The sequence below is a fragment of the Punica granatum genome, chromosome 1 (assembly GCF_007655135.1).
Source record: "Punica granatum isolate Tunisia-2019 chromosome 1, ASM765513v2, whole genome shotgun sequence".
NCBI lineage: Eukaryota > Viridiplantae > Streptophyta > Magnoliopsida > Myrtales > Lythraceae > Punica > Punica granatum.
This window is the reverse complement of record NC_045127.1, coordinates 42,867,444-42,939,532: the sequence shown is the minus strand read 5'-3', so window position 1 is coordinate 42,939,532 and position 72,089 is coordinate 42,867,444. Positions and strand designations below refer to the sequence as shown.

Here is a 72,089-nt window from a genome sequence, read left to right as displayed (position 1 = left end):
TCCCAAAATTAACTTCTTAAATCTTACTCTACAATTAGACATTAAATTATCATTTTGCCTCACTAAAAAAATATATATGTGCATTATATATATCAATTCATTATTTTTCATCCAGCTGGAAAAAAATCCGAGCTACGTCCCTGCGTGTGTATGTAGTGATGAGCACATTTTAGATTAGCCAATTCTGAGTATAACACACCCGTATACGTAATAATGAATCAAATGAATCCATTGTGCGGTATGCTTGTTATCGAATTTTTGGATCAATACACTACCCCGAAGGAGGCTTTTATTTCTAACGGTGTGTTTGGTAGCGGAGAATGGAGATGACGGTGAATCAACCATGAATATGTATAGATGAGGAAAGGAATTCAAGAATAATAAAATTAATAGTTAATCACCTAGAAAAGTACGATATTTGCACTTTTTTTTTCTAAATATAGCAATATTTTTAAAAAATAACACAAAAATATACAACATTTGCATTTCTTCCTAAATATAGCACGACCTTTGTACTTATATAGCACGGCTTTAAAAAATAGCACAGAAATGCATTGCCTTCACCTGTAGTTGCGCATCTAGCACGACGTCAATTATTTCATCGAATTGTAATGATAACGACTAATGTGGAGCTAACGATGCTACGTGGCACAACATGATTGGACGAGTAGACCTCACAAGATTTTGATTTAATTCAAAAATTCAAAAAATTAAAAGAAAAGAATGGGGATTCAACTTAATAAGAGGAAAGGAAGAGGGGCCGACGGTGGTGGCTATGTACTATATATATATATATATATATATATATTATTTTGTGTAATTTCTAGTAGATATATTTTCGATCCAATCTAAAATTTAAGAAGTTATGTCATTATACTAGAGATATGCCAATGGCTACCATCTCCCAATTGGGATTGCCGTACGTAGTAGGACTCTGATTATGTGAGTGGTGGCCGTAATTGAGGCACCCACTGCCGGAATCAAAAGAGCCCCGAAAATTGGAGGCTTTTTCAGCGGTAGGGCCCCCAATTGCGTTCCTGCAATCTATTGTCCACTCCGTTCTTTCTTTTCGTTTCAGAAAAAATTCTTTCTTTTTAATTTTTAAATTTTTAGAATTATTTTTAATTAATTAAAAATATGTGAGTCCCTCTTGTCTAATCATATTGTGCCACGAGACGTCGCTAGCTGTTACCGTCACATTTGACGAATAATTGATGTTGTACTAGAATCGCAGCTAATCCTTAAGATTGTGCATTTCTGTACTATTTCTTAAATATCGTGCTATATTTAGGAAAAAAATGTGAAAGTTATGCAATTTTTTGCGATTATCAAAAAGTCGTGCTATATTTAAAAAAAAATGTAGAGGTCATGCATTTCTATGTTATTAACTAAAGGTAATGTTATATTTAGAAAAAAAAAGAAAAGAAGAAGGTGCAAATGTCGTGCTTTTCTAGCAAATTAACCCAAAAATTAATCAATGCCATTGTTTGGTAGTATAGAGTCGGTCACATGGAATTAAGATGGAATTACAAGGCCCAATTGGAAATGACTTAAATGTCCTCCATTTTAAAAAATTAAAAATTAAAATCTAATTATTAGCTTTTTGGTCAATATATAACTTTTTTCGGCAGAGTGTATATATAACTTTTTTTTTTGATAATTAAAAGTATATATAACATTTCAAGTTCACCAAATATACATATATAGATCCCGACATGCTAGAACAATAAATAAATATATAGATCTTCTATCTTTATTCTGTCTTTTGAATAGAAAGTAATCTTTACCATCTATTTGAACGATTGCCAGATATACATGTTAAATCCAAACTTTAAAGACATATAAACTAATATTTAATGTCTTATTGAGAGGTAACCTAATTTTTCATTTATTTAAACAATTATTATATGCTCTTATTTTAATCATTGTTTTTCATAATTGTAGCTGTATGGACTTTTATGTAAATTTTTATTTTGGCCAAAAAACCTTAGAAAATTTGAGTCCCTCAATACGTAAACAAATAGGCTGCTAATTTTTGTTTCTAATTATAATTCTTTGCAAATTTATTACAAACACGACTGTGGTTTTTGCAGTTACATATAAAACAAAAAAAAACAGAACATCATACATAACAAAAAAATAAAAGTGAATACTTCTTACATATATAAGCATACATCTATATGCAACAATCACTCTTTATCAATTATGGAACTCCCACAATAATGTTTTGCATGCAGGAAAACCACCGAACCTCCACGAAGCTATCAAAAGAATCAAAAGGTCTTTCATGGAGCACAACAAGAGTGGACGCAATGCGGGAAAACAAGAAGGAAGCTCGTACACATCATCATTGCAACTCGTAATATCACAGCAACCTACAAGACCGGAATGGAGAATCATCAGTATGGATGCATTATGGAACAACACCCGATCATGCCTCTCAGGAGTCATCTAGCAACCGGATAGTCCTCAAATACTATCATGGTTCCATATCTCCCACAAAGACAAATTACTCCAGGCAGAGGCCCGAGCAGGCCCTCCTCGCCCTAACCATAACTGCGGAAAGAGGATCAACTAAGATTTGGTTACGATGTGACGCCTTACTATTGGTAGAAGCAATTTTATATCCACATAGTACTCCATGGGAGATTAGGAGCATAATTAAGGATATAATCTCTACTCTCAATCTTTTTTCGGAATTGTTATGCTCATAGATTCCTAGGTCAAACAATACCCTCGCTCATGACTTGGGCCAATTTGGCTCAATGTCAAATTTTCATTCACTATATGTATTTATGATGGGTATCCGGACCTAAATCCAATTGCAAATGTAGATGCTACTACTTAGTATTAATGAAATATCTTATTCAGCAAAAAAAAGAAAAAGAAAAGAAAAGGCATACATCGTCAAAACATAACAGCCTTGTCAACACATAACAACTTAGATATATATATATATATATATACACATATTTTCTGTCTATCATACTGCTTAAACAAAACCCACAAAAAAAAAAATCTACTTAAACAAAACACATGGGAGTTTAGCATGTACATACATTCCCATATACTAACATAGTAATCGAACATTTCTTTCGGATGGCCCTCCCTCTTGGAAAAACCAGTTACAAAGGGCTCTATACACGTCTAAAAGACCATCATATATTGCGCTCAAGGAATAGTAATGCTCACGATAATGGTTGAGCTCAATGAAATTGAAATAATGTATTTCTAAGTTGTAATGCCTTTTCAATTCCTTCACGGCTCTCTCAGCTACATAATCCTCTGCAGCTCTGATATCTTTATACATGCATGAGCTGCCCATTTGAATTAAGAAGTTTTGATGACGATAAGTAGTGAGAACTGCCCGGCATTGATTTTCCCGTTGATCGACTTCATATGTATATACTGGTTTATGTAGATTCAACGTTATCATTATCTTCTTCAGGAGCTTCTCAAAATCGATGGGAACATGTATGACGTTGTCCATCTGCTACAAAGAAATAAATAAAGAACAAAAGCTGCAAGTTAGTATATATCGTATGATTCACTTTAATTTATAAAATATCACGTTCCACTACGTGCAAGTCGTTTTTTTTTTTCCTTGTTGATTATAAAGATTGCAGAGGAAATCTATTATTGCAGCAAAGAAGTCTATCGGTATCGATTATCTGTTATTTTCATTTTCAGGTTTGTACCCTCCTATCCACTTTGAAGAAATATTTCGGAGTTCGTACTTTAGCTATAGTGTTAATATGTAATACTACTGCTAGGTAATTCTCCTACCAATAGAAAAAGGATTATAATTATTTTGTGCGTCTTAAAAAAATGAATCATTAAAAGAAATGATTTTGCGGAAGGATGAATTATATAGTGAGAGAGAAATCATGTTACTCAGCACTCAAGTGGACAGCTGTCACCATATGGAGACACTTAGCTGTAGATTAGATGTAATTAATTATATATAAATTCCTCAATCTTTGTTATGTATAAATTTATTTCTTTAATAATGGCTTCTATTTGCTTCACCGTATATATATATATATATATATATATAAAAGGACCTCAGGGGACATGTATTCTGTTCGCTTAATAACGCCAATATAAGGCGGTCTGACTTCATCGGCCCGGGATCGGTCGAGGAAGGCGTCTCTCGCAGTCAAAAGAGGGCAGTAAATAGAGTGGCAGACTAAAAGAAATTCGATGAATAGTTGTGGGTAAAAGTGGTATTTCACATTATTTAAGTCCAACGGGCCATAGAGAATCAGGCCGGAATGGCTAATACGTATTGGATGATCTGGAAATTTCTTTACCGAATGGGCCGGAATGTTGCCCGATCCGGAAAGCTCTTTACGGACCTTATATTGCAACCAAACCAAGGAGTGGGCCTTCCGTACTGAATCAGTCCGGAACCAGAAAGCCCATTCGGGGCTACCAAACGGGTCATAATAGTTGGATTTTTTTTCTTATTCTTGTATATTTCGAAGGCTAGATTAGCACAGCATGGGGTCACAAGCCATTCTGATTTTTTTCTTTTTCTTTTGAGGCAATTTAGGTCTCTTAAATTAAAAATTCAATTGAATATTCACTTTCCAAGATGATATGAGGAGGCACTTTGTGATTGGCCTATCTTACTTATGAGAATTATTTACTCGTATTATCTAAACATCAGTACCCCATATGGATACATTTTTTGTTTAAAAAATCAACACACTATAGGTAAAGCAAGACATTATAAATTTATCATTAAAAAAGGCACGTATTCTTTTTTTTATTTTTAGTTTTTTCCTTTTGATAGAAAAAATCAAGATAATAGACCGTTCTAATTTTATAATAAATGAGAGATTTTGGACGTGGAAAGAGATAGGCAAAAGGAAATAAAAAGATATGTGGAGTTTCACTGGTGAAAATCAAATCTAAAATCTCTTGATCCCAAATTCTCATATCGAGAGCGATATCGCTGCATCAAACTTCATTCCCTTAATCAACCAAATTTCAATCTGAAACAAATAATGATTAATTAATTAATCATCATTAATTAGTACTCCTATGAGGACATCTGTCCCTATACCTCACCGCAGTGGACGGCACAATTATCAGCCATTGTCGGGGACAATTGAACCAATCATGGATCGCATGCCTCAATGTACAGCACAACCGTCGAGGTCTCCTCTCCGTTGATATTATGAAATAATTTATGGATCGGCCGTACGAGTTCTGATTGGGTGGGCTTTGACCAATCCCTTCATCTAAATCTCATGATGAAGCCTTTAGAATCTTCAATTGGGCAATTTCAACCAATAGCATTGGAACCTTAACAACACACTGGCACGTGGAACACACTCGAAAAGGGAAACCTTAATTAATGTCGTCTAAACGGTCGAATGTTGCCCCGCAAAGAACTGATTGTTTAGTCCAAAAGATAATGACGTCCCTTTCCCTTCTTACATATGGTGCCCAAACAATCCAATAATGCCCGAAAATCTAATACCGCCCCACTCAGTCATCACTCATCACTCATCAGCATCGACTCGGCTTATCCGGCGATGATCGTCAATGCCCGGTAATGCCCACTACTAGCTAGTTGACTCTGGTTGCCATGTCTTATGATTTATTATTGTATCCGTTTACGGTCAAAAAACCCTTCAAAGATACAAACGTCATTATTAGTATCTTGATGAGTAAAGGCACAGAGTACATCAAGTGCAAACACATAGGTCCTAGCTTAAGCTCAGGGAGGGAGCCACTTGAGGGGGTGTAAGTGAGACGAGACGATTCACGAATGGTTCCGGTTTGGGTTCGACTCGATGAAAGCTTGAATTCGCTAGTCAAACGAGCCAACCGAGTTCAATAATATTCGGTTCAAAAAGCTCGTGAGCCTGAATGAGTTTTTTTTATTATATATATGTATATATTATTAATTGTTATAGCCTAGGCTGCCGCTCAGCTCGATGAAGAGGATGTGATTTGAATTTGATAACTATCAAGTAATATCAAATTGTAATCGGTATCGTTGGATTATATATTGTAAGATATTATACTTGGCCTAGGTCGAGCTGCCAGAGCCTCCGATTTATTTGACGAGCTGAGCTCGAATTCGGATATTCAGACTTGACCAGACTCAAGGTCAAGCCCAAACTCAAAAGCAAATTGACGAGCCGAGCTGTAACCATATAGGTTCGAGCTCGGCTTGACTCGTTTACACCCTTATCTGAGGGTGGGGGGCACTTGGCGCACTGACATTTGCAAGTTTTAATATAAATGCCCCTCATGCGTACAAACTATTAAAATTTTGCTCCCTTAAAAACTATAAATGCACCCTAAGATTTTTTTACTATTTGACTTTTTTGTTTTTTGTTTTTTAGAGGTTCTAATAAAAGTTTAAAATTCCTTAACTTGTCTTGTTTAATTGAGAATGATAGAATTTATATTTTAATATTCAATTTTGGAAATGTAGGGGGGGCAGCCGGTGTGTGACGTTATTACATGCCACCATTATCGCATAAAGTAAAAGCAATGGCAACCTTCTACCTGGGAAGAAAATTTTGATAATTAATCGCAATTTTCATCCTGTTCTTTGGGGCACTTTTGGTATGAGCCCCCAACCTTCGATAAGTTACAAGTTACACCGGACCTATTTGAGAAATAAGCTAGGTGTTGTCTTAGACATACTTTGGCTACCTTTCCAGTTGAAATGAGTCGCATGACCTCACTTGCACCTGTGCTGGCCAAAGTTGAGCCATCACCACCCAGGAAAAGAGACCCTAAGGATAGGGAGAGTGATTTGGGTGGAGATGGCTCAATTCCGGCTGTAAGGAAGCACCGTGCTTATATCCCAAGTAGATTGGGATTCCATGCAACTTTTTGAAGGTTTGGGACAATTTAAAGCACTATAAGGTATAGGGTGAAAATTGCAATTGGCTCTAAGAAATTAAAGACCAAAATAATTTTGTGGTGAACAAAGACCAAATTAATCTAATAAATAAGAACCTTGTAATTGCGTGTCAGTTTTTTTTTTAATCATAGGTATTCTTACCCAATTAATTGGGATTAATCTCTTTTAAATTTCGGTTTGATTCTTATTACGTGATGTTTTTAATGTGTCTAAAACTCATGTATTGTAAATAAAATCCCATCGCTGCTAATTTAATTTACTATTAAATTATTTTTTCGCGATTTCTTTTTTTCCTCCAATGGGGATCTGAAGGTCCAACGCACCCAGAGGATCAATGTAGAAATTCCCACTATTTTGAGATTGTGCTCTTCATACGAAAAGGATAACATTTTTGGCACGTGTCAGCATTTTTTTCTGCACTAGGAATTAATTTTAATAATTAATGTACAGTTCCAAGGCTAAATTGACAAGCGAAACTGCCATAATTGTCTAATTAGAGAATTAAAATATCATGTTAGTACCGACCTTATTATAAAACTTGTTTTAACTAATTTTTTTGTTACTTTTGACATCGATATTATATCATATCTATAGATGTTGTAGTACTATCTTTAACATTATTTATTATCTGAAAAATAATAAATAAATATTTACAAAATATTGTTAAGTTATTATAAGAATATCCAAAATATATATCAAATTATTATATTACTAGGTTTTTAGATCACACGTGTGTTGCACGGATTCTATAAACAAAAATTGACGATAGAAAATTCCATTTATTTATATTATAAGAAATTTAATTCAATAACATTTGTTAACGTGGATTTTATAGTTACAAATTTATATAACATGCAAAATTTGTTTTACACTATATAAATTTAATATAGTATGACAATACTTAATTTATTTAATATTCGTCCTTATTTTCACTTTTACATAGTATTAATAAATTTTATTTACTATGATGATTGTGTGATTTATATTATAAATTTTATTTAAATCCTATGATGATTGTATGATTTATATTATAAAGAGAAAATATAGTTAACTCTAAAAGTGAGCCTTTCTTTCCAGATCTGTTCACTAATTATATAATTATATTAAATGTGCATAATTATATAAAGTGAAAAATTATATTATATTTTAGTAATAAAAAATTTCAACTAAAATAACAAATATAGAAGTTTTTATATATCTAAACAAATATACAATCCCTTATCTACTGATAATTATTTAAAAAAATTACTAAAATTGATTTTCATATATATAAGTATGTTTATATATATTTCTAGAACATATATATTTATTTATTTGATAAATAATATGAATTAATTGTATATATATACAATTAATCACTATTTAATGCTGTTGTATTCGAGTTTATATTTATATATATAGATGAGTACCATACAATTTTTAATATTTATACAAAATTCGGGCCATTCAAGATATTGTATTTTAAATAAGTAAAGCAGGTTCAAATAGTATAGGTTATAAATGGATTATCGCTTCACATTTCCTCGTATAATTAAAAATTAGAAACTTACTTGAGCATAGCATGGCTTGATTCATGCATACTGCTTTTCAGCCATAATAATTTTTTCTCAATACTCTAATGGATTGATTAATTTGGAAGAGGAAGAATAAAAAAATAACATGATAGAACGTGGAATAGGAGATTGAGAGAAAAAGACAAAATAAAGAGAGGTTGACACGTGAAAAAATAGAGAGAGCTGAGAATAATATTAAGTAATCAATATTATTCTCCTTTAATTCATCTCATTTATTTAAATTATATCATACTTAGACTAAGAATATGGTTATTTTCGAATTTTCAACTACATCCCATAATAAGATGGTAGTTATAAAATCGAATTTTGCTTAAATAATAGTACAAGATATGGAAAGTATAAAATAAGATTTAAACCAAGAATAAGGGGTATTTTAGATTTTTTGATCACATCCTATAATGAGGTAATAGTTACAAAATCATGTTTTCGTTAAATAATAGTATTAAGATATAAGAAGTATAAGACAAAAGAGTTTCCCCTAAGGGAAAAGACCATATGTTAACTAGGAACGAAGGCAAAAGAACCATATATATGTAAGATCGGTGCGTCATAAGCAAAACAAAACCATGAGAACCAAACAAATCAAGAAGTCCGATCGGCTCAACGAGAGTAAAGATAAACACGAATGATCTTTTTTTCGAGGATAATTTCGCCAATATACACACACTCTCATATGTTTATGTTCTAAACAGATTGAAATTTGATTACTGTTAACTTGATAATTTATGCAATTATACACATATAATAATGCTTTTCTCGAGTTTTTTTTCCATGAATTATTAAAGGTTGGTGTATACAAATTGATAGACATTTTATTTTTGTCGTGTGCATCAACATTGTAAATTTGCCGTACATATATGCAAAACAATTGGTCATGGTCATGTATATGGAATCGGATTGGCTTCCGCATATACAGCCAAAGCCACCTCACATATAGATAACCAAACAATTTGAAACGTTTTTCTCTACTATATATATTTTCGAAAATTACTAATATTTCTGTGCCATATTTTGACAGAAAATTCTGGACCACTGAAAATATATATAATAGCTGCGATTAAATGATTAATTAATGTGGCGGAAAATGAATTACCAACTCGATCAGCAACTTTTCTTGAATTATTGGATGAGGCTCATGGCCGAACAGGAAAACAAGAAAGTTGAAATAAAGCAATTGAAACGAAATATGACTGACGAAAGTCGAATCCAGAAATACTAATTGGTTTTCTATGTTACGGGGAAAGTGTCATTAATCTCATTCTCGTTGCAAACACTTCAGCAATAGCATTTCAATATTGTAACCTTATATATAATTCAAATGGTTAATAACAAAAAAAAAAAGAGTACAAATTTCTCATATTTTAATAATTTTAACACAAATTTTTTCCTTAACTTAAAAAAGCACAAACTTATTTTAGTACGACGTCAAATTTTCAGTTAATTTGAACGGAATCGAGGCCACAGAGGGCGCCAGCGATCCCAATCGGGGGGTGGTGGCCCGAATCGAGGCCCCCACCCCTAGGAATTGAGAGAACCCTCAACTTGAGGATTTTCCCGATTCTGGCGGGTGGAGCCACGACTCTGGCCATCACTCCCTGATTGGGGTCGACGACGCCCTTTTCTGATTGGGGTCAACGCTCTGTGGCGTCGATTTCCTCCAAATTAATGGAAAATTTGACGCCGTGCTAGAATTATTATCATATTGAAAGTTTGTACATTTTTAGGTTAAGAAAAAAAATTTGTGTTAAAATTATTAAAATGTGAAAATTTTATGTTTTTTTTGTTATTAATCCTAATTAAAAAAAACACTTGGACCGTCTAGTAAACAGAACTCTTGGAAGAACACCTCATGCAAATAATGAAAAATAATTATTCAGATATACTTTCACAGACATACATATATTTATCGCATGAGGTGTTATATTAATTGAGTAAAAGTATTTTTGGAACTACGAGAATATGGATGGACTTTTTTTTTTGGTCAAGGACAGTATATATTTAGGCGAACGAATTATAATACAAGCTGACTACCCTAAGAAATATAAGGTGTCTAGACTTGATCAATGGAAGTCACAAAAAGAATGGAGGGTCTCGTAGGCTCGATGTTGTTATCTAAAAGAAAAAAATCGATGGGTTCGACTTGGCCTTACTGGTTAACTGACCTTTGATAACGTGTACGTATCACCAATGTTGATTTCACGTTAAAACCAGCAAATTTATGCTTTATAACTATTGGAGATACTCGACTCTTATGAACCCCATCAAATTGATAGCTCAGTTGGTTTGATCTTTGATTAAAACAAATTAAAATCTACATTCTATTTGAATTGTTCTTTTAATCTTCTTGTGGAACTTATCCAGAAACATAATTACGAATGCATCTAATTCTCACCGACCTTACTTTGTTGCATCATGTGTACAGTTTCTCGATTACAAGGGAGAACACCTAGTCATTGTCAAGAATCAAGTACGAAACATTTGAATTCCAATGTCTTGAAAACCTAATGAGAGTTCCCCACTAGGGTTTTTCCACAGGCCGGCTGCTACACTCATGCGATAAGTATCGAAGGTAACCAACCGGATTTTCCACATAATTCTTCAACTGATGAAATGATCACGAGGATTATGAGGGGAATTCGGTTGGTTTCCTTCAATAATAAATAAGATTGTTCTGAGAGAATGATGAGAAATCTCGATCATCTCCGGTTAAGCAAGAACTGGCGCCTAGGCCTTGTTTACTTGCAGCCGGGGTGACAACAGTATGTGCGGTTCGTGTTACTTTTGTCGCCTATTTTTTTTTCTTTTCTGTCGAGAAGTTATTAGATAGATATCTATAGAGCATAGACAATTTTGTGAAATGTAACCAAAAAAAGATAAATTTTATGAAAGATACCGAGCGAGATGAGTATGGCATCTAAACGTGAATCTCACATCAGATAGGAAACTCGGATCGACTGTAACATTCTTGTCTTGTTTGGTTTCCCAGTTGTCCAATTTGACCCGCCAGCTATATGTATAATTTCTTCCAATCTTTGCTACACACATTTAGCTCAACAGTCTGAATGCAACGTAGCTTGGGGTTTTGTATTCTCAACCCCGGCTTTGACATTATTCTCCATGCATTATACTGGACTTTAGTACGTGCTTTAGTTTCTAAAGCAAAATAACAGCCACTGTCATACCCTTATCTATTGAGAAATTAGATTGCAAATTCAATGGGCTTATGATGCGGTAGAAGACGTGGCAAATCGGTACCTGGAGAAAAACAAGTTCTGACGACCCTGTTTTCAAGGAAACGGTCTTAGGAGCACAACTCACGCCTTTGGCAGTGAAATGACGAGATTTAAGGCGAATTCCATCGTTTATGGCATCAAAATAGTATTTTAATGTTATTTGAGCGTTTTTGCAATTTTAGGAATAGTTTATGTCTTTCGTGCAATTTAGGTGTTTTAATTCCGATTTAACCTTTGTAAAACCTTAGGATTAAAGACAGTTGTTGTTGGTGTTGTTTTTTTTTTAATCATGTAAAAAAGATTAGAGCTATCGTGCTCTTTGCCCATTCTTGGGTTCGATCCGAGTTGGATACCAATTACCTAGGTATTTGAAGAATCAATAGGGAATTGAAGGTCGTAGTTCCGATATTTGCGAAATCAACGGGTCTGTGACAGTTACTCGCGTGTACGCTGCGTCAATTGGTCAGAGTTGCGTTCGTTCTTGGATCAATGATGCCGCCCCGAAGAGCAGTTAATCAACATCGTGTTGCAGAGGAGGACGAGTTGGATCGGAGAATCGAGCAGATCATGGATACCCGATTAGGGGTGGCGTTGGAGCATAGGTTGGATGTGGTGGTGAATGGCCTAGCCGAGAGGATGAGAGTGCCGATGGAGGCCCGACAGGAGGTCGATCCGAGGCGCGGCCGAGTCGCTAATCCGACTGCGGATTTGGAGGATGGCAAGTATGATTCCTTCTCTAATGATGACGAGACTAAGTCTGCTGGGGGAAATCGTAAGAGAGGTTGGTTGCAGACTGCAGAACCATATCAACGGCCATGGGAGACGGGCCTTAGGACCGATATTCCCGAATTCCAACGGGGTTTGCAGCCGGAAGAGTTTCTAGATTGGCTAGCGACGGTAGAAGAGGTTTTGGAGTTCAAAGGGGTACATGATGATAAGTGGTTACAACTCGCGGCGACTCAATTGAGTGGTAGGGCGACGGCTTGGTGGCAGTAGGTGAAGCTTACCCATAGCAGAATGGGTAAACCTAAGATCACGTCGTTAGAGAAGATGAAGAAAAATATGAGGGCTGCCTTTCTGCCTTATAACTTTCAGTGAATCATGTACCAACGCCTACAGAACCTGAGGTAGGGCAGTAGGTCGGCGGATGATTACACCAATGAGTTCTACCAGTTGGTTGCTCGTAACGAGCTTCAGGAAACCGAGGATCAGTTGGTGGCGAGATATATTGGCAGGTTGAGAGTGCAGCTACAGGACACGATCAATTTGTTCGACCCTGTTAGCATGTCTTCCGTCCATCAAAGGGCCCTGATTGTCGAAAGACAACAGAAGCAAGCGGGCAGCGAGGTGACCAGTGGAGGTGTTGCCGTTGCAGGAACCGGTGGGGTCGTTCGAGCTGGCGGTGGTAGTGTTGTTCCTGGATGTCCGACGAGGCCTGCCAACATTGGGCCGAGCAGTAGTGGAGCGAAGTGCTTCAAGTGTGGAGAGCCCGGACATCGGCAATCTGAGTGCAGAAAAGGGGAAAAAATGCGATGTTTATTGAAGAGGATTCGTCTGATGACGTAGTTTTTATAGAGGGCGGCGGTGGAGAGCCCGAGTTTGACGAGGATGAGGAGATTGTGACAGGGGATGGGGTGCCCAACCTAGTGGTGAGGAGGTCTTGTATAATTCCGAGAGCTGCGGACGAAGACTGATTGCGTAATAACATCTTCTAGTCCACTTACACCATCGAGAAAAAGGTCTGTCGTTTTATGATAGACTCAGACAGTTGCGAGAATATTGTGTCTGCTGAAGCCGTGCAGAAGTTGGGCCTGCGAACTGAGCCACATCCTAAACCGTGTAAGCTGGCATGACTGAAGAAAGGAGGTGAAGTGAGTGTATCGAAGTGCGCGCTTGTTACCTTCTCTATTGGCTCTTGGTATAGGGACTATGTGTGGGGTGATGTTGTTATTATGAATGCATGTCACTTGTTGTTGGGAACGCCCTGGCAGATTGATAGGACGTGAAATGACGAGATTTAAAGCGAATTCCATCGTTTAAGGTCTCAAAAGGGCATTTTAATGTTATTTGGGCGTTTTTGCAATTTTAGGAATAGTTTATGTTTTTCGTGCAATTTAGTCGTTTTAATTCCTATTTAAATTTTGTAAAACCTAAGGTTAAAGAAAGTTATTTTTTTTATCATCTAATAAAGATTAAAGCTACCGTGCACTTCGTCCATTTTTGGATTCGATTTGAGTTAGATGCCAATTACCTAGGTATTCGAAGAATCAATAAGGAATTGAAGGTCGTAGTTTCGGTATTCTGCGGAATCAACGGGTCTGTGACAGTTACTCACGTGTACGCTGTGTCAGCTTATATTTTCGGTAAATTAGTGTAATTCTCGTACTAAGTGGAAGTGATTGAAATTTTAGTTTAAAACTAATATATATATATATATATGTATATATCGCATATAGGTCAACTGTCATATGACCAAAATAACTTGGAAATATAGTTTTGGAAGCGAAGTGACATATTGCGATGCGCAGTTATTTGTGTGTCATTTTCATCCAAATGACATTCTTTCAATGACGGAAAAGAAATAAAAAAAAAACAATAATATAAATTAAAGTTCATTCATGGGACATGTGTAAGAGACATGTCTTTTCTCACTGACAGTGCTCATTGAAAACAAATAAATAGAGGGTTTTGTGCCAAAAGTCATTTTTAACAAATTCAACACAATTCCAGAATATTGAGTTATAGTATGATGTTCTACGAGTTTGTTAATTGTAGAACACAATAAGACTTCGTTGTATCCTTGAAAAGACTCACAAGAAACCCAACAGTAACTTCATGTGGGGTGAATAACTCTTTTTGGAAAGCGTTAACCGTGCCTTGAAACAATTATTAAATATTGAAGATCATGTTTGTCATCTTCTTCGACCCGAATTCGGGATCAACATTGTCTTCTTTGACCGTCTCCGAAGTTCGTCTTCTCCGGATCCAAAATGGGTTCCGTCATTGTCTCCGAACGATCCGCCCTAAAGTATAAATCCCCAACATTATGTAAACTCGAAAGAAGGCAAGGTTACTCCTCGAAGGAAATGTGGCTGTTTTCGGTGAATTAGACGATTCAGAAGTGTTGGGAAGGGTGTACTCGACCAAACAACAACGTAGCGATTAATCTTCCTCCCTTACTAGTGTAATCAAGATAGGAATCAATCAAATCAACCAACAAATGATAAAAAAAACACCAAGATTTTTACGTGGAAAACCCCAATGTGAGGAAAAACCACGGGACAAATTCTGAATCAACGATCCACTATCAATGAAGGTTACACAATTTTTTCATCAAGGGTAAACCCCTAGATCACTAAACTCAAGAGACACACTCTCTTGGATCACCCAAACACCAAATTCGTTACTCACATTGGGTAGTTTACAAAATCAATTGAAACAGCACCTATAGAGCTCAAATATGAATTCTGACTGTTCAGAACTTAGCCCCTCGTGTCATGAAGTCGTTGTCAAAATTTCGACTCAATCGGAGTTCGTTTGACATTCCGATCGAGGTTTGATCTCCAACTGCGCGCTACCCCTGTTGATCCGAATTCTGCTCTGTTTTCTTGCAGAACAACCGCTTCTCCTGTTCTGCAGATCAACCTCTGTTTTTTCTGCCTCTGTATTGAAAAATAAACCCTAACAAAAGTGGGTCCTTGAGCCTATTAAAGCCCAACATGATTTGAGTCTAACTTCCTCTAAATTGGAGGGATACCTAACAAACTCTCCTTCCCCACTATTTGGAGGCTTCGAAAATACCGGCTATATTCCGGCAAACATGTAGCTTCTCCTTAGTGAGAGGTTTTGTTATCATATCAGCTCCATTCTCATCAGTGTGCACTTTGTCTAGCTTCACCAACTTAGACTTTAACACATCTCTAATCCAATTAAACTTAATATCGGTATGCTTCGATCTTGAATGAAAAGTGGGATTCTTGCAAAGATGAATGATGCTTTGACTATCACAGTGTAGAACATACATTTCTTGCTTCAAGCTCAACTCCTACAAAAACTTTTGCAACCACAACATCTCTTTACAGCCTTCAGTCACCGCAATGTATTTGGCTTCCTTGGTAGACAAAGCGATGAACTTTTGAAGCCTTGATTTCCATGAGATAGCTCCCTCTACAAAAGTCATCAAGTATCCCGAAGTGGATTTCCGAGAATCGATATCTCCTGCCATATCTGGCCCACTAACTGTGGCTTACCCATGTCAAAGTATAAACACACCTTGGATGTTCCTCTAAGATACTTGAGGATCCACTTAACCGCATTCCAATGTTCTTTCCCCGGATTGGAGAGTAAACGACTAATCACACCGACAGAGTGAGCGATATTTGGTCTTGTACAAACCATAGCATACATCAAACTCTCTACAGCTGATCAGTAACTAATTTTCTTCATCTCTTCTTTTTCCTCCTCACTTGTAGGACATTGCTTCGAGCTAAGTTTGAAATGAGAAGTAAGTGGTGATGAAACTGGTTTAGCATTACCCATGTTGAATCGATCCAAAATCTTTTCGATGTACTTCTCTTGAGAAAGCCAAATTTTCCTACTCGATTTGTCACGATAAATATGCATCCTAAGGATCTGCTTCGCTGGTCTCAAATCCTTCATAGCAAAGGACTTGCCGAGCTCTTTCTTCAAGTCTGCACTCTTGCTCATATCATGACCAACAAGTAACATATCATCCACATAAAATAGTAAAATGATAAAATCACTATTAGAGAATTGTTTCACGAACACACAATGATCTGAAGTGGTCCGTGTGTAGCCATGACTCAACATGAAAGACTCAAACTTTTTGTACCACTGCCGAGGTGCTTGCTTAAGCTCATACAAGCTCTTTCTCGGCCTGCACACCAAATGCTCCTTACCTTTAACTCAAAATCCTTCAGGCTGCTCCATATATATTTCTTCCTCCAAGTCACCATGCAAGAAAGCTGTTTTAACATTGAGCTGCTCGATCTCCAAATTCAAACTAGCTGCCAATGCGAGAACAACTCGGATAGATGACATCTTGACCACGGGCGATAAGATTTCTTTAAAGTCAACTCCTTTCTTCTGGTTGAAGCTTTTCACCACTAGTCGAGCTTTGTATCGAGGCCGTGAGTTCTCTGTCTTCAAACGGTAGACCCATTTGTTCTTCAATACTCTCTTACCTTGTGGTAGCTTCACTAGATCATACGTGTGATTCTCAGACAATGAGTTCATCTCCTCATTCATTGCCTTCAACCAGTACTCCTTGTGCTCATGTGCCACAACTTCATCATAGCACTCAGGTTCTTCCCCATCAGTCAGTAACACATACTCATGAGGCGGATATCTTGTAAAAGGTTGTCTTACTCTGTTAGATCTTCTAGGTAGATTATCTGCAGGCTCTAACTGTAATTGTGAGTTTGTATCATCCTTAATCACATCATCATCTACTTGAGGAATCTCACCCCCAGTCATGGTTTCTTCATCCTCACCAAGTACCTCTTCTACTCGATGTTCTACATCAACCGGTACTGGAATAGAGATCTCATGAGGACTGCTTTCTTCGGCCTTCTCTAACTTCTGCAAATCCTCGATTATCTGGTCCTCAAAGAACACAACATCCCTACTCCTGATGATCTTTCTGCTATCAGGGTCCTAAAGTCTGTATCCGAACTTTTCATGCGCATAACCTAAGAAGATGTATTGTTTTGCTTTAGCATCGAGCTTCGATCTTTCATCTCGAGGATGTGAACAGATGCCCTGCATCCGAAGACTCTGAGATGCTTGTACGATACTTCCTTGCCAGTCCATACCTGCTGGGGTACATCTCCATCAAGTGCAACTGACGGTGTAAGATTAATAAGATCAATTGCTGTCCTCATTGCCTCGCCCCAAAAAAACTTAGACAGTTTCGCCTGAGAAAGCATACAGCGAACTCTCTCAACAATTGTGTGGTTCATCCTCTCTGCAAGCATGTTCTGCTATAGTGTCTTCGGTACCGTCTTCTCAAGTTTGATCCTGTGAGTCCTACAATGGTTCTCGAAAGGACCCCTGTACTCACCGCCATTATCAGCTCTGACACATTTTAGCTTCATGTCCGTTTCTCTTTCCACTGCTACATGGAAGTTCTTGAAAATCTCAGTCACCTAATCTTTAGTTCTCATAGGATAAGCCCAAACCTCCCTGGACTGATCATCTATAAATCTCACAAAATAGAGAGCACCACCAAGAGATCTATCCAACATGAAACAAACATCAGTATGCACAAGATCAAGTATATGATCGCATCTAGAGGGACGACTTCTAACAAAAGAAACTCTCATCTGTTTACCAGCTAAACAGTTATCACAAGTGCTTAAATGCATACCTTTAACGGGCAAAGATTGCTTTCTAGCAAGAATTTGAATACATTTCTCGCTGATATGCCCAAGTCTCATGTGCCATAGCTCGATAGGATAATCGTCAGCAACATTAACCTGACCGGAGTTGTGCATGACACGCAGCCTATAGAGAGTATCGGTCTTCTGACATCGTGCCACAATCTTGAAGAGCTTCCATCTCCTACTGCTAAATTCGTTATTGTAGCTTTCATCATCAAACCGACCCGTCGAGATTGGTTTAAGGCGAATTTCTAAAACATGCCTCACCTTCTTCAAAAGCAACTTGCAGCCAAGTTCTATCTCTAGACAAATATCACTAATACCGACAATCTTGCATGACTGTCCATTCCCCATTCTCACATAACCATAGTCCCCGGTAGTGTAAGATGAGAAGAAATCTCGATGAGGAGTGACATGAACGATGCACCTGTATCTGCAACCCAGGTAGAGTCTTGACACGTGAGATTCACATAAGCTTCATCACAAACAATGTACGTCTCTCCATCAGATGCCACTGCTGTAGTGCCATATTCCTTCTTGCTCTCGCCGTTGCCATTCTGATTCCTCTTCAGAGCTCTACCCTCCCTTCTGTAGTGTCACTCTTTTCCACAGTGATAGCAAGTGACCCATTTTCCTCATCTTCGACTTTGATATACCCTTCCCACGATTTGTCACATGAGTTACCATGCTTGGAAGATGAATTTCTGCTTTGACTTCTCCCCCGTTGTTCAGTAACCAAAGCTTCAGACCGAATGAAAATCCCAGAGCCTTTCTTTCTAGTCTCCTCATTAAATAAACTATTTGTCACCATGGCCAACGATAGCCTTCCATTGGGTGCATAATTGCTCAATGCAACCACAAGTGTATCACAATTATCTGATAGAGTCCCTAAAAGTAGACAAGCCTGCAACTCATTGGGTAGTATTATCTCCAAGTTCGTCAACTGGTTAACAATATCTTGGAAATTACTCATGTGCACAGCCATATCACTTCCATCCTGATAACGAAGATGAACAAGTTTCTCCACGAGAAAGACCTTATTTTGCGGAGTCTTCCTTGTGTAGAGATTTGTCAAATTTTCCCATAAAGCTTTCGCATTTGTCTCCTGAGCAACATGATGATAAATACTATTGTCTATCCACTGTCGAATCAAATCAATAGTCTTCCGATTTGCACATTCCCAAGCCTTGTCATCTTTATCTTTTGGTTTCGCGGAATCCCCTTCAATTGGATCGTACAAGTCACTGCAAAGTAGAAGATTCTCCATTCGAGACTTTCATATAGAGTAGTTGGTTGCATTCAACTTGAACATAGATCCCGTAGACTCCTCCATCTCGAAAACATCGAAAAACCTCAAACTTCTCTGAACCCGAGGCTTTAATACCACTTGTTGGGAAGGGTGTGCTCGACCAAACAACAACACAGTGATTAATATTCCTCCCTTACTAGTGTAATTGAGATAAGAACCAATCAAATCAACCAACAAGGAACAAAGAAAAGAACACTGAGAATTTTACGTGGAAAATCCCATTGTGGGGAAAAACCAGGGGACCAACTCCGAATCAACAATCCACTATCAATGAAGGTTACACAATGTTTTTCATCAAGGGTAAACCCTTGGATCACCAAACTCAAGAAACACACTCTCTTGGATCACCCAAACACCAAATTCGTCACCCACACCGAGTAGTTTACAAAGTCAGCTGAAACAGCACCTATAGAGCTCAAATAGGAATTCTGACCGTTCAGAACTTAGCCCCATGTGTTGTGAAGCCGCTGTCAAAATTTCGACTCAATCGGAGTTCGGTTGACGTCCCTATCAAGGTTTGATCTCCAGCTACATGCTACCCCTGTTGATCCGAATTCTACTCTATTTTCCTGTAGAACAACCGCTTCTACTGTTATGCAGATCAACCTTTGTTTTTTCAGCCTCTGTGCTGAAAAATAAATCCTAACAAAAGTGGGTCCTTAGACTTATTAAAATCCGATAAAAGCCCAACACGATTTGAGCTAAACTTCTTCCAAATTGGAGGGATACCTAACATGAAGGGTGTCACATATGATTGATGGTAAAAGTCAAGCATTTATAATTTCCCTCTGTATTTTTATATGAGATTGGTTAGATTTTTTAGGAGAGCGTGTTTGCCACGGTGTTTTTGATCATATAGATTATCATATATAATGGTCGGATTTTTGTGCTGATTGGTTTGGCAACATAAGAATTTCACTTAAATGCGATGGTATGTCATATTTTTATGTCAAACCAGGATAAATCTATACCCATGAACATACATAATGGACAACTCAATTAGGATTTCGGTTCTCTCTCAATGAACCACGCAAGGTCCCGTTCAATTAAAATCACGACAATATGGCGATGACACGCCTCATGTATAAAAGCAGAGGTTTTGAAGAGTTACAAACTTTATATAATTTGAAAAGAAAAATCAATTACAATGAAAGATACGGTGCATACAACCCGATTCAAAAACCAGTTCCAAAAATACATAGACTGAGAAGACAATATGTCTTGCATGTTTTTATACTTAATTTAGATTGTAATAACTAGTAACATCCAAGTATTCAACTGAAACCAAAAGAAACTAAAGATTCCTATTAACTTCACTTTTTTTTTTTAATTACAAGAGAGGTTCGTGAATTTAGTATAATGAAATAGAAATCATAACAGCCAATAAATGTATAATGATAGATCCACTAAATGTCGAATCTGAAATCTCTTAGTTATCAGACGAGATGCGTTACTGCGCTATATCCTTATTTTATTAAGCATTTTAGTACTAGGTTAGATTAAACAATTGGCAATAGAAATTCATAGATATATAAGAGATATGGACAGAGCACACTTGAAAATTTCACATGGTATCGGGATAAGGTCTACCTCTTTCGATTTACGCACGTGTACGCTAATGCCTATTGCTTTTTGCCTTATGGAGCAGTCGTATTAGACATCCTTAAACATTACACATGACAAAAAGGACATCCATGTTATATTTTAAACCTTCATGAGCGGAGACGTTATATTTTAAATCTTAAAATATCATTCAGGAGTACTTATATTTTCATCAGCGAGAATTCAATTTAGAATTTATTGGTTGTTAGATGATGGTATGTATTATTACATTATGGCCTATTTTTTGTTAGAAAGTAGTTTTAAACCTGATTAATTATAATTTTTGAATTTGAATCAGCTTAATTGTCACATAATTGTTTTATATGAGAGTATCAACATTTCCATTTTATAGGTAAAAGCACAAGTCTTAATTTTCTGGCTAGATGTTCAATATCTCTTAAACTTAGACTAACTTAGACCTGTCCATCCAGGTGTATATATCATCTAGCTATGTCGAGGCTAGTACGTAGTATATTCATGGGGATTACTTCTCATTATAACTTCCAAATCATGTCGAGGTTGATCCAAATCATGTTTAGGCTTCGCCCAACTAATCTTCTAGAGGTTCCGTGAACCCCCGGCAGCGTACGGAGTAATTAATCACACAAAAACGCTCACGTGGCCCAGGGGCTGATCTAGGACCCAAGAGTCCGTGGGTGCATATAAACTTTAACTATAGCTTTAATGATGCATTATATATGTAATGTCTAATTTCATATTGTCATACAAAATAACAAAAGCCAAAGTAATTATTAAATACTATCAAGTGTTATTGAAATATAGAACTATTCAAAGCGCCGTAATTTATTTATTTTTAAGATTTTAGAAGATATATGTACGTACGCCTCTTATTAATATTTTCAAATACACTTTTTGAGTAATTATACAATTCTTCATTCTTAAATTTCTCATTGAATCCGTAATCATTTTTCCATATTCATTAAAAAAAATATTCTCCAATGATAGGCAAATGGAGAAAAAGTTTATGATCATTCGATTGAAACTAGTTTAGAAGAGATGAGAAGCTTTGGTGTTTAAGAGAGAAGAAAACAAAATCTCAATTTGATGGAGGACAAGAAAGAGTTTTGAACCATAGAAACAGTTTTAAAGAATCTATTAATTAGAGCCTTAAAGAGGGGAAAAAAAAAAACAGATCCAAGTCTCAATAGAGAGTTTTTTTTTTCGGTGGAAAATCTTTATTTCCGGTGGAAGTCTTAACAGAGAATTGAACCAAATTTTTTCTATTTGACTCCAATTTTTACTTTTTTAAATTGATAATAAGAAAAAAAAATGGGGTCCAAACTATAATTTACATCTAATTATTGGAATACTTGAAAAATTCTAGGCAAATTTAAGGACATATTTAAAAAGTTTAACACAACTATAAAATTTTGTAAAAATAAACTGGGGTCAATTGACCCCATTAAGTACACTGTACATCCACCCAAGGGAGGTCAAGGGTTTTCGAACCCTGTATCGGGTGGATACACGAGATCCCCTTTAACTATTATATTAAACTTGTCAGTTATATATATAGAGAGATTTCAAATGGTCAATACATATTCTTGTATATAGTCGAAAAAACTTAATTACTAGCAATTCCTGCATAGTAAACTTTTATTTGCTCTTTGCGGACGGGTTTGGAGTGTTAAATGGAAATTCTAGCATGCAGCCATGGCTCTTTTAGTCAATTCGGGTATGAAAACTTTTCATACTTGGAAAACAATATTGAGTACAAAAAAAATTTCACATAAATTCCATATAGCAGGAAAAATCTTTGCACTTAAGAAACCACATTTTGTACAAGTCCAAAAAGTCAGTACGAAACATTGTTCTTCTTGTTCAAAAAGTTCTCGCAAAAAAAAAATTATGATGTTTCATACGGAGTTTTTGAATACGAATTGAACAAAAGTGCAAATTTTTTCACACAATTGCTCTTTCTTTTAGTATAGAAGCAATTCTCTTATATAAAACATAGTATGAAACGTTTCATACATGCCAAAATTGAAGTGAGAAATGTTTGACACAATGTTATGTATGAAACATTATTTTTTTTAAGTGAGATGCACGAAATTTATGCAAAAAATCTTTGCATAACATTATTCTCTAAGTGTAGAAAGATTTTGCACTTAGACAGGTTAAAAAATCCGCGTTTAGTGCTAGTGCAAACTCTAGTAATAAATAAATAGAAAAGACGTGGGAGTGGTTATCCCAGCGAAGTATTAACTGACGGGGAATCAGAATCTGCCGCTATAGTTCTTAGTATAAATAACGGACGCGCTTCTCTTTCTGTGTCTCTCTCTGCGTCGCCATTACTCATAAGCAAAATCTTTCCTTTTTCCACTATCCTTCCTTCTTACTGATCCTTCGTCGTCTTCCTCTTCCTCTTCTTCCTTCCCGTGAAAGATCGCATCTCCGTGACGATCTACCGGAGCTCATCTTCAGTTTCTTCCCCTGATCTTTCTCTTGATTGAGTAAGTCGCTCTCTCTGTTCGATTATCTTTTTCTCTTTTCCCTCCCGCAGGGTCTTCTAACAAACCCTAATTTGATCTGTCAGGTCTGAGAGTTCGCATAGCCCCTTGATCAACTTGTGCAGTCCATATGCTGCACCACGTGATCGCGCCAACCATCTGTCTACAACCTTCCGCTGTTTGGTCCGAGGAATCCGACCGGCAATGCTGTTGTTCCTTTGGCGTTGAATGATTGTTGCAACGGGTCTCTTAAATGCCTTGCCCTCTGTCGTCGATATTGCTAACTGGGAGATCAGTGGTGGCAGGCACAAAAGACTGAAGAAAGGACGTGCCAAGGAAAGAGCAAAACGCTTCAAATATGATGATAAATCTTATGAGGTTCCTTTGGGTTGGTTGGATTGCCCTTCATTTGGTCGAGAGATTGACGGTTGCTTCATTCCTTCTAAGGCTTCACTGGTTGAAGCCTTCAATGACTGCATTCTTCCCGGGAAACGATACTCATTCATCGACTGAGAGCTTTGGGGAGAAAACTTGGTTTGGTGGAAGGACGTAAGGTCATGTTTGAAGCTGGGTTGGATCACCTTACATACTCCGGGAAGGTTTCTGAGTGCTCTTGGGACTCCGATGAACAACTATGGGTTTGTTTGTGCATGAGGGTGGACAAAAATACTCCAAACGAATTCAGCACCTTCCAAGAGGTGATGGAGAGCATAAATGACAACATCACGGCGGATGTGTTGCTGAGTGAGATCGACGAGATCATTCACCTCCCGATGTATGCTTATAGGATGAAGACTAAGACGAGCTCAGCTTGGCATCTGTAAAATTAGTGGCAGCGATAATAGAGAGATTCACTTTCAGACTTTGGTTCTATACATAGGAGGGCGAAAGAGTGAGACATGGCTGTAATCTCCCATTGCCGTTGTCGGTGCTAGTGAGTGATGCGATCTAGTTAATTGGAGGCATGTATGGTCTGGTCCGACCAAAGGGCAGGAATTGATCTTCGGTTTTTCCCTCTTATAGCTGGTGCTAAGATTAAAAGAGTCAGGATATTAGGATCAGCCTTTGTTTATGTTATAAATTGAAAATATGATCGCTATGATTAGGAATTTCATCTCGTATATTACACGGGCGATCAATTAGTTAACATAATCTACGTTACCAGGCATACAGCAGCTGTATTCGTGAGAAGTTGTTTTTTTTATTGCCCAAAAATGAACGAACAATATATACATATGCAGTATATATTTTTCGAGAAGTTGTTTTATTAATACAACTTGAAGGATAAGGATGGAATAGTGGTATGTGTAGGTCTTTCATTGTCAAGCAATGAAGGGAAACATGGGCAGCGAGTACTGGAGTCTACTAGCCCCAAGATGCTCAACTTGTGCTTGGAATTATCCCTCTCTCCCTTAAATAAACAGCACAACATCACATTAATTCACCAAAATTCCAAAACCAAACACATTGACGTCGGTGATTAGGCTTAGACCTAAACCCCACATAATCATGTTTAAACAATATCCTGTCGTCAGTTTTTAAGTGCAGGAAATGTGCATATATAGAAGCTTGCCTCTCTAATTAGTCAGCAGAACCCCCTTTAAGATGAAAGATTTAACCTAAAACCAGGAAAACGACAATTAACCTTGTCAAAACCTGTCTTCTTCCTCCTCCTACAATAACTCATCATAATAGAAAAGTGGTTAATTATTTTCCTTCCGAACATTTAGCTTTGAGAGGTTTGGCAAACTATATTGTTGTTCTAAGTGGACTCTTCCTGTGGTGTAGAGACTTAGAAGTTATTGAAAGATACTTACCACCACGAAAATAGCTCTTCATACAAGAAAGAAAACTGTTTCTTTTCTTTCAAATTGTTTTGCTTTTAAGAGGCTTGGTGCAATTAATTAATTATATAATTTTGGATAAATAAATAATTATATAATTATCAGTAAGTGGACTCTCCCTATAGCACGGAACTTGAAGCCCGTTGAGAAATACTTTGCGATCAAGACAAGTCAATGCTAGAGCAGGGAATAATCTCATTCAATAAACTGAAAGCTACATTCTCAAAATAGCACTTTCCAGTAGTGCATAGAGGCACCACAATCAAAAGAAGCAATGATGCAAGTAATGATCAGTCATGAAATAAATTGAGAGTATCTCGTGATTCATAAGAAAATATTTAGCTTCAAGACTATATATTGGAAATGTTAAATAGCTCGTAAAATCACGGTGTTTGGCTTCCCTAAAAAAAGTTTAGATTTTGCTTTTAAAAATTACAATGTCCGTTTTTTTTCCAAATTAAACCAAATGGTTAATTTGTCTATTAAGTGTTGACGTGGCTCCTTTTGTGTGGCATTTTTCTAACAGACCACCTGAACACTTGAAAATTGACAAAAAAAAAGGAACAAAAATTGGAGAAAACTCAAGCCGGGGAATCCCCCTTGGCCAGGTTGCTAGAGGTATCAGTACTCACTGGCAAGACCACAAGTCCCAAATCGTAAAGAATTTGAGAACCCATTCGGTTCTTGATTTAGGGGTTTGATAGTTTCACTGGCTGCCACCATCCCCTGATGAGGTTGCTGGAGGATACAAGCGAAGCCCCAACTCTCAAATTGAAAACCTGTTTGGTTCTTTTTTTTAAAAAAAAATCGGAGAACTAGTGGCCTTACTGGCAATCAACAACCATTTTGGCAAGGCTTTCGAAGGCCTAAGTGACCACTAGCGACCGAACTGAGAGGATGGTCGCTATCGATGAGCCCACAAAACCCCCTAATCGAGAATTTAGGGGGTTCTCAATTTATTTCTAAATAGGCAAAAATCATGCTTCTCAGCTGATATATCGAACTTTTTCTTTATATTTGTAAATTACACATTTTAATGAACTATCATTTGAATCCAATTAAGACTTCATATATTTTTAAATGCATCGACAATATGATGGAAAAAATATATATATATATATATCTTATTATGCAATATAATCATTCTAAATTGCACGCGTTTATGTACTATATATATCAGGTATACATTATTTCTTAAATTATTATACTATATATATATAATTTATAAATACTCTTATGTCCTGCTTTAATTTCTGTTCGGGCTTCAATCACTTTTTTCACCGAACAAAAAGCATGAAATAAAAAAGTTTAGTAAACTTTTACAATATTTAATTTTTGCACTTGGCCAATCTTTTTCCCTCTTTCAATTTTGAAAAATCTATGATACAATTGTTCAAAATAGGGGTATAATACATCAGTTTTTCAAAATCTGAAGGTATTCGAGTAGTTCATGAAAGGGAAAGAAGAATAAAAGAAGAATTTAATTGAAATGGGGAAGAATACTAGAAGGGTACAAATGAATAATTGTTAAAGGTGATCAATTATTTCATTTTCCGATGGATCAATTATTGTATTTTGACATACTTAGAATTAGATAAAGATGCTCTTTCAATATCATTTTTGAATATGTACATGAAATGGGAGGAAAGAAAATGAAGAATGTGGATCCAAAGGGTTGATTTATAATATAATGATTGAAAAGTGAATGTATATATGATATTTTTCAAATAAATTACTTGAAAATTGTTTTTTTTTCTGTGAATAATATACTTGAAATACTTCAAATATGTTACTTAGCATAAAGAATTCTTTTGTAAATTATTTGATCTCAAGTAATTTGCTTCTCTCTCACAATAATTTACTTGATTTGCGTGTAAATATTTGGAGTTTTCCAAATGAGATAGTACTTTATATTGGTAGCTATTATATTCATGTTTTAATATATGGTGATATTTATTCCTCTCAAAAATACTATTGAGTTATTAATTTAAATTTTAGAATTCGAGAGCACCAAAGAAAAATTGTTAATTTTAATTTGCATGCAATATATAACATTCCAATAATTGGATATCATATGGAATGCCGCAGACTAATACCCTATGGTTGCATTTTTCAAAACTTTTGCTAAGTAATCCTAGTTTATTTATAATATAAGAGAAATGTTCTCAAAAATATAATAATCAATCACAATGCAAGGCTTTTAGCCAAAAAAAGAAAACAAAAGGAGGGAAAGGGGTGAGAGAGATTTAAACTATAGCCATTCAACTACTACAATAATTGCTTGTTAGTAATTACAACGGGCTGCATCTAAGTTAGTATCATTTCATTTAAAGCATATAATTACAAAAAAAAATAGATGTCAAACAATCCGCTAACTCAGTATCATTTCACTTAAAGCATATAATTAAAAAAAAAAAGATGTCAAACAATTGTAAGGATGGCAAAAGTCCCCACACTCGTTCTATCAGTCAAGATAAAGACGAGTTTTAGTATATTACTATAATATAATATAACTAGCATTGAAACCCGCGTGCTGCGCAGGCACTAACGATTGTTCGAATATTTAACAATCCGATAAAATGCAATTCCGATAAGAATATCTTTAGACTTATTAAAACATGTTCAAATCATACAAAACGCGAACTAAGAAATGGTTATTGTGATTTACCGTTTACGTGATCATAAACTAAATACAACATAAATTTACATTTAGTAATTTTTTTACTTCGAATTTTTTATTGTTTATGTGATCATGAACTAAAAACGAAGTAAATGTATTTTTTTTTATAATCATTTTTATCGAATTTTCATAGGAAAATGAAAAATTAATTACTAATTGTGAAAATTCATGTTCTTATTAAATAAATGGAACTTGAAGAGTCAGTCAATGAGAATGCTCAAAAAGTCTATGTGGAAGACTCTTGTAAATAAAATAAAGGGCACTTGCTCGCAAAATGCTAATTTAATTATATACAAGAAATAAAAAATAAAAAGTCATAATAGTATCATGTGGTTTTCTCATAAAATAATTGAGACCAACTTTGCTTAAATTATCTAATAATAATATTCAATTTGTTAGTTTATTTGTAATAGGGACATATGTGAAAATGAAAACAAAAGAAGAAGAGAAGATATTAACATCAAAAAATAGGAAGAAGGAGAAAATATGAGTTTAATATGCAACAAATAAAAGAAAAAAGAAAAGAAAGAAAAAAAATAAAAACATAAAAATAATAAAAATGAGAAAAGTTGAATAGAGAGTTTGGAACACGAGATAATAAGCACAAATAGCCATATCTCAACTACTAAAGAACCAACAAACTTATGCTTACTTCTCACTTTTATAATTACTTTCAAGGCCTAAAAATTAAATGCATGAATATGAAAAGTCTATTCTTGTAATGCTCCCAAACTTATCAAATTGCTGACGTGACACAATTTTGTCACCTGAATAGAGGCCTCCTATTGTACGATATTAGAGAGTCTGAATTACATACCTATAATATATAGATACAGTTTAATAATATAATATAATATAATTTAGGGGTTATGGCGTTGCTGATGGCCAGTATTACCACTTTGGCTAGTTGTCGAAGGCCCTAGTGCCTTTTAAAATCAAAATTTAAACGTTTAAATTTTTGAAAGAACATCAAAAGTGATTATTTTATATGCAATTTATATTATTTAGAAAATGGACTTGTGTTGCAAAGATATGAAACCTTTGCATTTATGTTAGATAGACCTATTGACTCAGTTCACATATGACATAGAGGTCTCATAAGTTGTGGGTTCATTGATTCTATTCCTTCATATGGCATGAGAAACCACCGATAAAATTACAAAAAAAGGATAAATAGACTTATTATTTAGCTCATGGATAGTGTATCGTAAATTTATATAATAATATTAGTTAGTTAATTTTTCTCATCACGTTATTGTAAGGAACCATCAATATATGATATATATATATATATTATATTATATAAAAGGTAACAAATGAACATGAGAGAAGTTGTTAATTAAAAACTCTCAGCTCACAGTTGATTGTCTTCTCGACTGCTTGAGCTATTTAATTCTTCGTAAAACCCGCAGCCCCACATAAGTGGACCTTTCATTATCAATTAATGAATTTTTACTATATTTTATTTGTATTATATTCAACAAATTTTTATATTTGTTCATATTATTTGTTTGTATTTATATATATTATTTGCATGTATTTATATATAATTATGAGTTTTATTGAAAAATCAAAAGTTTTTTTTCCATAATAGACATAGACTCTTCGAGATGACATATAAAATATAGTAAAAACATGACACTAAATATTTTTTCAAGTTCAATGCACCAATTATCCTCTAATAGATGACATATTTCATTTCGAATGCATAATCTTTCTATTTATATTTTTTCCTACCTCTTTAAGTCATAGAAAATTTCTCTTTGTACATATTAAAACTTTAATTTCTCACTCCCGATATGTATGTATGTATGAATATATATATATATATTGTACTTTTATAAGATTATAGTAAGTTTTTTTGTCATAATTCAATTTTTTGTATCTCGCTTACTATTTATATTGACATATTTACTCGGCACAACATTTTTTTTCTATTTATAATTATTATTCATAGCATATGTGTTGTAATATTACCACGCAACGCGCTGGTATCAACTAGTATATATAAAAGTCGAAGTACGAAATGTGAGAATTTCATTTGATAACTTTCAGCTTCTCATAAGACGTCCTTAGTTGCTTGAATCAATCCATTTGATAACTCTCATTATTGCATGATCTTTCAGGTGAATAATCTAATAAATATAAAAAAAAATCATGTATCTCTTAATTTAAGTAAAATATGTTTTCCTAGATTTTATACATATAGGTTCAATGAATTTTTCTATATTCGTCTACATTATTTATATATAGGGATATAATTAAATATTATTTTTGAAAATTGGAAATGCTCTTAATAACTTAAAAGTTTTTCTTGAAATATAAAATGTTTTCCTACATTCAATGTACTACATGTCCTATAGATAGAATAAGGAAAAAAATCACATCCGCACTAATTTCTTTCTACTTTTATTCTCCCTATATCTTACCTCGAATTGTTTCTCCTACAATCTGCATGCTCTATATATTTTAAATTTAAATTTAAATGATAAACATTTCTATTATAATTTTTTATTTATGTCATATGTATATATATATATATTGTTTTTTTATGATACGAGTTCTTTTTAATGTTTTATCGATAATAATAATATCGCACAAATCAAGACAGTATTTATTATCATTGCAATTTCATTCTTCTTAATTTTTTTGGATAACTTCTCCTTTGATAACAAAAAATATTTTATATATTTTACAATACCGTTTCTTGCTTGATTCACTTTCTCCTACAAAAAGTATTTTTCGTGAAGAATGAGCTAATGCACAAGATCTTAGAGGCTTGCTATTCCGAGTGAGCCAATCACACAAGTGAATGCAAAACAAATCCAACAAGCTATGGAGAGCTTGATGATGGACTTTTTGAGATAAAATGAGTCTAATTCAATATGGCTTTATTTGATAAACTTGCCATGAGATAGTCGATAACTCACCCAAAAATGGAGTAGACGCATAAGGAAAGTTGGGATGTGCTGAAGATGAAATAAAAAGAATGCCAACTATTCTAGGTAGCCTTTATTTAATTTCCTATATTATTTTTGGCTTTAGGAAACTAATGTTATTCTAATTGTCAAGTTTATTACTTTTCAGTTTCTCCTAAGCTTATATAAGGGAGGCTGAGTAGTTGATCATATGTTAGACTATTTTGGTGAGGTTTTCTCCTTTGCTCTTCATTGAATTCCTTCGAACGATCAAGTGTGATAGTTTATAAGGTTCGACACAATTTGATATTATTGGTTCTTGTTTCTCTATAAACAAGGGTCAATAGTCCTCTTTATCTGAATCTATAATTGGCGATCTGAGAATCAATTCAAGTTGTTCGTTGGGGTTCACAATCATTCGTGAGGTCTGCATCAACAACCCCCAAGTAGGTACAAGGCTTTATTTGACAATAGAGTTAAATCATATTCCACTTAATGCTAATTTACTTTTCCATCAATTCAACAACATAATCATTATTTTTTTTCAATTTAATAATAAATTCTTTCACATATTTTTCTCAACCATTATGACAATTAACTTTTAATACTAAATTCTCTCAACTATTTATTACTTTTCTCTCAATTCAACGACATAATCATTATTTTTATATTTTTTTTAAAATTAATAATAAATTATCTTACATATTTTTTCTTATTATTAAAACTAATTTTTTAATAATAAATTTCTCTAACTATTTTTGTCTTCATCCCGTGGAATCAAATAGAATCATAGTCTATTTTGTTTCCAAACGTCACCTTAGTTAAACTAATTTCTCAGGAAAACCTTATCAAGATACGGAAGGGCTGGGGGCAACGGAAAAAATATTCGATGAGTATTACTTATCCACTTTAGATGAGTAATAATCAATCAAAATGTTTGTAAGTGGGAATCTGTGGGACATTATGAGGCCAATTTTTCACTTTCAGACATTTTTATTGGGTGTTAAAAATCCAAGTGAATGAGTAATATACCTATAATATTTGCTCGAAGCAGTGTGCGTGGTCCCCCGTGACCGTCACCTGTTTTGCAAAGTGCAGCGTGTAAGATGCCACTCTCCCTTTTCCTTCCATCGCATACCAACACCACCATAAATTATTCAAATTAAAAAACCGTTGTTTTTTCTCCCCTTTTTTTTTTTGCTGAATTAATATTCTCTTTTTCAAAAATCTGATTTTTGATTTTTCTGTATATTCAGAAAAAATAATTATCCGTGAAATTCAAATAAATAATAAAAATGAATAAATTTTTCACGACTCAATTGGCGGAAGCTGCCATAAAATGTCATACATCTGACTGTTAAATCTCCGCCCTTCCTTCCTTATCACACCCAACTCCTCTCCCCCATCCTTATACATCTCCTTTCCTTCCTTTCTCTTGTCTTTCTTCCCAGCAGCGGATTATATCGACCTCTCCATTGTTCTCCGCCTCCGCCTCCGCAACCCGAATTCCCAAACTCCATCAGCCTCTCGCTCCTGCAGGTTCCTCGATAATCTCTGCTACGTTCATACGGCCTCTTCTATGGTCTGCTCATGTCTAGCTAATCTTCACGAAGCAGTATATTTAATACTCTTTCGAAATAACTCCCCGACTTGGACAGTGGTGCAATAATAAGAATCCCAGAATCTCACTTTTGGATGGTTGCTTTCTTAATTTAAGCTTCCTCCGGATACAAACTTTCTTCTTATTTGTCCACCAATACTTCTTTCTGCATAATAAGTTAGTATATTCAATTATGATTGAAAATTGGGAGGCTGACAGTTCTAACAAGAGGATTTTTCTTATGTTCTTGAGGCTTGGATTCCAGTCTTAGCTTGTCCCCTCAACCCGAGAAGAACTCAGGAATGGCACCGAGGAGCAACCGTGGAAAGGCCAAGGGCGAAAAAAAGAAGAAGGAAGAGAAGGGTACCATATGTTTTGTATTGGAACACTGTAATTCAATCCAACAACTCATTAAACCAGACCAATATTTAACTGAATTCCGGGTTTTGAATATATGTGGACTTTGCAGTTCTTCCAGTCGTCATGGATATCACCGTAAACCTTCCCGATGAAACTCGTGTGCCATTAAAGGTTCGATACATTTTCTTCCAGCAATCTTCTTCTCGAGCATACATGGTAGCTGCAACCTCTAATAGTATCCTTGCTGTTAATACAAATATAAAAAAAATTATTTTTGTATAAAATTAAATGAGAGTTTTATTTATGTTAAAATTACTTAGTGGCACTCCTTAATCTCATTGGGTAGATTAGAATCTAGAGGTCTCCACAATTCTTAATTAATTAATTAATTTGGTTATTTGATTATATTATTAGTTATGGGTGGAGTATTAGTATGAGAAAGTCCGTTTCATTAGTATAGTCTTTTTCTAGGCATGAGGTCCATAAACAAAGCATTACACTATTTAAAAATAATAATTGGAAGCTTATATTTAATAGGATAATATTGGAAATTCCAGCAATAAAATGCAAATAGTCATGATAGACGGTGGTAGAAGATGACCAACGTTGTCCTTCCGTGAACGAGTGGTTTTTATAAATTTAACGTGATTTGACTGTTAGTCAGATATTTCAGCATCATAATAAGGATTTATATCGATACATATGTATTTTTGTGGAAATTTATTTAATTTAATTTAATAAACATTTTGTCTAACTTGCTTATATTATGAGACAGAGGAATTTACCCTTCTACCCCTCAATATGGTGTTATTCAAAAAAAGATTTCCTTTTTATTAATGTATGCAACTAATACAAACTCAATCTTCTATTTTTCTTTTCCTTTTGTTTTTGTTTTTTTCCATTTTATTCTCTTGTGGTATACTAGGATAACGTTTGCCGATGATTGAGCAGGGAATATCGACAGACAGGATTATAGATGTACGACGATTATTATGTGTGAATACAGAGAGCTGCCATATAACAAATTTCTCATTATCTAACGAGGTAAGAACCATGCGATAAAGATGCTCTACATATATTATGATACCTGACAATTCAAGTCTATCACCATTGACATGAGGAAATGCTTGAAATGGCCATTTCGGACAAAGATGCAAATAAATAAGCTAAGATGGAGTTCAATCACCATAAAATGCTTAAATAAATTGCGGACTCACATCCTCAAAATTGGTGCATGATGACATCCATTTTAAATATTGAAAATACTTTGTGAAAATGAAAACAAATAGAAATATATATGTATTATAATTTATTTAAAAGGAAGGTTTGGGACCGTTCTTCTTCGGCCGAAATATTGATATATGATTTTAGTGGATTGTGATTTCAGTACATTCTAATAATATGTAAAATAAAAAATTAACTTGTTATCGTAATTTTATTTATTTGTAACTTGAGAAAATGAGAATTTCTATTTATTTGTAAATCAATTATTCCATTGGTAAAATCGTCGAGGGCATTATGAACCTTTCACAAGAGCAACGTTATCCGCATCCCGCAGGCGAGAGGGCCACGGTTAAAAGACGCCGTTGAGGTCTCAGCTCTGAAGCCATGTGTGCTCGCCTTGGTGGAAGGTAACGTTATATAACCCCCAAGCAAACGGCGTTAAACATTCGCCGTTTCTGCCTTCTTCAATAACGTCATCTTTCTCTTTCCGGATCCTCACGGTCACTCTGTTCTGACGCGAAACAGAGGACTACGATGACGAGCGCGCGGTGGAGCACGTCCGGCGACTGCTCGACATCGTCGCTTGTACGACGTGCTTCGGCCCGTCGGAGTCGGCCGATGACCTTCCGAAGGCGGATGCTGCGGCCGGCAAGGCTCCGAAGAAGTCGAGCAAATGTCGAGCCAGCACCAAGCAGGCACCACCACCGAAGTCGTCAAAGGACGCGCCGGGGGACGGGGACGGTGACATGAGCCACTACTCCCCCAAGCTCGGGAGCTTCTACGAGTTCTTCTCCCTCTCCCACCTCACTACTCCTCTACAATGTAATCTCTCTCTCTCTCTCTCTGTGTCGCAGTCCCACTTCCTCGCTCTGTGTCTTCTGTACGTTTCGTTGACTTCGATCATCTGCAGTCATTAGGAAGGTGGCGAAGCGGCAGGTGGAGGAGATATCTACGGATGACCATCTGTTTTCGCTTGATGTGAGTTTTTTCTCAAAGCTGCTTACACATCTTATCCCGTTTCATAGTTTTGGTTCAGGCGTTGTATTCTTTTGAATGAAAGGTTTCGAGCTTAGGTGGCTGTGTTCATTGTGAAATGGTTCAGGTGAAGCTGTGCAATGGAAAGCTGGTTCATGTTGAGGCGTGCAAGAAGGGATTCTACAATGTTGGAAAGCAGCGATTTTTATGCCACAACTTAGTTGATCTATTGCGGCATAACAGCAGAGCATTTGACAATGTTAGCTTTCTATCCTCAAAACTTCTTCAATTTCATTTATCTGAGTTAATAAGCTATTTGTCCCCTATACACGAGGAAGGCGGCGGATTGATCAATGTCTTGTCCTACATTAGTCGTCGTCGTGATCTTGGCTTGAATTATTACTTTTCGGTTATTCGGTGTTTGCTGTTTCATGGCCAAAATCTGAAGCTGCCCTGGGTATTCTCCTGTTTCAGGCATATGATGAACTTATGAAAGGATTTTTGGAGCGAAACAAGGTATGCAATTTATCTACAGGATAGTAATGTTAGAGTTCATTTTGATGGAGAAGCTTCTTCACGGAATTGATCGAAGTAAACTTTGTTGGTCATTTTAAATCGATTAGTGACTTCAGTTGCACAAAAGTTACTGATATTTGTTTTGCAATTCTGCAGTTCGGGAATCTTCCTTATGGCTTTAGAGCCAACACATGGCTCATACCTCCAGTTGCAGCACAGTCGCCATCTGTTTTTCCTCCATTACCTGTGGAGGATGAAAGATGGGGAGGAAATGGAGGTGGCCTTGGAAGGGATGGCAAAAGTGACTTGCTACCATGGGCTAATGATTTCTTGTTTCTTGCATCCATGCCTTGCAAGACAGCTGAGGACAGGCAGGTACGGGATAGGAAAGCATTCCTCCTCCATAGCCTGTTCGTTGATGTTGCCATCTTCAGGGCGGTTTCAGCTGTACAGCATGTACTGGCGAATCCAGACCTAATTAATGAGGCTGGGGAGACAGCGTTCTTATACTTGGAGAGGGTGGGAGACTTGAAGATTACAGTAGGAAAGGATTCTTCCAATGCGAGTCGTAAGGTTGATACCAAAATCGATGGAATCCAAGCAACTGGAGTAGGTCAGAGGGATTTAGTGGTGAGGAACTTGCTAAAGGGGATCGCTGCTGATGAAAATACTGCTGCCCATGTAAGTATGATGTCAAATCCTTTCTTAACCCACCCTGTGGTGTCACGGACTGGAAATTGCCTTCATGTTGCTCTCTTTCTTCCTTCCTTTCTTTCTTTCTTTTTTTCTTTTTTTTTCCTTCTCTTTTTCTTTTTCTGTCAACAACGAATTGAAATACTCATGTTTTGTGTGAAGGATATTTCTACATTGGGTGTTGTGAATGTAAGATATTCTGGTTATATTGCTACGGTAAAAGTTGAGGGAAAAGCAGATGAGAAAGTGATTCCCACATCCTCAAGTATCGATCTTCTTGATCAGCCTGAAGGTGGCGCCAATGCCCTTAACATTAACAGGTTTTCACGCGTGCTCAATCTCTGTTATTAGAATATAGATCCCAAATTCTATATATGCTAAATTTTTATATTAAATGAAGTTTTCTATGAGCATGGTTTTTTTAAACTGTGGTTTGGATTAAAATTGTGCTGTCTATTTTTAAGAAAAAAGGGCCTACATCCATCCACAAGCACTAATCATATGTCATCAAACTTTTTTGTCGTCCTAACTTGTGTGAATTTTCAAATTAGTGCTTTAGTGCTTTGACTCTGAAACTTTCTGTTCAGTGAGCTTAAATCTACGATGTACAGTTGTTTGAAAATGCACCATGAACCACAACAGTAAAATTTTTTATCATGGCATATGGAGTTTTTGAGCTTGTGACTGTTTTGATTTGCTTGGCTGCATGATAAATTCATGCTGCTCTTTTCTTTTCTTCAGTCTGAGATTACTACTACACACAAAAGCAGTGCCAGAACAGACCAAAACAGTTCAACATCTGCATCTTCCTGAGCAGGAAGAGCTCAATGCTTCCCGTGTTTTTGTGGAGAAACTTTTGGAAGATAGTCTTGCACAGCTGGAGAAAGAGGATGAAGAAAAGAGCCAATTTATCAGATGGGAACTTGGAGCCTGTTGGATTCAGCATTTACAAGATCAGAACAATGCTGAAAAGGACAAGAAGACCCCTGGGGAGAAGCCTAAGAATGAAATGAAGGTCGAGGGACTTGGCAAACCTCTTCGATCTCTCAAGAACAATAAGAAAAATTCTGATGCAAACAATCTAGGAACAAAGTCGGAGAATTCAAAACCTATAACAAATGGTGTTGTTGGTGGCCCTGAGAATTCTCTCATGCCTTCTAAGGATTGTGGACTCCAATCAGTTGTGAGAGAAAATGAACTTGCTCTGAAGAATATGTTATCTGATGCTGCTTTTGCCCGACTAAAAGAGTCAGAAACCGGTCTCCACTGCAAGGTAACATCTCGTAGAGGTTGATGGGAATTTTACCATATTTCAATAATTCTTTTTGTGCATATAATAACAGTTCACTAACTACCATGTGGCTGGCGCCTGGCAGTCTTTGCAAGAGCTCATCGACCTTTCAGAAAAATATTACAATGATGTTGCTCTTCCAAAACTGGTAAATGACTTAATATTTCTTCTTCCATTTTGAATATATATATGTATATACATACAAAAGGATGGTCTTGATGATTTAGTCGATTCATGATACAGGTTGCAGATTTTGGTTCATTAGAACTTTCACCAGTTGATGGTCGGACTCTGACAGATTTCATGCATACTAGAGGTCTTCGTATGCGTTCTCTTGGACATGTTGTAAGTATCTTCCCTAATAACCATGTTTAGCACTCCATCTAAATGTAAGTTTACTTTCATAAGGTCCAGTCAAAAGTCTTTCAAAGAATAAGATGGAGGGGTAGAGAGAGGAGGAAGGGACGGGGAGAGAGAGAGAGAAGTTAAGAGATGGGGTTTGACATTTCGATTACTGCTTCTGTGTAAATGGAGGAATTACACTGAGATATCAAGCAGGCTGGCAGTTCATACAGCCACATCCATGCCTGATAAAGTTTGCTACTAGTATTTCCATGCTTTGTTATGAGCATGCATCTTCCTTTTGAGAATATGAGTTTCTTATGCAAAATATCGGCATGCCACCCTTTCTTTGTCATTATTCATGCTAAATGGAAACAGGGGCAAATCATTTTATATTTCTATATTGTAAGTTAACTTTTGAAGGAGAATGATCCTCTATGTACTCTTGCATCATCAGGTGAGGCTTTCTGAGAAGTTATCACATGTACAATCCCTTTGTATCCATGAGATGATAGTACGCGCATTCAAGCATATTCTCCAAGCTGTGATTTCTGCTGTCGTGGATATTGAGAAAATGGCAGCATCAGTAGCTGCTGCACTGAATTTGATGCTTGGTGTGGATCAAAATGTAGAACAAGACGAGAGCTGCCCTATTCATCCCCTTATATGGAAATGGCTGAAGGTATTTCTGCTAAAGAGGTATGACTGGGATATAAGCAGCCTAAACTACAAAGATGTGAGGAAATTCACCATCTTACGAGGATTATGTCAGAAGGTATGCAGGCACAAACAAAATGCGTCTGAACTTTTCCGACGTGTTGCATTTGATCTCATGGAGTTTGTTTGATCTGCGATTAAGATCTATTAAAATATATATGTACCATTTGGATGAAATCTAATTAGAAAAGGGATGTACAAAGGGTGAAATGGAGGGGTATAGATATGGGCATTGTATGTGATATAGGATAGCATGATTCTCATCCTGGAGAGGTCCGTGTTTGGGTAATTAGCCTTGAATACCATTTACTGATGATAATAATGGGTAACTCTCTGACCTATTAATTGCTAAGTTTATAACCATAGATGTTTCCTTGTGAAGGTGGCAATCCATTCTCCATTGCATAGATCAAGATTTGATGTCTGGAAATCAACAATTATTTTTTTTCTTTTGTCTTTTTTACTTCAGTATTTCAGTTAATTCATATACACTCCATAATTTTTTTATATGAGAACATTTGCAGCATGTCTAGGTTCAATTTTAACTGCTCTTGCATTCGTTTCTACTATTTTTTTGTTTTCAAAATCTTTAAGCTTTGTCATATAGCTGGTATCCTGCATATAATGCAGAATGTTGAGTTGATGGGCTGCTCTTGGCAAATTGTACAGGTGGGTGTTGAGTTAGTCCCTAGGGATTTTGATATGGATTCTCCAAATCCTTTCAGCAAGGCAGATGTTGTCAGCTTGGTTCCAGTGCATAAGGTGGTAAATTAGATTCAAGATGATCATAAGTTCTATATGGACAATACCTTATGCTTAAATTCTTCGTTACTCACCTAATACAATTATTTTGTTTCTGTTGCAGCAAGCAGCATGCTCATCTGCCGACGGAAGGCAGCTCCTGGAATCATCTAAAACTGCTTTGGATAAGGGAAAACTTGAAGACGCGGTAGCCTATGGGACAAAGGTTTCTGACCATGATCATAACGAAATCTCTCTCTCTCTCTTATTCTTATTTGATTGAAAAGTACCTTTTGCAGTCTTTTGTCTAAGATCAAGTTTTGTAATTGATTTTATCAAATTAAGCAGTTTCTTTTCCTCTTTAACTTGATGTTTCTGTATCTATTCATAAATGCTCGTTATCTGCAGGCTCTTGCAAAACTGGTAGCAGTTTGTGGTCCTTATCATCGAATGACTGCAGGAGCATACAGTCTTCTCGCTGTAGTCTTGTATCATACAGGAGACTTCAATCAGGTTTGTTGCCTGCCTGCTTTGTCTTGCTGGATATAGTTGCAAAAGAATCCATGAGGCTAGTTATAGCTTATCCAACCTTTCATAGAATGTATTGAAATATTTTCTGTTCTTGTTTCACCGTCAAAGTTAAATTTAACAATTATCCAAATTATAGGCTGCAATCTACCAGCAAAAGGCCCTGGACATCAATGAGAGGGAGCTAGGTCTTGATCATCCAGATACAATGAAAAGTTATGGGGATCTTGCTGTGTTTTATTACCGACTTCAACATACAGAGCTTGCTCTCAAGTACGTCGTCTTCCATTTAGCATTTCCTTTAGGATTTCTGTATATTCTTCACGTGGTCCCCCGGTTGCATGATTTTCTCCATCTTCAGGCTTTTTGTGGTCTATATTTGTAAGTTTCACTTATTCATGTTTCTTCTCGTAATGGCATATTTGGCCTTTGCTTTAACTTTGCAATTTCTGGAACCACTCGGTTATTTCTGGAGGACCTTTTGCCTCTTACAAATCGGCATGCAATACAGTTTAGTTATTGTTTAATTATCTTAAGCTTTAAGAAAGAGATGCTCAACTGTCCTTTTTGTTTTAACGAAAAAGGCCTCGGATCATTTGCATGGAGCTAGCCAAAATCATATAGCATGGTCAATGGTCATTGATGAACAGTTGCTTCTTATCTTTCTCATATTCTATAGCGGGTTGAAGTTCAGTTTGTCTTTTGATCAGATACGTGAAGCGTGCTCTCTATCTTTTACATCTTACTTGTGGTCCTTCTCATCCGAACACGGCTGCAACATACATTAACGTGGCAATGATGGAAGAAGGCCTTGGAAATGTTCATGTCGCCCTCAGATATCTCCACAAAGCCTTAAAATGCAACCAAAGGTTACTTGGTCCAGACCATATTCAGGTTTGGTTTGAGCTATCAGTTCTTGTTCCGACTTAAAGCGTTCGATTTTTCTATCTGTTTGTTTTTTATGGCACAAAAGCAGAAGTAAGTTGTCCACTATAATCATTCAAGAGAAGACATAACAAAATCTGGATGTGTAGTTTTGAGCAAAGAAACTTCCTTTTTTCCTCGTGCATAATACAACATATTAATAACTTTGTGAGAGTGCCTGTGTATGTAATTTTGCTATAGTATTCTGCCAAAATTTTGATTATATAACAAATAACCATGTATATTGGTACCTTCCAGACTGCAGCAAGTTACCATGCTATAGCAATTGCCCTCTCCTTGATGGAAGCCTATCCACTAAGTGTTCAGCATGAGCGGACAACTTTGCAAATTCTGCGAGCAAAATTGGGTCCAGATGATCTGCGAACACAGGTAAAATATTAACTATTGTCATGCCGGTAATCAGATAGAGAACTTTATTTCAGGTGGGATATTTGAGTTGCTTGGTCAGATTTATTTATTGAGTGGAATGGACTGTACTTTGATCTTTGACATGGTGACCAACACTATAATACTCTGGCATCTCACAAAATGAAAGATTGTTTATAATTTAGTTTGGTTCAACTTTTCATGTTCGTTGAAGATTTTTCACTCAAGGTCCTTATAGATGTTTCACAAAATGATGACAGGATGCTGCTGCTTGGCTTGAATACTTTGAGTCCAAGGCTTTTGAGCAGCAAGAAGCTGCAAGAAACGGAACCAAAAAGCCTGATGCATCAATTGCCAGCAAAGGCCACCTAAGGTAATAATGGAACATCATTTTCAAATGCGTCATTTTCTCGACTTTCTATATGAGAATATTTGTGACATGCGGTTTCATTGGTTTTTTCGACAACATTATATATCCTCCTCGTATCAATACTATCAGACAATCCCTGTACTGCCATTCATCCTAGTAATCAATGGTTATATTTTGTAAATTTTACAGTGTATCTGACTTGCTTGACTACATTAATCCAAATGACGATGCAAAGGAGAAAGATTCAGTGGCAGTGCGGAGGAGAATTCATAGTGCAAAGGTATGTCCGCCTGCATAGCATCATGTGGACATTCAAAGTGTATTCTTCGTTTGTTGAAATCAAATATTGATCATCCATCGCAATTAAATCTAGGAGAGGACCAGTATCAATTTTGACTTGAATACTGTCAAATGATCTTGGGTGTCTTTTGCAGGCAAGAGAAAAATCTCTCAAGAACAATGAGCTGCCAAGTTCCACTGAATCTGCAGAGGAAGTCCTCAAGGATGTTATAAATGGGGAGACACGATCACTAGAAACAGGAAGCAGCACGGACACCGACCAGGAAACAAGCTTTAAGGTGGAAGTTAATATGGCTACCGACCAGGAGACAGAACCTAAACTTGTTCACACGCAACAGTCTATGGTGGACGATATAGCAGAAGAGAAGCCTATAGCTGCTGAAAAGATTGCCGCTTCTGAGGGGCATGCTGATGGAGATGATGGGTGGCAGCCAGTTCAAAGGCCACGATCAGCTAGTTCTTTCAGTCGTCGGTTAAAGCAGCGGCGAGCAATGATTGGAAAGGTCTATAGTTATCAGAAGAAGAGTGCAGATGCTGATGTGAATTATTCTCCTGTCGTGAGTACTCATCCCAACAATAGGTATTACCTTGTGAGGAAAAGGGCTGTCTCTCATGGAACTTCCAGTGATCAACATAATCCGAATCCGCCCCAAGTTCCCAAATTTGGCAGGAGAATAGTCAAAGCTGTTGCCTACAGAGTCAAGGTCCTGCCTTCAGCTGCTAAAGATACGACGACTGAGAACCCCAAGCATAGCTCCAACGTCTCTAATTCTCCCATGGAGAACACTGCAGGGTCTGCACCGCTCAAAGTCAGTTCGATAATTTCCCTTGAGAAATCTCCATCATACAAAGAGGTAGCAATAGCCCCTCCAGGGACAATCTCTAGGCTGCACGCATGGGCACCACCGACTGATGCTCCCGATAGTAAACATGAAGCTGGTACTGGAGAATGTCATGAAGACACAGCTAAAGACAAAGTAATTGCAGACCCAATGGCAACAGCAGTGGAAAGTACTCTTGATGAGGAGAAGAAGGATTCTCCATCCGATTCTGCTTTCGTAATAGACGGAATTGAGGTGATAGAGAAGAAAGAAGAGACCCCAAATGCTGATGCTGTGGAGTTCGCTCATCCTCTTGCAGTATCTGACAGTGAAAGGCTAAGCAGCTCTGAGATTGTAGCTGTGAAGGATTCTCTTAGCAATCGACCATGTGACACGGAACTCTCGGCCAGTTTTCAATCCCATGATACTTCAAGCATTTGCACTCCTGAAGTGGAGGATTTGAAGGAAAAATCTGTCATCTTGGAATCAAACGAAGGGCGACGATTCGCATCTAAGAAACTCTCTGCATCAGCTGCTCCATTCAATCCTCTTCCCACTGTTCCACGTACTGCACCAGTCACCATCACAATGACGCTCCCTCCTGCTCGAGGAGCTGTTCCACCATGGCCAGTAAACATGAGTCTTCAACCAGGTCCAGCTGGTGTCTTGCCTTCACCAGTTGCTCCACTGTGCTCCTCTCCCCATCAACTGTACCCATCACCTCCTCCGACCCCCAACATGATGCAGCCCTTGCCCTTCATGTATCCTCCATTTACTCAACCTCAAGCAGTACCCACCAATACCTATCCTGTGACCACCAGTGCTTTTCATCCCGATCACTTTGCATGGCAGTGCAACGTGAACCCTAACATGTCAGAGTTCATTCATGGTCCAATTTGGTCAGCTCCTCCAATGGACTTCCCTCTTCCATCGCCTATTTCTGAGCCCACTGCTGACCTTATATTGGAGCCGAAAGTGCAGACTGGTGGCTCTGAACTGCCAAGCCCGCCTCCACTGCTGCCTGTGGACATTGAAGGTGTAGACGAGCCCAAGAAAGAAGCCGATATTCAGACGTCTGAGGCAGTGGATAATGTGAAGCAAGTCGTATGGGTTGGGTCAGAGAATAATAAGGAAAATGGCCAAGCAAAGCCTCCTGGTCATGAAACTGGCGTGAAAGAAAATGTTGAAAGCAGCAGGGACAAAAAAGATGATAATGAGAGAACAGTCAGCATTTTAGTTAGGGGCAGGAGGAACCGGAAGCAGACGCTGAGGATGCCCATCAGTTTGCTCAGTCGACCATACGGTTCTCAGTCTTTTAAAGTGATATACAACAGAGTAGTCCGGGGGAGTGAAGCTCCGAAGGCTACTACTTTTCCTCCCCCTGAAGCTTGTTCAGCTGCTACTACATAACATTGACTGTTTCTTCTCTCTTTCCAAGTGAAGCAGAATCCATGTGAGAAAGTGAAGATGAGGAGTGAGAACCTCGCTATATCAAAACTAAAGATCGGTTCTTATTTTTCGATCTTTCTTCTAGCTCACTTCTACTGTCAGCTCAGATGTTACCGTTTCTTAAGAAGTGAGGTAAGTTATTGATTCTAGCAACAACAGACCAATTTTTCCCCCATTTAGGTTGAAGTTTTTCATTAAGAATGCCATGCTTCAAAATTCTATGATCTATTACTGTTATATATGCATAAGATGCATGCTGCTTTTCCTATTACTAAATTACAGTCGCAAATAGTTTTTGATGGTTATCATAACCAAGATCTGTCGTGAATTATGAGTGTGAGTATATATTTACTGCCTCGCTTCTACTGGCTTTTAAAAATTCATTTGTATGGTTATCTTCACCAACTTCGGCTATGGCTAATACCTTAAATCATACAAGTCATGGCCATTACGTAGTTACATTTGTCTGTGGCTGATAATGGCTTTTGCCTCTTGTGCAGGTTGAAACAGGCGGCAGCTTTATTTTTTCAAGACTGTCGAGGTCGGTTTTGAATGTAGGCGATTTTGTCTTAGCATTTACTTTGGATACCTATTCTCTGCAGTATAAAACCCATAGCATTTGCCATTTGAAGATGTTTCTTACGGTTGCCCAAGCTATGACTTATTTGTTCATTTGATCTAAATGTATATGACTCTTGATATTCTTTTCACCGGGCACTGATATTTGGCATAGACAAAGTCCGTCTGTGCATTTCTTGTTCGGTTTGAACTGCGACATGTGAAAAGAAGAAAGCATGAGGTCTCTGTTGTTGGAAACCAAGTTTCCGTGTAGTTTCCTCATTGACCCATTTTCTGCTTAACTAGATAGTTCACAAGATTTATCTTACACGCCATCTTCAGGGGATTAGAAAGTATGTATGTGCTGATGACAGCAACACTCATCATGTTTGGCGAGCCCTCGGCTCTTTGACTGCATCCCTGATGAGCTCGAGGGACTTGACAATGTCTTGGCAGAGCTGGTGAGGATCAGGGATAGTGTCTTCATCAGCAGAAACAACGAATGTCATCTTGTTCACGTAACTCTGGAAATTAATCATCAGGCCCTGCAGATAGGCTCATTCAACCTGAGTGATTTCCGTAATGTAGCAAATCCAGTGAGCATTTTTTTGGTAACTTGTTCAGATTATCACTCACATGGGGTTGGCCATAGCAACCTGGAGCTAGGAATGTCATTGGATGCCCATAAAAGCCAATCTCCTCGACAGGTCCAACCAAGTTCGAGAAACACATGGTCGTGTGCATAATAACTCTGCGAGAAAGAGCGCTTGCTCTCTTTTACATTTAGAAAATCAGATAGCGTTGTGAGAAAATGCTTAGTTGCAGATAAAAACTAGGCTGGAGGGATAGGCGGATGCTATAATACCTTGATCCCGAAAAGCTTGAGAACAACCTCTGCTATAGAGAAGGTGTATATGGCTTCGAGAGAGTGCTTCTTCCTATCGACAGTAGTCTTAGCTCTGCGGACATACTCCAGAGGATTTTGGTGGAGGGCAATATCGATTGGGAGGAGTACATATCCGATCCAATTTCCCCACTTCGCTTCCGTGTTCTTCTCCATCATATTAGCTAATGCCTGCACTTACGATTACCTAGAATCACATTGTCTGCAGGAGCTGCAGAGTGAAGTATATGCATCCCTAGAGAAACAAAAGCTGCTGGACCTGAATTCCTGCAGCTGGCCTTAAGTTCATGAGCAGTGTTGATCGGAGGCGGATGTTCTTTGGAAGATTATTCTCGACCTCTGCTGTTCCACTGCTCCTCCTCATTTCACCTGACACGATTCCATGAATCAATTGCTGCAAAAACTGTTCGCAAAGCCAACTTTCAGGGTTTCCCAGACATATGATCCTAATATTCTGTCGATTGTAATCTTGAGATGTTCTCGATGCATTACATCTAGTTTGTGCTTCGGATAACTCTGAAAAATGATTGGATCCAAAGACAAACTGAAATTCGTAACGTTGCCAGTTAGGAGGCTAACCATATTTACAGTTAAGATACCGGGACAGACCCGCCTGTGTAATGCCCAAAGCAACATCGTTTACTGTCTACAATCAGAAAAAACAGTCGAATCAGTGCAATATTACAAAGTCAAAGATTTAACTTCTGTAGTAAGTTGGTTTTTATTTTGTGCTGCGTTTGGCAGTTGGGACCGCCGTCTTCTGTTTGAGCCCTGTGGAGAAACAATACAGGCGCAGTTTTGGAATGCTTGAAATTTGAAAGTGAAGGCCGCAGGGCACTAAAAGTTCTCACAGCGTTCATGGCGTTCTTAATCAACTTGATGTCATCCAGACTAATGGTTCGATAAACAAACCGTCGAGGACGGAGCTCAACCCCAGGAGAAGCCTTGAGCGGAGTCTCCGTGTCCATCAGGAAAACTGCTGTCACGGCAAACTTAAAGACATCCACAACGGTGTTCCAAATCAGCACTGTGAACCACCACAGCCGGACAATCCATCTCTGAATCCTGCCTGCTCCAGACCCGCACAAGGACAGCTGGTTTTTCTTCTTACTAGGAATAGTGGGCAAAGCATCTGGGTTGGAGATTTGTCGGGTGCAGGCGAGCAGGAGGGACATGAGAGAGGATCCATCGCCGAGGGAGTGGTGGATCCTGAGCACCACGGTGGCCTCCGCATCCGAAGTCTTAATGTTGAGGAGGTGAAGGTCCCACAATGGCTGTTGTGACCTGTCAATGGTGGTCTTGCTGAGGTTGGAGATGTAGTCTTCGACCCACTCGTCCGGAAACTCTATGCTGTTTGGTTCTGGCTCTGGAACTATTACGTGCTTCTCCAAGTCCACCTCAGTCCTCGCCCATTTCAGCTTACCGTTCCTGTCTTCAACCTGCAAAATAGTTTCTTATCTAATGTGGGACTGTTCTATGCCAAAATCATAACATGCATATGATTGAATTCCTAGTACTATGACCAACCTGCAAGCTAGAGAACCGGGGATGCCTGAGCAAGGTGTGGCCCAAGTTGGCCCTGATAAGATCCGGGTAGATTCGGTTCTTGCAGCCCATGATGGCTATGATGTATACATTGAAGTTGGGCTCATGAAAGAGCCTAGCCGATGGGCTCAGCGGTTCTTCCCCTTCTTCGTCTACTACATTGACCACTTGCTTGTTTGCCTGGCTCGTCAGGATAGGCTTCAATGCCGGTTTCCTCCACCGCAAACCTTTCTGAGAGGACATTTTCTATATGATAGTGCTCAAGTTCCTTTCCTGTGTTGTACTTATGTAATAGCTGGCATATGATCCCCGTGGTCACGGAATTTACGTATTAGCTGCTCTGTAGAATCTGCAGTGAAAAAGGCCAATTTTATGATAAGCTCATTGTCTCATCGGGGCCTCAAGTTCGAGACCACGATAAGCATTAAAAGTCTGCAGCTGTCCAACTGGTCTTGAAGCTCAGCCTGCTCCTCTTTCTCTTTGTTTCTTCTTATCAGGCCTCAGTCAGCAGCTTTGGTTGGACATGTGAATCTAAACGAACTATAGCATCTGTCTGTCTGTCTGTCTCGATGCTATTTCTGTTTCCGTTGTCTTCGGTAAAACATTTTACAGGCTTGTTACAGTCTTGAAGATACGGTCGGCGGTCGGGAATCATTACTCATCAAATCTAACTTCAAGTATGAGCTAAGCCGCATCCATTTAAGTCCGGGTCTTGGATCACACCCTCTGCTTCTTCTTCCTCGATTATTCCCGAGTTTACATATCTATATCCATATCTATATAAACAACGTTAAACTAGAGATTTGCGTAAAGTACCCGGAGCAACACGATCCTTCTCTTTGAATTTTTCCAACTAGAATTCCATAGTATAACTGATTCTTAACACAGGAAAAAAACTATTTTCATCAAATATTAAAGGAAAAAAGTAAGAGTATGTTATGTCTTATCGAAATAAATAATTATCACTCCACCGAAAAAAACAATATCATTCACCGAAAAAAAAATCAAAATTTTTGTTAGGACCTTCTTTCTTGAGAGGGTTCCCACAGCATCGTGGGGTTAGTTGGTTATTTACTGTTTAATTACCATAATAACCTCCATTTAGTAATTGATATCTCTCGTGGTGGGAGTTATCTACCTCTAATTGTGCATGATTTCCTATGCTAAGTCTTCGGTAAATTGTATGTTTTCGATGTTTTTATTTCAAGTTTAGTGTTTTAGGGAATCGTAGAATTTTTAGTTTGTCTTTAACTATTTTCGACACTCACGGGGACGTATTTTGGCTCGTGATAGGTGCATCGGAGGAAAGGACCCTCAACCGGAAAAATGGGAGTAGCATCTCCGGGCAAGGGCAGTAGGGTCGGAGTTGCAACATTGTTTGGTGGAAGTCGCAACTCTGTGTCTCTCATCTCTTCTAACAATCCGAATTCTGGGACCCATTTAAGCTCAAAAGGAGGTGTCCTTTCTCTGGTGAGGCTCACATGTTATGAGGGAAAGACAAAGTTAGAAGTTCGTGGGAAAGAAAATGAAGGCTCGTAGAGGAAGCAAAGGAAAAGGGGACATCACCATCGCCATCCTATCACCTTTTCTTTTCTTTATCTTCTTCATTTTCTCTCTTCTTCTTCATTCTTGGCTGGTCTTGGAACGAAAGTAAGGAGGAAAATGGGAGCTGAACAGAGCTGAAGCTATTTTGGGTTCAAGAGAGGAGCTAAGGCTTGCGGTGAAGATGGAAGTCGGGCGACTCATCGAGATATAGACCTAGCGAGTTTTCTCTTCACCTTTCTCTTCTCTTTCTCTTGTAATATGTTTATTTGTGTTATTGTGATGACTATCTTAGCCATGAGCTAAGCTTAATGTCTAGGGTTCCAATGGAATTTGGTGTATCGTGACTCCGAATACTCTCTTGATCATTTTGTGGAATGATATGAAGTATTTATTTTATCTCCGGACTTAATGCGTGATCACCAATAGCATCATTGTTGTGACCCGAACGAACTTGATGGAGTGAGGGAAGGTTTAGAATAAGAGTGAAATAGCTTGTGTTTTATTTCAATTAATTGAATAGTCGAGTCGATTCGCGTGTAGAGATAGGAAAATACTTGCACGCCTTAGGCACCCATGAGTCAGGATTGAGGCTTAATGAGTCATTTCTAATTGCAATAGCCATAGGAATATAGGGTATTGGTTGGATTAGATATATTTTCCGAAACAACTCGAACGATACTTAATAGTGCTTGAATCTTGGGTAGTGCAACCGGCCATTTAGCAAATCAAGAGCGAGAGTATAAGGGGTTAACGAACACCAGGGGAAGTCGGGATCCTAGGTTTCTTTGTCATTGATCTTTGTTAATTGAATTAGTTAATATCTTGTTAGTTTAGTTTGTTCTCTAGTTTACATCTCACAATTATCGATTTACTTGACTTCTATTTGATTGTGATAATATTAGTGTTTGGTGATATTATTAGCACAATTCTCTGTGAAAACGCTATTTTACTTATCTTTTTATTACTTGAATGACCCGTATACTTGCAGGAGACAATAGTAATTTACAAAAATAAATATTTATATGATAAAGTTATTTTAGAGACTTGAAAGTGAGACTTTTGGTTTTATATGATTGTAGAAATAGTAGAGATTATGAATTTATGATAAAAAGTTAGTTGAGGATGGTAATTTGCAAACTGCCACAATGAGTATATTTTTAGTGGGTGGAAGTTGTCTGTTCACTAAATTTAAAGAGACTACCGGTAAATAATAAAACATGAGCATATATTACTCGCTAGGTGACCTCCCTTGTAATCGAGAAACAGTACACATGATGCAACAAAGTAAGGTCGGTGACAATTAAATGCATTATTAATTATATTTCTGGATAAGTTCCACGAAAAAATCAAAAGAACAATTTAAATAGAATTTTAGATTTTAATTTGTTTTAATCAAAGATCAAACCGACTGAGCTATCAGTTTGATGGGGTTCATATGGGTCGAGTATCTCCAATAGTTATAAAGCATAAATTTGCTGGTTTTAACGTGAAATCAACATTGGTGATACATACACTGTATCAAAGGTCAGTTAACCATTAAGGCCAAGTCGAACCCATTAATTTTTTTTTTCTTTTAGATAACGACATCGAGCCTACGAGACCCTCCATTCTTTTTGTGACTTCCATTGATCAAGTCTAGACACCTTATATTTCTTAGGGTTGTCAGCTTGTATTATAATTCGTTCACCTAAATATATATTGTCCTTGACCAAAAAAAAAGAAAAAAGTCCATCCGTAGTCTCGTGGTTCCAAAAATATTTTTACTCAATCAATATAACACCTCATGTGATAAATATATGTATGCGTAAGTATCTCTGAATAATTATTTTTCATTATTTGCATAAAGGTGTTCTTCCAAGACTTCTGTTTACTAGACGGTCCACTTTTTTTTATTAGGATTAAAACAAAAAAAACATAAACTTTTCACATTTTAACAATTCTAATACGAATTTTTTCCTTAAACTTAAAAATACACAAACTTTTAATTTGATAATAATTTTAGCATGGCGTTAATTTTTCTGTTAATTTGGACGAAATTGAGGCCACAGAGGGTGCCGGCGACCCCAATCAAGAGGTGATAGTCGGGGTCGTGGCTCCACCCATCGGACTAAGGAGAATTTCCAATTTGAGGGTTCTCCCGATTCCGGCCACCACCCCCCGATTGGGATTGTTGATGCCGTCTGTGGCCTCGATTCCGTCCAAATTAATGAAAAATTTGACGCCGTTTTAAAATTGTTATCAAATTGAAAGTTTGTGCATTTTTAGGTTTAACAAAAAAAAATTATGCCTGAATTATTAAAATATGAAAATTTTGTATTTTTTTTTGGGTATTAACCGTTTCAATTATATATAAAAGGGTACAATATTGAAATCTTATTGCTGAAGGGTTTGCAACGTGAATGAGATTAATGACACTTGCCCGTAACATAGTATTTCTGGATTCAACTTTCGTCAGGCATACTTCTCGTTTCAATCGCTTCATTTCAACCTTCTTGTATTCCTGTTCGGCCATGCCTCATCCAATAATTCAAGAAAAGTTGCTGATCGAGTTGGTAATTCATTTTCTGCCACATTAATTAATCATTTAATCGCAGCTATTATATATATTTTCAGTGGTCCAGAATTTCCTGTTCAAAATATGGCAATGTAGTCCAGAAATATTAGTAATTTTCGAAAATATATATAGTACAGAAAAACATTTCGAATTGTTGGTTATCTAAATGTGAGGTGGCTTTGGCTGTATATGCGGAAGCCAATCCGATTCCATATACATGACCATGACCAATGGTTTTGCATATTTATACGGCAAATTTACAATGTTAATGCACCCAACAAAAATAAAATATGTCTATCAATTTGTATACACCAACCTTTAATAATTCATGGAAAAAATTGACCAAAGTATAATTATATGTGTATGATTGCATAAATTACCAAGCAACAGTAATCAAAAGTTACTCTGTTTGGAACAGAAACATATGGGAGTATGTGTATATATTGGCAAAATTATCCACGGAAAAAAGATCATTCATGTTTATCTTTACTCTCGTCGAGCCGATCTGTCTTCTTGATTTGTTTGGTACTTGGTTTTGTTCTGCATATGACACACAGATATCCTACATAATTACATATATATGGTCTCTTCCCTTAGGGGAAACTCTTTCATCTTATACTTCTTATATCTTAATACTATTACTTAACCAAAACATGCTTTTGTAACTATTACCTCATTATAGGATGTGGTTAAAAAGTCTACCCTTATTCTTAGTTTAAATCTTATTTTATACTGTTCATATCTTGTCATATTATTCAAGCAAAATCCGATTCGATAACTATCATCTTAATCTAGGATGTAGTTGAAAAGTCGAAAATACCCATACTCTTAATCTAAATATGATATAATTTAAATAAAAGAAATGAATTAAAGGAGGACAATATTATTTTCTTAATATTATTCTTCACTCTTTTTATACTCCCACGTGTCAACCTCTCCTTATTTTGCATTTTCCTCTCAACCTCCTATTCCGCATTCTATCACGTTATTTTATGTTTCTTCCTCTTCCAAATTAATCAATCCATTAGGGTATTGAGAAAAAATTAAAATGATGGGAAAGTAGCATGAAAAATCAATTACTTTCATAAAATTCTTCGATCTATCAATATTTTAAATTTTGGTTTGAAAAATCACAACGTTTACCTCCGTTTCCCTAATCTACCAATCCGTTAATTAGGCCGTCAAAATTGCTGACCTGGCCATTAACGGCGCTGATGTGGTAGACGGTTGCCTACGTGGATGGCATGCTACTAGCTTTTTAACCTAAAAAATCACATAATTTGTTTTTCCCTCATCTATCAAAATATCAATAATATTTTCCTCATCTACCAAAATTTCAATAACTTTGAAAAATCATATAGTTTACTTATATTGCCTCATCTACCAAAATATGGCTTCTTTCAAAAATCACATCTACCAGAATATGATTTCTTTGAATGATTATTGCTGCGTTTGGTTTGTAAGTAACATTTTAAAATCAGATTTTGATTTTAAAAAAGAGTTGTATAAATGGTTATGTATGGGGCCCATCCTTTAACTTTGTATGAGTTATTTTATTTTGTTGTGGAAAAAAGTGGTATAAATGTGACCCACCCTTTGACTTTGTATGAATTATTTTGTTTTATTGTGGGTAAAATTAAGTTAAAGTGTGATTTTAAAATCACACTAACAAACCAAACAAAGCTTATAACTTTGAATTAGGGACATATATATATATATATATGTATGTATGCATGTATGTTGATTTGAATGTTAGAAGAATTTTTAATAAAAAAAAATGTTAGAACAGTTATAAGTTTATTATTTGCAAATCAAAAGAATATCTATATCTGTTATCACATTAAATAATATAGAAAATTAGATATATTGTAATGCAAAGACAATAACCATGCCAAAATAAGTATTCCAACAGAAATTGTACACACCAATATCTATAAAATTCTAACACGGTTATTTAGCATAGTTGAACTTGTTGGACACGGAGAACACAAAATTGAAAAATCCTAAAATTCTAAAAAAAAATTATGTAAGAGAAAAAAAATAGCCAAAGAACTCACCTCCAAAAATTTAACAGTGGATGTACCTAAAATTAAACTACGTATGTGCGACAAAATAACAATAGATCCTGCATATCTATATATATATATGCTTTAAAAATAAAAATAAAAATTATTTTTCTAAAAAATTTAAAAAAAATCGAGAAAATAACTACAGGTTCCACAAATCTATATTTATTTATTTTTAAAATTAAGATTAAAAATTAAAAATGAAAGAAAATTCTCAAAATCAATAAAATAATGGACAGTTCCACAAATTTATTTCTATATATTTCTAAAATTCAAAATTTTATTATTTAGAAAAAGATCAAAAGATCGAGAAAATTACATTCAGAAACGAAGTGTTCTGGGACCATCTGGCATGGCCCACTTTTATCTTGCTTTCATATATATATATATATATATATATATATATATATATATATATATATATAGGAACTTAGACATTATACTGCAAAGACAGTAACCATAATAAAGTAACCATTCCAAGAGAACTTGTGTCCAACAAGTTGAACCATGCTAAAATTTTATAGATGTTAGTGTACACAAATTCTTTTGAAATGGTTTTTTTGACATAGTTATTGTATTTGCAGTATAATATTTATAAGTTCCTATATTACTTAATGTGATAACAGATATGGATATTCTTTTGATTTGCAAATGACAAACTTGTAACTGCTCTAACACTTCTTTTCTATTAAAAATTATTTTAACATTCAAATCAACATATATGTATATAAGTCCCTAATTCAAACTTATAATCATTCAAAAAAGTCATATTTTGGTATATGTGATTTTTTAAAGAAGCTATATTTTGGCAGATGGGGGAACATAAGCAGAGTATGCGATTTTTTAAAGTTATTGATATTTTGATAGATGAGGGAAGATTTATTGATATTTTGGTAGATGAGAAAAAAAAGCAAACTATGTGATTTTTTAGATTAAAAAGTATGTGGCATGCCATCCACATGGACAACCGTCTGCCACATTAGCGCTGTTAACGACCATGCCCAATTAACGGATTGGTAGATTAGGGAAACAGAGGCAAACTTTGTGATTTTTTAAGCCAAAATTTTAAAAATTGATAGATCGAGAAATTTCATGAAAGTAATTGATTTTTCAGACTATTTTCCCTAAAAGGATTCTTGGAATTCCTTGGATATTCTCGGTGTTGAGCTAATTATGGTGCAAAATCATATATCTTTTTTTTCCGGTTAAAAAGGAGGCGCAGGGTTTAGTGCAATGAAAAAGATATCACAAATAACTAATAAAGGGGCATGGATAGTCTCACTAGATATCGAATCTACGACCTCTAAGTCAACAGATAAAAGCATACGCCACTACGCTACACTCTCTTTTGATAAAATAGTATATCTTTGATTGATAAGATCCAAAAGGTTTATTGACCCTAAAGCGTACAAATTAAAGAGGAAATTGCGCTTTAAACTGAAGATGGGGTCCATTTTGCAATTGGAATGTGGCAAACGTGATATGGGCTTAACCTTTTGTTTGGATTGGCATATTTGGGAGGGTCATTTTGCAAATCAGCCATGGTGATTTGTATGGCAATCCTTCATAATCCACTTCACAATAACCCTTTATTATCCTCAATTCAAACAAGTTATAAAGGATCTATAGTGATACCTAGAGGACGGAACAAATAATCGAGGATGGCCTATGAACAAGTTGGCCAAAAATCGTCATTTGCTCCTAAAAAGTATTTTTCCCTCTTTTTTCCCAAAAAGTTCGAATCCTATAGCGCCGTAACTGATTTAGGAGTGAGTTGAGTCGGACTATTAAAAAGTAAAAAGTCACTCAGTCGTAAGATTTTCTAATTTATAAGACTCGATCTTGAAACTAAGAAAAAGTTGTGTTAAGTTATTTAAATGAATTCACATCATAGGAACAAGGATTTTATTATTGTTGGAAATCAAGTAGAAAGTGCTTCTAAAAAATTACAAAAATAGAACATTGAAAGCGTCCTCCAAGAAAAACTACAACAAAAACAAATGAGTGAAAAAACAACCGAACAATAAGCACATAGGCACTTGATCAACTAATACCGGGGGCAAAAAATAAGCACATAGTAGCAAACTTCCCCATTAATCAGAGTCAGTAAAAGTAGTTGAAGATATCATGAGACAACAAAAGCTTAGACAACTCTTATGATATAAAGACCTAATATATGTGTAATTAAGAAAGGTTGGTTTATTGATTATGCGACTTTGTCCCTAAAGAGTTTCTCTCTCCTTGGTTGGAAGTTTTTCTTCATCTCCTCTGCTCCCCTTCTCCTTCTCAATTGACTCATCAATCCAGCTTTTATCAACTTGCAACATTCAACACAAGGAATTCATCACAGTCTACACAATCACTCATGCAATCCATCAAAGAACAAACATCCACTTTACACCACTAGATACGCCTCATTCATTCACCCAACTACCGCCTACAACACTCCCTCAACTCACCAACCACCACGAATGAACTGCATTAACAATAAGCATCAACAAAACAAGAAAATCCAACAATGCTGCTCATTCAATTCTGAAGCATTCAACACAGGAATTCATCGCAGTCTACACAATCACTCATGCAATCCATCAAAGAACAAACATCCACTTTACACCACTAGATACGCCTCATTTATTCACCTAACTACCGCCTACAACACTCCCTCAACTCACCAACCACCACGAATGAACTGCATTAACAATCAGAATCAACAAAACAAGAAAATCCAACAATGTTGCTCATTCAATTCTGAAGCATTCAACACAAGATAATCCATCAGGCCTTTACATCCAATATGCAACAACCAACAGCAAGAAAGAACACAACACTACAAATTCAAGGCTCCAACATTCATTATCCTCAACAACCTCGCCTCTACATCTCTCAGCTCTCCAACCACCAGCATCGACCACACTTCTCGGATTTACTCATCATCTCAACTTTTAATGGCTCCTACACCTTTCCTGACCATCCCTCCTCCACAGCCAACTCAATAGAACAAACAAAGATAGAAACTTGCCCCAGTAACCATTCCCAAACATCACTTGTAACCACAAGACACCCCACCACCAATGGACCCAACTGACCTCGAAACCTCCCTATCTAAAATGTTTTGCTCATAGGTGTCCATAACCGACGACCAAGAGATCCTAGACCTGTCAACCAACGAAGAGGAAAACCAAGACCAAATACTGCTAACCCTTCTCATCAAGCCTTTCAGCTTTAAACCCCTACCATTAAAGCTATCATCCCCCGACTACTGTAAGCCTAGAACACAAAAAAGTTGGTCACCATCACACCACAGAAGTACACTGAAGACATTCCGATATGCCTCTTCAAGGACAAACGGGACCTCTTACACGTTGAAAGAGACCGAGCTTGGTCGATCCAAGGGGCCCATATGATGACTGCACGCTGGGACAGAGGTTTATCATTGGAAGAAATCAAATTCGATTCTATCTCCTTCTGGATACAAATAAGGGGCATTCCACATGAAATGCTTTCCAAAAGAAATATTACAAGACTAGCACAAAGAGCCGGACAGCTAATAGAAATCAATTGGAAAGACTCACTGTCTCTCTCGAAGTGGTATATCAAGCCGAGAGCCCTGGTCAAGGTCCAGGTCACTAAGTCTCTTTGCCCAAGCCATTTGATCAGAAGAAAAAACAGAGTGACTACCTGGGTATTCTTCAAATACGAGCACTTGAAGACATTCTGTTACTATTGCGAGATCCTTGGCCACGAACAGGGACACTGTGAGTCAGAAACACCAGCGACGCCGAATTTGTACGATCCTTAGCTACGCTTTAATACCTAGACGAACCTTCTCCTGCTACAAGTCGCCACAAAACCCCCCCACAGCCCCCACGTCACCTTCAGTGCCGAGCTCGGAAACCCATCTCCCTGACTCTGGACCACCCCCGTAAACCCACCGCCACCGCGGCCCGATTACCCAAAAAATCAAACTCAACGATAGCTTCGAGCCAACTTAGACCGATCTGACAAATGAAATTGACAACACGACCCTAATTAAAGCCACAAAAGGAATGAATTCTGACCATACCCTACACCATCTAATTGTCGAGGGTTCGAAAGGGGAAACCCCCTCTGCCACCTACTCTGCCTACAAAGACTTTCTGCACAAAGCAGAACTTGGTGCTTATGGGAAGAAGAAGACTTTGCAGAAAAAGAGTAGGCCACGAGCCCTTGTGACGGACAACCTAAATTCCAGCCTTATAGAACGACAAGTCCACGCAAAAGCTTACTACCAGAAACCGGCCAATCCATACTACAACCAAAGCCCACAAACAGCCTTCATCCCATCCAACTGCTACCCGTCCAAATTAAAGTTCGCACACGGCCCAACCAAAGCCCAACAGACTGATTTCAGCCCGAACTGAGTCCTCAACCCATGGGTGACTCGATCCAGCACGCCCAACTCCTGTAAGAAAAATCACCCGCCAAGCACAGCCAGTGTTATGTCAACAGAGGAAATTGTGATCACATTCCCACAGAGGAAAAGAAAATTTGAGATGATGATACAAGATCTCTTCAACCTCTCAACACCTTATTCTGAATCCATCAACAAAATGGCCATGACAATTGGAGAACCCATGATAGGAGACTGGAACCCCATGCAATCTATGTACATTGGAGCAAGAAGCAGATATCCCCTCCAATGGCAGGCAACATCACTCGGCAGTCATCAATGGATTATGGAGCCACAACAATATTTCATTGCAACTATCCCCATGACTGACTATTATGGGGATGAAAGGAAGCAAGAAGCCAACACAGATGAACTCCAAATGGCTGAGGAGGCAAGCCTTATCAAGCCTCCAATGCAGCCATGAGTCTACTAGCATGGAACCGTCGGGGTATAAGAGAAGAATCGACAGTTCGAGCTCTACGTCTCCTCATTCGGAAACACAAACCTAGTATGATATTTCTATCCGAAACTAAAGCGGTGCAACCTTGATGGCATTATCTAGGTTGACTCCTCAAATGCTACATTGAACATCAAATCCTCTCCATATTATTACATGCTTTCATTGAACATCACGTCCTACATACCCCTTGGATACTTACTGCAATATATGGACCTTGCTATATGCATGAAAAAACAATATTTTGGTCTGAACTTACCGAACTTGCAAATTCTATTGACCGACCTTGGTTGATCATTGGTGACTTTAACGAAATTTGTAACACATCTAATAAGATAAGGGGGTCGTAAATTTGCTTCATCTTCAAGAACCTTCCTCGATACTTTTCTTAACCATTCAGGATGTGTCGACCTTGGTTTTACCGATAATCCATTTACTTATCGGAATAAGAGAATGGACCTGGCTTTCATAAAACAATGGCTAGATAGAGCAGGGATTTTTCACCTCCCACAAATACGATCCGATCATAATCCTATTCTTTTAAAACTATGGATGAATTCCTCATTCAAACCTTGACCTTTCCGTTTTAAGGAAGGTTGGACCCGAGACCAAACCAGTAGGGATATTATTAAAAACGCATGGAATAGAACAGTACAGGACTCAAAGACATACCAACTCTCTTCCAAAATTAAAATGGTAAAACAAGGCCTTAGGAATTGGAACAAAGAGAAGTTTGGATATTGTGACACTAACATTGCAAGAATCATGGAAAAGTTTTGTGGAGATTCAAAGATAACATCCCACAAAAGACACCAAGGAGCAAGAGGAAAAACTCACAGCAGAACTCGAAAAAAACCTCATCAGGAAAGATCTTATATAGCGTCAGAAATCTAGAGAACTATGGCTGAAGGAATGAGACAAAAACTCCAAACTCTTCCATCTCTCAACTATCATCTGATGCAGATCAAATCACATCGCAGCTATTAAAGACAATGATAGGGAATGGAGACAAGATCATGAAGGAATAAGAAACTATTTCCTTAGGAACTTCCAAGAGCTCTTCAACACTTCTCACCCAACCATACCAGCATATATGGAAGGTTTGATCAACACCCTCATAATAGAAGCAGAGAATGAAAGCCTAACCCAAATCCCAGATGACAATGAAATCCTCACAGCCCTAAATTCAATCCCAAATCTTAAAGCTCCAGGACCAAACGGAATTCATTCCCTATTCTATAGGCACTATGGGGACACAGTGAAGCCACTTTTCCTATCAGCAGTTAAAAGCTTCTTCAAATCAAACCACATACTCGAGGAGTGGAACAACACATTCATATGCTTCATTCCAAAATGCCAAGCAGCCTCCACTTTCAAAGACTTCAAACCCATCAGTTTATGCAATATAAGCTGCAAAGTCATCTAAAAAATCATTGCAAACAGACTTAAACCACTACTCCATAAAATCATCTCCCCAAACCAAACTACTTTTATCGAAGGAAGATGGATAAACGAGAATAGACTACTCGCCCAAGAGATTTTACACACTATGAGAAAAACGAAGGCACGAAGGGGATGGATAATGATGAAAATAAACGTTATGAAAGCTTTCGATAAGCTGGAATGAAGCTTCATAATCAAGATCTTGGAAAAACTAGGATTCCACCCAACTTTCATTTCATGGATCTACCTGTGTATCTCAACATTCACCTTCTCTATCTTATTTAATGGATCGCCCCACGAACACTTTTATCATTCTAGAGGTATAAGATAGGGAGACCCTATTTCACCTTACCTATTTGTAATTTCAATGGAAATATTGTCTCTACTCTTATATAGAGCAGAAGCCAATGGGGATATCAAGGGATATAGATAAGCAGAGGAGGGCCTTAAATCTCACATCTAATGTTTGTTGACAACCTTTCAATCTTCTCCAAAGCAACTGAAGCAAACATCATAAACATAAAGAGCATCCTTGACAAATTCTACTCTTGGTCAGGCCAAGAAGTTAATTGCTCTAAGTCAGGCATCTTCTTCTCCAAGAGCACCAATGCATATACAAAGAGAAATACCAAAGCCATCCTCGGCATGAGGAAACTAAAAGAATACTCCAAATACCTAGGCAACCCTTTGTTCATCAAAAGGAGAAAGAAGGAATCATTCCAATTCCTCATAGACAAAATCAAATGCAAACTTGCATCATGAAAGGCAAAAGCACTCTCCTGGGCGAGTAGAGCTACTTTGATCAACTCAGTGATCAACAGTACTCCAATCTACACTTTGTCATTGTTTCGGTTACCAAAATCCACCTTAAATACAATTGACAAAGTGACAAGAAGATTCTGTTGGGGGATAAGCAAAGAGAAGGGCAGCTACTATGCACTTACGAGTTGGGACACCATTTGTCAACCAATATCAAAGGGAGACCAGGGATTTCGAAGAGCGGAAGACTCGACCAAAACAATACTCTCCAAAACAGAATGTGTACTAATAAGAACAAATGATAGCCTTGCTGGTAAGGCTGTTAAGGCAAAATATGGTAACTTCCTAAACTCTTCCAACTGCTTTTCTCCATCACCAATATGGAAAGGTCTTCAATGGTGTAAAGACACCATACATTTAAGTACTTGCTTCTTTGTAGGTGCCAGTACAACCACTTCATTTTGGCTAGAACCATGGATCCCAGGTAAGATCGGTCACAAACCCTCCCCTAAGACAAATGTAGCTTTAAAATTGGCCCTAAAGGTACGTAACCTGATGTTATTGCAACCAAAGAGATAGAACATTCAACTACTCACGAATCTCTTCAAGCAAGATACAGTGGAAAGCATACTCAAGTTGCATATGCCCCAAGAAGACCATGAAGACTCGACAATTTGGACTCCAAACACATCAAAGAAGCATTTTGTCAAATCCTTCTATCTCTTAGATCAGCAACATAGATTCCAAAACCAAAGTGAAGGTGTATGGAAAGCTATTTGGAATCTAAAAATTCATGAACGTTTTAAACTCCATTTTGGAAAATAGCCAGTGCAAGCCTCCCCTAGTTTAGTGAAGTAGACACTCCCTGTCCTCTTTGCCAAACCAACTCTGATAAGCTGGATCATCTCCACGAAGATTGTATCTTTTATCGTGTTGCTTTGAGAGAATCACCCTGGGATATCCAATCAAGTTTTATCCCGTTTACTAGTCCGAAGGATCTTATAAATTTTGTTGCTTGCCCTCCAAATAATTTATTGGCAAACTCTTCTAATAAGTCCATATTTTCTCTGTATGCAACAATCACACTTTATCAACTGTGAAACTCACGTAATAATGTCTTGCATGCAAGAAAAATAATAGATCTCTAGGAAACTATCAAAAGAATCAAAAGGTCGTTCGGAGAGCACAAAAGGAGTAGACGCAACAAGAGGAAAGCTCATGCACACCATCTCTGCAACTTGAACTGCACAGGAGCCCAGAGGACCTTATTGGACCATCATTAGTACAGATGCATCTTGGAACATTAGCAGATCATGTCTCTCGGGAGTTCTTCAACATCCGAACAACCAATCAGTGCTATCATGGTTCCAAATCACGCATGAAGACAAACCACTTAAAGCATAGGCACGAGCAGCCCTCCTAACCCTAAACATTGCTACAGAAAGGGTAGAAAAGAAGATCTAGCTACGCTGCGACGCTTTAATATTAGTTGACGCCATTTTGTATCCACAAAACTCGCCATGGGAGATTAGGAGTATAGTTTCATATACAACTAATATTCTTAAACTTTTCTCGAAGTGGTTATGTTCCTGGATCCCTACGATGGATAACTCCCTTGCTCATGACCTTGGCCAATTCGGCTCATTGTCAAATTTTTACTCGCTTTGTACTTTGAAGGGTATCCAAACATATATCTAGACCCCAATGTAAACGCTTCTAATTAATAATAAATTACATTATTCATAAAAAAACCTAATATATGTGTAATAGAGTAATCTATGGCACTATGTTCTCTTTCCAAGTGCAATAATATGGTTATTTATCTGTATATGAATTGTCTTCATCATATATGGGCTAATATCAGCTGGTATATTACAAGTACTTACTCCGGGTGTTGCTGTCCTCATCAATGGAATATTTGTATTAATTTGTCAACCTTTGGAGGACTGAATCTGGAAAGCCTCGGTACACGAGCTAACTTTGAGCCTATGACATTAAGCTTTAGCAAATTTGTTAGATCATGGTGGGGGATGGATTAGGCTAAACTTCGTAGACCCAAAAATTAATATTGTACACCTTCATGTCCCAAAAAAAAAAAACAAAACAAAAGATCAAGTTCATCTATTACCTATTGAAAACATCTAATGCTCTAGTTAGGGCATTTCATCTAAAAATATTTGAACCATTGGTCTATCTTTTCTACGAAATGAGTTCCACCGTAAAAATTTAATTCATGGGCTTGCAAATGGTTGAGTCAATGTCTTGAAATGACCACAGAAATTGTGGTCAATCCTCTCTCTCTCTCTCTCTCTCTCTCTCTCTCTCTCTCTCTCTCTCTCTCTCTCTCTCTCTCTCTTCTTCTTCTTCTTCTTCTTCTTCTCCAGATTATAAAGAAAATATATGCACTTAATGAAATAATAATAGACTAGAGGACAAGATGCACGAGAAACCATGCCAACAAGTATAGCCAGGCATTTTTTTTATTTCAAAGGGCTATTCGATCAATCCAATTAGGCACACCTTGCCCTCTCTATATATATGTCTAACGCACTAGCAACCCTTTGCCATAAATGTTCGGATTGCCCCCACTAAAGGTTCCGTAAGGGGAGCTCATTGCCCGAATCCGACCACCATCATCTTACAATTTTAGATCTACTTCTAAGACAACATTAATACGGTAGTCCTATATCCCGATACAAACACCCCAAAGCTCCTCCATGACCGGTGAAGCAAGTCCAATATTACGAGGAAACCCACTTAGCTAAACCTGTTCCTCACTTCTAATCATACCTCTCGCTCCCACGAAACCCGAGTTACCCTTAGAGGCTCAATCCGTGTTAAGTTTGACTTCACTATAGCCTTGTCCAATTTTTGGTCCACACGACCACCCCGCCTCTTCTTCTTCCTCTTCCGAATGGGTTAATTACCTAGAAAATCACGACATTTGCCCTTTTTTTTTTCTAAATATAGCACAGTTGTTGAAAAGTAGCACAGAAATGCACGATATTTGCACTTTTTCCTAAATATAACACGATATTTAAAAAATAGCACAGTGAAACACGACCTTCAGGTTTACTTGCGCATTTAGTACGACGTCAATTATTTTGTTAGATTGTAACGATAACGGTTAATGTGGAGCTAATGATGCTACGTGGCACAATATGAATGAACGAGTAGACCCCATAAATTTTTATTTAATTAAAAAATAACTATAAAAATTAAACACATTAAAAGAAAAGAAAAGGGGATTCAACTTAATAAGAGGAAATGGGGAGGGGACCAATGGTGGTTGTTACGCCGGTGGCTACTATCTTCCAATTGGGGTCATCGGCTGCAACATGACCCTAATTATGTGGGTGGTGGCCTTAACCAGGGCATCCACCGCCGGAATCAAAAGAGCCCCAAAATTGGGCCTTTTTCATTTTGTGGTGGGGACTCTGATTGCACCCCATCAATCTACAATCCACTCTTTTTTTTTTAGAAAAAAAATCTTCTTTTTTAATTTTTAGAATTATTTTTTAATTAAATAAAAATATGTGGAATCCACTCGTCCAATCATGCTATAGTTATATTTGATGAATAATTGATGTCGTATTAGAATCGTAACTAAAACTAAAAGTCGTGCATTTCTGTACTATTTTTTAAAAATCGTGCTCTGGAAAAAAAAGTCATGCATTTCTGTACTACTATCAAAAAGTCAAACTATATTTAAAAGAAAAATACAAAAGTTCTGTATTTTTATGTTATTCTCTAAAAATCGTACTATATTTATAAAAAAAATAACGCAAAGATTGTGTTTTTTGTAAATCCGTTGGCATATCCGAAAATGGTATCATATTCTCCACGGAAACGGAACTTATGTACCGGAGCATATTCCCTTCAAACCCCATCGTGAGTGCATAAACCGCCTTGTATTTTTCCTTCGGCGATGGCTTCTCAAAGCAGACTTGTCCATACTCCATACCCTCCTCTTCCTTCTCCAAGCTCTCCCTCTCTCTCTCTTCATCCAAGCAATCAAAGACAGAAGACGAAGAGGAAGAAGAGGAAATCCTCTGTTCTCGTAATGCGGAGGGTGGAATCAGCCTAATAACCGCCGCAACCAAGCTCCCGTTTCTCTCATGGCTATGGCCATGGCCTGCTTTGTGCTAAGACCCACATGCATATTCGCTGGTTCGAGCCCGAGACCATCGTTGGGCTTCGCTAAGAGTAACAAGAAACATGGAAGTCCTTCCCTCTCAGCTTCCTGCACAGCTCCCGGTCCCCCCAATTCTACCGGAAACTTCTGGGTTTTCCTCGAAGCCATCGGGGGCTTACTATTCCCAACCAATGGGACCGCTGAGGGTTTCGGCAGCGGGAAATGCTTGCAGAACGGTGGGATCGGAGTCGCTCTGCTGAGCCTGACGGCCACAGCTAAGGTGAAGATCAGCCCCGCCGTCGCGACGCTGGCGGTCAACCCGACATTCGTGTCGGGGCTGCTGGCGTGGTTCACGGCGCAGTCGGCGAAAGTGGTACTGAGCTTCTGCTTGGACAAGAAGTGGGATCTGAGGATTCTGTTCGGGTGCGGAGGGATGCCCTCGTCTCACTCGGCTCTCTGCACTGCTCTGACGACCTCGGTGGGGCTTTGCCATGGGATAGCCGATTCCCTGTTCGCGGTTTGCTTGGGCTTCAGTCTGATTGTCATGTACGATGCGATCGGAGTGCGGCGACACGCAGGCCTCCAAGCTCAGGTTTTTTCGGATTTCTTTACTTTTACGGACGAAATACCATGCCTTCCCTTTTAGTTCTAGCCATGCCTTTTTATGAAAGATAATATGCAGCGATTCATTCATATATACAGATTTTGACTATATATATATAGGTTTGTTTGATATGGATATAGATGCATTTGGTTCGTTGGCTCGTGCCGGATGATGAGAAATCATCAGCTCTGGTCCCTTCTAGGGATATTGGTGTAGTGGCAAAAAAGGGTTTTAGTTTTCCGGGGGTTCGAGTTCGATGACATGCTAATTCTCGCCTTTTGGTTTGGTAGAATACTTTCGCATCAAATGGCCCCAATGTTCTTCAATCCCAGCTTGATACGATTCGTGCTGTGGGTCATTATGCAGAAGTAGCTCTTTTCTGGGGATTCAGTGCAGGAGTGGAGGGTGTTGATTTACATACTGGAAAGTGAAATGGCAGCGAAGGTTCTTTCTTTTTTGCAGGGTTTGGTGGGTGGGTGGGCGGGTTCATTTGAAGACATGCTAATTCTTGCCTTTTGGTAGAAAATCTTTCATACCAGAATAGCCGATTGTTTGTCAGTCCCAACTTGATTCAATACGCGCTGTAGGTCATTGTGTAGAAGTAGCTTCATTTTTTCTCGGGACTAGGCGGGATACTGAGGGTTGTTTATATATTACTATTTGGTGTTCGAATCCAAATTGGATAGCGGTTTCATTCTTCTATGGAGACGTGGTGTCTGATTTGCATCTATGTTGGGACGTATTTCACTACCAATCCTTTTCATGTAGTTGTATCTGTTCCTATGCAAGGCTATGCAGTGGGTCCGCAGTGCTGGCAGTGAGGTTGTTGATACTGTGCCTTTTCTTGCCAGCAACAACAGCATTATGTTTGTTCTTGTGCTATGTTTGTTGTATCTGTTTTGAACCCTTGATTCTCTGTCTGTGCTAAATGCACGGCACGGACATTTCCTAGTTTTTTAGCCTTGGAGATTTGTCCCATGAATTTGTTGCCTGCTCCATAAGCATCTCTGAGATGTCCTCAATGTGGTCGAATAATTGCAATTCTGTTTGCCTTGTCTAAGTTTGGAGTTTTATGTGTCGACTTCTAATTTGACCCGAGAAGGCCCTGTCTGTGTATACTAATCCATAAGCACTCAGTGCAGGTCCTGAATGTGATAGTAGAGGATTTGTTTGAAGGGCATCCTATCAGCAGAAGAAAGCTCAAGGAACTCCTAGGCCACACGCCGTCTCAGGTCCTTGCCGGAGCTTTGCTCGGCATTGTGGTTGCCTGTTTCTGTCACCAGACTTGCTTCACTCCACCGTGATTGCTCTCGCTCCCCCATTCTCTCCTCGATTACGTTCTTTGTCATCTAGAAGTTTCAGATGTCAAGTGATTATATCTGAAACCTCGAATTGGGTAGGAAATTTTGGATAGCCAATTACGGGGTGAGAAGACCGATTGATGTAAAATGACTTGGTATAACTATAAATGGTGGTTATATCTACCTTGAGTAGTAATGCCCTGTGTGATCTCCTCCAAATGCTCGGCGAGCTAGACCTATCGAGTACAAAAGTACGGATACATCGGTAATACCTAATGACTTTTATCTAAACTAGGTGCAGACGTGCTTTGCGTGGGTGTATAAGAGAATTAATTGAAGTGTAATTTGTTTTATATTTATTAAGAAGCTTTTGATTTATTGAGAAATCCTTTTATTTTTAAGAGAACTTATATTTTATTCCCAATTTACAATATGATACCAAGTGATTTAATGTGCAAAATTAAAATGAACAAAGAATCCAAAAGATTTATAGAGAGCTGAGAATTATAATGAAGTTTCTACATCATGTCACTTAGAATATATATATGATAAATTGAAAATCGATTCGATTGATTTTGAAAAGAATAAACTCATGATGTAATTAATTATATCATATATTGAGAGTCATGCTTCCTAATATATTAATAACTATGAATATATTTCATTTTTATATTTGTTGGTAGAATCTTACATTAAAATAAAATGTTGTATTATCGTCGGAAACAGAAGTCAAATTATTCATTAAAGAAAAGAGCAAGAAAAGTCAAATTTTGTCCAACATAAAATCGTATATTTCTCGAAATTTAATTTTTTCTATATGTTTAATATTTTAGAAATAAATTTACTTTTTAGTCAAAAAGTGTATAGGTGCTAACAATATCTTTCTAACTTCAAAAATATTACTCTCTTCAAAAATATTACTCTCTCCTTTGAATTTTTTTGGCCATCTCTGAAAGTTGAAACTTCACTATTTTTTATTTTCATTATTAGATTTAGATTTTCCTTATTGTTGCTTCTAAATTACTTTTAAAAGGATTACGTGATTATGGGTGTGTTTGTTTTTTGAAATTTTTTTAATTCAATTCAACTCAACTCCATTTATTTTCAATTCAACGTCACGATTATTACTTTTTTTCATTTTTTAATTTTTTTAACCATTCAATTCAATTTTTAATATTAAATTCTCTCAACTATTCATTATTTTTTCACAATTCAACAACACAATCATTATTTAATCATTATTTTCTCTCAATTATTTATTATTTTTTCACATTTTTCTCATAATTCAATAATACAATCATTACAAACCAATTAAAATCAAAACTCAACTCAACTCAACTCTAAATCCAAACGCACTCTATGTGTTTCCTTTGAAATTAAAAGTAACGTTTATAAATGAAAAATATGTAACATTTATAATATCAAATATTTATAAAAACTTACATTATAAAACTTGTAATATGTTTATTCTATAAGAAGTTACGGTCGATAATTATTTATGTATAATATAGACAGGGCGGTAATATAATTAATATAAAAATATTTATCAATCTCATACGATAAAGAGGTTTTTTTTTAATATCTAAGTGTATTCAATATTAACATGAAAATTATAAAAAAAAATTAAATTTTATAAATATCTTTCTACTTGTTGAAGAAGTGATTAACCTTGAGTCTTGTAAATAGAGAAAATTTACGATACGAGAGACTTACTCCTTAGTGGATCGACTCGGCTGGACTGAATTAGTCGAAAACCAATCGGGTTTCCGAATATCATGATGCACTCGAAAAAGAAAAAAGTAATTAACCACGTAGATAACAATATATTTAAATATGAAGTGTCGTGGCTTTGTGTTTATATAGCTTTTATTTATATGCGTTTATAGATATTTGATTATATTGGCTGATTAGCTATTTCAGTCATTTTGAGCTCTCAGGCTCCATGTTCGTGGTTTCAAGTTTTTCCTAGGGCTACGTTATGGTCATGATCATATCCAACGAGAGTCGACGACGCAACGTGTCCTTATCACCTATCCTTTTTCACTCATCTTAAAGGCAAGTAAATTTGACAATATCCGACTAATTATTGTAGGAGGATCCTTAATTAGGAATAGGAACGATATCTACTCCAATAATCTCACGGTAAAATAATAAAAGCGATAGAAGAACAAAAGAATTAATAATTGCTAAAAACAATTTCTAAAAAAGGGAAGAGTTTATGCCGGAGAGGATAAATCAAAGGCATTGACACCGCAACTTGCGGTCAAAGTCAAATAAACATCTTTACCTTCTCTCACACGTTCTCTCTCTGACTTTCTCCTCTCAGGCCGCCACCTACACGCTTTCTCTCTCCTCTCTCTCTCTCTCTCTCTCTCTCTCCCCCCCTCTGTATTTTCCATTGGAACTGATCTTCTTCTTCTTCTTCTTCTTCTTCCTCTCCTAATTTTGCAACCCCATCGGTGAATCAGAGTCCCCCTCCTTCGATTTCGCTCTTCACCCAATTCAGGGGGTGTTGTGTTCTTTAAGCACCGATCCCCCGGTGCTCTCTCCTTTGGTTCTTGCTCCTCGGTAAGAATCCTCCCCGTTTGTCTTGACTTCTGTCTCCCCCCTTTTTGTCTGTTTTGGTTTTCCTCCATTTCTTCCATCTGGGGGGTCGCCTAATCCTGCGAATGCCGATGATTCTCTGAGGGTTGTCCCCGGTTCGTGTCTTTTCCCGTTTCGAGTTTGCAGCTTTTCGGTCTCTTAGTCCCGATCATCTGAAGCTCAGATCAGATGGTTGCTGTCGGCGAAGCCATGGCCGAATCTTTGTGATTTCTGTAGGGTAAGGGTAAGGAACTTTCAGCTTTTCCGATTCGATCTTACAGCTGGAAACTTTGATTGTATTTGTTTCTGTATAGTCGAAATTGTGTAAAAAAAGAAAAAGAATTAGAGAATGTCGTCGGCCGGTGTTGCTGTTAGTTTTGTCCCCCAGGATTCCATCTGGTCCCCCGAGTTTGGCCGCCTTCACTTGAGTCCACCCCCTGATGAGTCGATATTGATCTATGTGGCCCTTCCGGGTTCTATGATTCCTTTGCGTGTGTTGGAATCCGACTCGATCGAGGCGGTCAAGCTAAGGATCCAGACCTGTAAAGGGTTCTTTGTAAAAAGTCAAAAGCTCGTCTGCGGAGGCCGTGAACTCTCGCGGAACAATTCTCTAGTTAGGGACTATGATGTTTCGGATGGCGATGTGCTCCATTTGGTCCTTAGGCTGTCCGACCTCCAGGTCATCCAGGTGAGGACTTCGTGTGGGAAGGAATTCACTTTCCATGTGGAACGGAGCAGGGATGTTGGCTATGTGAAGCACCAGGTTGCTAGGAAGGCTAGAGGTTTAGTTGATCCCGATGAGCAAGAAGTCGTCTGTAATGGAGAGAGGCTCGAAGATCAGAGGCTCATAGATGATATCAGTAAACAAAATGGTGCAGTTATACATCTCTTGGTCAGGAAGTCTGCCAAGGTGAGGGCCAGGCCTGTCGAGAAAAATTATGAACTGTCCATTGTGGCATCAGAATCGAATGGTAGGAGGAGTAATGATGTCAACAAGGAGACTGGGCAAAGGAAATATGACTCCGGGGAAGAAACTCGCAACACAGGGGATGAAGTCGATGGAGAAACCTTCCACCGGGCACCTCTGGCGAGAGATTTTTGGTTGGACCCTATCGTGGTCAATCCGAAGGTTGAACTTTCTTCTGTTGTTTGGGATATGATAGACTTGATCCATGAGGGGTTTGACGCTGGGAGGGGGCCCATGAGATCCATGGAGGGTACAGGAGGAGCTTATTTCATGCAGGATTCTCATGGGCGTTATGTTTCTGTCTTTAAGCCACTTGATGAGGAGCCCATGGCAGTGAATAACCCTCAGGGGCTACCATTGTCTGTAGATGGTGAAGGACTTAAGAAGGGCACTAGAGTTGGAGAAGGAGCTTTCAGAGAAGTTGCCGCTTACCTGTTGGACCATCCGAAGAAAGGCCACCGCTACCTCTTTGGTGATGGGGAAGGCTTTGCTGGAGTTCCTCCTACTGTAATGATCAAGTGCTTGCACCCTGGGTTTAACCATCCAGGAGAAGTGAATGTCAAGATTGGATCTTTACAGATGTTCACGGAGAACCAAGGAAGCTGCGAGGACATTGGTCCCGGGTCTTTCCCTGTGGATGAAGTGCACAAAATCTCTGTGTTGGACATAAGATTGGCAAATGCTGATAGGCATGCTGGCAATATTCTCTTGGGTGAAGGACGGGTGCTGATCCCAATCGATCATGGGTACTGCTTGCCTGAAAGTGTAAGTATTTTTTTACTTAATAAATTTCTTTGTAATGTCGGTGATCCTGATTTTTCCTTTTGATTGTCGCGCTGTTGTTTAGGCTTAGTTTAGGTACTTCCCGCTGTTTAGAGGCAACGTGGCACGTAGTGACCTAGAAAGTATTTTATGCCTGTTATTTTACCACTGATGTGCCACTAAAGTTTACGTGCTTAGCATTAACCTACTGCTACTGCTAGAACAATTGATTTTAGGGGAAAAAGGAAGCGATCGTCTGTACTAGCAAGTCTTGTGCCAGGCAAACTCTTCATATCATGTTTCAGATGGTTTTTCATTTTTGGGTGCTTATTAAAGGATTCTCATCATGCTGGCCTGTTGCCCCTGGCATCTGTAGCCTTTTAAGTGGATATCTCTTTGTAATTTGCTTCACGCAGTTGTTCAATGTGATTATTCACTTGGAACTCCTTCAAACTGCAGTTTGAAGACTGTACCTTTGATTGGCTGTACTGGCCACAAGCTCGCCAGCCCTATTCAAGAGAGACCATTGAATACATCAAAGCATTGGATGCTGAAGAAGACATTGCCTTATTGAAGTTCCATGGTTGGGATCTTCCAATCAAATGTGCCCGTACCCTCCACATATCGACCATGCTGCTGAAGAAAGGTGTGGAGAGAGGGCTGACCCCATTCGCGATTGGAAACATCATGTGCCGAGAAACACTGACTAAGAATTCCGTAATCGAGGAGATTGTGGAGGAGGCAGAAGGTTCATTGCTCCCCGGATCAAGCGAAGCTGCATTCTTTGAGGCTGTGTCACAGATAATGGATTGCCGCCTCAATGAGATTGCTGCAAAGGTACATTAGACAAGTAAATGGTTAGAAACCATGTCGTCAGTACATAATATCAGCATACCGCAATGTGTATGGTAGGACAACAGGGTCCCCTCTTGTTTGTAAGTTCAAATTGAAGAGGGTTATTGCTCCCTTTTATTCGGTGTTTCATTGATTTCTTCTCTCTAACTTTCAAGTACAGAATATTCTTTGGCCTGAGCTTTCGTCTCAGGCGCTGACTTGCTGCTAATAAGCATTCCTTATGACAATTTGTTTGTGTCCTTTCATTCATGGATGAGTTTCTTTGTTTACTTTTGTATCCATTTGCTTGTTTGTTTTTTTATTTGGGTTCATCATAGGCTATGTGTTAACCAATGTTTGGCTCATAGAGATGCTCTATCATCGATATTACATGTAAGGCCATATCATTTGGTCTTAATGTTGATGACATGCTTCGATTTCAATGTGCTATCCAGCAAAAATACATTGTATAAAT

The 72,089-nt window shown here is 37.4% G+C and overlaps 5 protein-coding genes across 7 annotated transcripts in view; 3 read left to right on the top strand and 2 right to left on the bottom strand.

The window, feature by feature from the left end:
- The first annotated feature begins 32,295 nt into the window (after nt 1–32,295).
- LOC116192230 (protein TSS) lies at nt 32,296–44,875 on the top strand. Of its 2 annotated transcripts, none has more exons than XM_031520709.1 (25): nt 32,296–32,466; nt 32,793–32,890; nt 32,997–33,058; nt 33,839–33,931; nt 34,446–34,518; nt 34,637–34,933; nt 35,022–35,089; nt 35,214–35,345; nt 35,561–35,602; nt 35,759–36,283; nt 36,458–36,615; nt 37,037–37,568; nt 37,672–37,734; nt 37,830–37,931; nt 38,386–38,703; nt 39,315–39,407; nt 39,511–39,612; nt 39,795–39,899; nt 40,054–40,187; nt 40,625–40,808; nt 41,097–41,228; nt 41,486–41,598; nt 41,785–41,875; nt 42,030–44,297; nt 44,666–44,875. In XM_031520709.1, the coding sequence occupies exons 2-24, from the start codon at nt 32,830–32,832 to the stop codon at nt 44,124–44,126; spliced, it is 5,577 nt and encodes a 1,858-aa protein (XP_031376569.1). In that variant the 5' UTR covers nt 32,296–32,466; nt 32,793–32,829; the 3' UTR covers nt 44,127–44,297; nt 44,666–44,875. The 2 variants fall into 2 exon arrangements, with proteins under 2 accessions (XP_031376569.1, XP_031376568.1); XM_031520708.1 differs by having other exon boundaries at nt 32,780–32,890.
- Nucleotides 44,702–47,456, bottom strand: LOC116192234 (O-acyltransferase WSD1-like). Of its 2 annotated transcripts, none has more exons than XM_031520714.1 (7): nt 47,155–47,455; nt 46,479–47,066; nt 46,207–46,273; nt 45,887–45,996; nt 45,589–45,798; nt 45,360–45,497; nt 44,702–45,268 (listed from the first exon to the last, which is right to left on the bottom strand). In XM_031520714.1, exons 1-7 carry the CDS (start codon nt 47,413–47,415, stop codon nt 45,107–45,109), a joined length of 1,536 nt encoding a protein of 511 aa, XP_031376574.1. In that variant the 5' UTR covers nt 47,416–47,455; the 3' UTR covers nt 44,702–45,106. The 2 variants fall into 2 exon arrangements, with proteins under 2 accessions (XP_031376574.1, XP_031376575.1); XM_031520715.1 differs by having other exon boundaries at nt 45,144–45,268; nt 45,360–45,474; nt 47,155–47,456.
- Nucleotides 47,457–64,333: 16,877 nt separating this feature from the next.
- LOC116192235 (uncharacterized membrane protein YuiD-like) lies at nt 64,334–66,846 on the top strand. The gene is made up of 2 exons (XM_031520716.1): nt 64,334–65,155; nt 66,310–66,846. The coding sequence occupies exons 1-2, from the start codon at nt 64,547–64,549 to the stop codon at nt 66,469–66,471; spliced, it is 771 nt and encodes a 256-aa protein (XP_031376576.1). The 5' UTR covers nt 64,334–64,546; the 3' UTR covers nt 66,472–66,846.
- Nucleotides 66,847–68,786: 1,940 nt separating this feature from the next.
- On the top strand, nt 68,787–71,904 carry LOC116192233 (phosphatidylinositol 4-kinase gamma 4-like). The gene is made up of 2 exons (XM_031520713.1): nt 68,787–70,783; nt 71,240–71,904. The coding sequence occupies exons 1-2, from the start codon at nt 69,401–69,403 to the stop codon at nt 71,624–71,626; spliced, it is 1,770 nt and encodes a 589-aa protein (XP_031376573.1). The 5' UTR covers nt 68,787–69,400; the 3' UTR covers nt 71,627–71,904.
- Nucleotides 71,905–72,051: 147 nt separating this feature from the next.
- LOC116192231 overlaps nt 72,052–72,089 on the bottom strand; it is a 5,289-nt gene continuing 5,251 nt past the window's right edge. Inside the window, exon 5 of the mRNA XM_031520711.1 lies at nt 72,052–72,089. This exon is cut by the window's right edge and continues 564 nt beyond it. The gene's annotated coding sequence lies outside the window, so the exon portion shown is untranslated.

Bases quoted from the DNA above. Each gene is read 5' to 3' on its own strand.
- LOC116192233 (XM_031520713.1), top strand. From the start codon at position 69,401: ATGTCGTCGGCCGGTGTTGCTGTTAGTTTTGTCCCCCAGGATTCCATC. The intron at 70,784-71,239 runs GTAAGTATTTTT...TTCAAACTGCAG, and splicing joins GGTACTGCTTGCCTGAAAGT to TTTGAAGACTGTACCTTTGA.
- LOC116192234 (XM_031520714.1), bottom strand. From the start codon at position 47,415: ATGTCCTCTCAGAAAGGTTTGCGGTGGAGGAAACCGGCATTGAAGCCT. The intron at 47,067-47,154 runs GTTGGTCATAGT...ACTATTTTGCAG, and splicing joins CCCGGTTCTCTAGCTTGCAG to GTTGAAGACAGGAACGGTAA. The intron at 45,498-45,588 runs GTATTATAGCAT...TAAATGTAAAAG, and splicing joins TCAAGCTTTTCGGGATCAAG to AGAGCAAGCGCTCTTTCTCG.
- LOC116192235 (XM_031520716.1), top strand. From the start codon at position 64,547: ATGGCTATGGCCATGGCCTGCTTTGTGCTAAGACCCACATGCATATTC. The intron at 65,156-66,309 runs GTTTTTTCGGAT...CACTCAGTGCAG, and splicing joins ACGCAGGCCTCCAAGCTCAG to GTCCTGAATGTGATAGTAGA.
- LOC116192230 (XM_031520709.1), top strand. From the start codon at position 32,830: ATGGCACCGAGGAGCAACCGTGGAAAGGCCAAGGGCGAAAAAAAGAAG. The intron at 33,932-34,445 runs GTAAGAACCATG...CGCATCCCGCAG, and splicing joins ATTTCTCATTATCTAACGAG to GCGAGAGGGCCACGGTTAAA. The intron at 38,704-39,314 runs GTATGCAGGCAC...CAAATTGTACAG, and splicing joins TACGAGGATTATGTCAGAAG to GTGGGTGTTGAGTTAGTCCC.